Source organism: Anas platyrhynchos, chromosome 1 (genome assembly GCF_047663525.1).
Source record: "Anas platyrhynchos isolate ZD024472 breed Pekin duck chromosome 1, IASCAAS_PekinDuck_T2T, whole genome shotgun sequence".
Taxonomy (NCBI): Eukaryota; Metazoa; Chordata; class Aves; order Anseriformes; family Anatidae; genus Anas; species Anas platyrhynchos.
Genome location: NC_092587.1, coordinates 46,994,853 through 47,045,922, shown reverse-complemented (window position 1 = coordinate 47,045,922; position 51,070 = coordinate 46,994,853). Strand labels below are relative to the sequence as shown.

The following is a 51,070-nucleotide window of genomic DNA, read 5'->3' as shown; positions in this document are numbered from 1 at the left end:
CACCTCCAAAATCACAGAATCACAGAATTTCTAGGTTGGAAGAGACCTCAAGATCATCAAGTCCAACCTCTGACCTAATGCTAACAGTCCCCACTAAATGTTCAGGAGTAAACTCCTGTCAGCTTCCTTAAAAGGTTTAACAGAGGTAAATTTCCAGGAGTGGGTTAGGGATAACATGGGGCTGGAAAACAGGGTCCAGATTTCTACGAGCTGAACTGAAGAATGATGTATGTCCCATTTGCACCTTGGTCCTACAGGTGGCAAGATGAGCCCGTTACCACTGGGACGAGAACAAGCACAGCACATTGGCAGCAATTGTTCACATAGACAGTGAGGCAGGTTTCCTGGGATACAGAAAAGATGTCTTCCTTCTTCATGAACTCCAGGGAACACGAATGAAGAGCCTAATCCTGCGCCTGTGAAGGGTGAAACGTGGGAAGGGTGAGGCACCACGGCCAGCTCCAGCACTGAAGGCTGTCCCCCAGGAAGTCATTACGTGCCAAGTTAGAGCAGGGGAGATGGTTCTACCACATCAGGGGTCCTCAGCACCAAGCGTTAGGGTCTGTGGTACTGTATCTGGATGATCCTGTAGAACAGCCTCTGGTTATAGAGCTTGGGCAGAGGACGAGCCAAACAAACTGGTCAGTGGAATTAAAAAGACCACAATAATTCAGTGTCAGTGACTGCTCTCTGATGCTTTTTGGATGGTTGAGATCCTCAGGTGCTGAGAAAAAACACGGAACTCACCCAAGCCTCATCTAGTAGTCCTTCAATGGAGTGGCCTTGGAGCGGCTGGTACAGACTGGGCAAAGGCCTCCCTTTAAGGGGATCTTTTGGCTAAGCAACTGGGTGAGGCTCTCCTTCACCCAGTGCTGCCAGAGAAAGAAAAGTTCTGGGTAAAGAGAACTGGGCCTTGATCCAAGATTTAGATAATCCCAAGTGTCAGCAGTAGACCATCACTTTCACTAGGATCCTTCTCTAATTTTAAGCAACGGCTACTAAATGTGCTAGGGATGTACAGCTTCCTGCAGCCAAAGGAAGCAAGGGGCAACCATACGTTAGAGCATTACGTGGCAATGAGGCACATGCCTCGAGAGAGAAAAGCATTTGAATCCACCCTTAGATGGAGCCAGATTCACTCAACATACATGTTTATAAAGCATCTAGACCCATTTCTACCAAGGAAAGGAAAAGCAGCAGAGGCCAGGCTCCTACGAGGAGGGAGCCTGTTATATTTGAATTTGTCTAATTCAAATTTAAAAAATAATCATATGAGACTGGTTGGAAAAAGATAGCTAGACAGCTAAAGGCTAACAACAAAAAATAATTTCCAAATCCTATGCAAGAATAATGACATGAACACGTGCACAGAACTCTAAACACAATTCGTTTCTTAGAGTGATGGCTGAAATAAAGTTAAGAGGCATCTTGAATGCCTCCATCCTCGTGTGCTGAGTATGAAAGGGGGTGGGCTAGTGTGAAAAAGCTTCAACTTGTGAGACCAGTAAAAGCAGGAGGCTACTTTTTGAATACCTGCAGTAAACACTTCATAGTTTTTCATACTATAAAACAACTGATATCTACCAATGCATAATACTACAGCACAGTATTCCTCGCATCTACACAGCAGTCAGTACTGACCCTTTGCAGCTTCACTTTCAATTAACTGCATCAAAATGTCAGCAGAATATTTTTAAAATGTGAAATTCCTCTACCTTCCCTTCACTTGTAATGATATACACTGTTTCATTCAACAAGAAATTGATTTTTCTTCAAAACAACAGCAAAACCCTACGTTTGGTTATAAGGGTCTCATTTCCATGGAGATACTGGCCTTTTCGAGATGTTTGATCACGTATTTTCCATTTATTCAGTGAGAAAGAACTAGCAGCAAAACACTGAAAACACAGCTCAGAGAGGAAAGTTAATTTATTTGTCTAAAACATCAAACTAAGTTGAGATACCTTAGTTCAGTCAAAGCTTCTTCAATTTCTTCACAAGCCTGGACTTCATAAACAAATATTCCAAGTTCATCTATCTACAAAAATAGGAGGGACAATTCTTGACTTTCTTCAGATATCAAGTTAATTTACAAGTCCTTGAAGATCGGATGAAAAATAGGAAGCGATCCTATATTCCTTAAGACACTCCACCACATTTCCCAAGTGTACTGGAAAGGAGGAATATTCGCCTTCTTTGGATAGGTGCATGTGAAGGCTTATTGCCATCTCTTGGAGACAGGGTATGCATTTACATCACCATGACTGCCATGGTGCAGAATCCTTGACTGTTACTTTTATACGGCGTGACCAATTATTTGAGAGTTATAGTCCGCTGTCTCCATGCGCAGGATATATGGGATGATGCTATCAATCTGAACGTTTCCGATTAGTCCTGCAAAGAACAGCTCCTCGGTGATGGCAGCACTCATCAGCCTAAGAGCAGGCAATCGGAGAAGGAGTCTAGACAGTCTGGAAAGTAAGTTTAGTAAAAAGTGTTACTTGGTCACACAGTTCAGTGTTGTTCAAGTATCAGTAACAGAAAAAAATAACAAGGAACAATACTGGTCAAAATTTGCTATATCTAGTTCATGAAAGGCTTAGATATCTAAGTCAGTGGAGTATATAGTTAGTCATGCCTTCAGTAGTACAAAAAATGCAAATATGTAAGTCTATGTGCATGGACTCTACAATGTTTGGACTTAGACTAAATGAGGAAATACTCTACATAGGTGCAATTCAAAATGAAAAAAAAAAAACTTCATTAATTTTATTTCCAATATTTCATTTTGGAAATTAATAATGATTAAGTAGATAAATTATATTCATAATATGCATGAATATATACATAGTATTTTAAGTGTATTTTAAGAAAGTAAGAATAAAATGCACATATTTGTTACAAGAAATACTGTACGTATCAGTATCCTTGGTGCTCTGAAAAGAAATCAAGTAAGCATGTAAGTTTACACACCTGTACGTATCATCTGGATATGCTTTTGTTACATAGTCTTGGAACTCCATGTAAGCCTTTTCTTGAAATTTCTCAATCTGTACCACATTTTCTAGACCTGGATGATCTGAAAGACACCCTATATTGTTATATCTGTTCTATATAAGGTGCATTAAAATCCCCACAGATTATCTACTTGTAAGCATGCTGAAATGATTATTTGATAGCTGTAGCAACTTCAAGCTTTCCAACAGTTTTAATGAAGGATGCTGCTTTACCTCTTTTTTTTTCCTCTACATTGGTGTTTTCCCTCATTGTTTATAATACAACCAGACATTCCAAAGAGTTCAAATAAATGCAGTACTTTACATCATTCCCGATGATATACGTCTGTTCTCTGTGTTGCATGGAACAGTATTGTTCCAATACACTGATATTTATTGGAATATTGTATGCATAAATAGCATTTGTGGAAAAAGAAAACAATAGCATCAGTCAAAAAAGCAAAGAAAAAACTATGAACTATTTGTTTCCTAAACCTGTAGAATCATAGAATGGCCTGGGTTGGAAGGGACCTCAAAGATCATCTAGTTCCAACCTCCCCTGACACAGCTTACCTAAAATATACCCTTGCGGAAAACACAGAAAATTCTTTTAAAGGTTGAATCAGATGATCTTAGGGGTCTTTTCCAACTGAAATGATTCTATGAATTTTTAAACTAACTTTTAACACCTTAAGTCTCTATAGTTGTAGAAAAAGAATAAATGTTTACATGAAGAATAATTACATACCAGGACTGAAGAGTACGATTGCTTTCAAATATGCATATTCATATCCATCCAGGCAAAGCTTAACCATGCTGTTACAGAACTCTTGCAATTTGAAGATATGCTCCATTACTAGTTTTCCTCTGTCTGTTGGCAGCTTATCTGAGTTGACACATACATAAAATATAAAAACCCTAATGTCAACACACGTGCAAAAATGTAGTCGCACTGGATTTTTAAAAACATTAATCATTTGTATTAGATCAAACAGTGGGGAATCTATGCCATCTATAAACTCATGTACTAGATCTGAATAATCTTTACACCAACAGTTCCTGTCACTAAAGTTTCCAATAATCAGAGCTGGACTCAAGGTTGGAATATTCAAGGAAAGACTATTTATAACTAAAGACAACATTGCTATTGCAGATCTACACTGTATATCTAAGAGTCAGGTGCAGTATTTATATTTACTGATGGGTTACTTTAGTCAGTCAAAGACTGTGCCACTGCATCTAGGGGAATGTGGTTGGTGCAGAGCTATTCCCCTTTGGTTACTGGAAGACATTGGATATAAATTTCTGATCTGTACACTCAAACTGAATTCCCAAATTAATAAGAATATACATTTGTAGTAATGATAAAACCATCATTAATTATTAAAGTTTTTGGTGAACACGCTTATAAATTATGTAGATTGATGTAAGTCCCCAGTCCGTTTCCCTCCTAAAGATATTCACAATTTGTTCATATTTATCTGATCCGTTATGTTTAGTGGTTTAATCAATTTATTTTTATTACAAACTATTGTTTATTTAAATCAGGATCTCGCGGATATTTTTTTAAACCTGAAAACCCCTAAGAATGAACTCTTTAATCTCTTCCTCATAAAAGGAGAAGACAAATTTATAATTTAGAGAGCTATTTTTCTATGGTTTACCAATCTCTTTTTGCATCGCATTAAAGAGAGTAACAGCAAATAATCCTAACTCTAGTTAAACCTGAAAATGCTAACATTTTTGTATGTACATCTAACTTAAAAAATGTGGTAGACTATGAACATATAAAGATTTTTTATTTTTATTTTAACTGAAAGACTCCCTTACTTCAGTTTGAGTATCACTCAGAAGAACATTTCCTTCATTGTAGAGTAAATGAAAGAGAAGGCCAACTTCATTTAATGTAAAACATGCAAAAGATGCAGGACGTAGAATAAAAAGGAAGGAAGCATACTTATTGCAAATCTGCTTGGAAGACTTGTATGGAGTCTAAAACTAATATACAAGCCAAGTTATGTACAGGAAGTACATCACGAAGGTGGCATTCGGCTACTTTGTTTCACAGCTATGAACAGCAAGACCAGTTGGGTTCTTCTTTACACCCTTGATAGAGAGGAATCATATTCACAGTATACTTGTGTTCTTAAACTTGAGGCTGCCTGAAATATTCCTATTTTGAGCTGAGGTACACCAACAGAACAGCAGAACACTATTAGAGTTCACACAGATATCAAACACGATTTAAAAACAAAACAAACAGTAAAAGCAAACCTGCATCAGAAAGATGGGCAAATTTATATATTTATTTATTTATTTATTTTTCTTTCTTTCTTTCTTTTCATTTTGGGGAAAGGAAGCATTAGCATAGCTGACAGCTGACTTCAGAAAAATTGCCCTAAATTTCCATCCTGTTAACTGTATTTTCTCGTATTATTTTGTGTCAATACCAATTGTTAAATTCTATGAACAGGAATTTTTCATTAACAATTGTCAAAACTTTAAAACCATTATGTAATTCCCCAAGTCTGCAAACGTGCACAATATTCACCTTACCTTGCTGTAAACTGCTGTGAAGATGATTAACGAACGCAGTTAACATAGTCGCCACATTCATAACTTGTGAACACTGTGCAAGACCAAGCGTAAAAAGTTCGTTCCAGCAGGCTTTTACTAATGATATGCTGTTATCCTGTCTATTAAAGAAAAAAAAAAAAAAAAACAACAAAAAACCACATTGATTTCACTCAATAAAACCAGCCACTTGGCTTTACAGTTTTTTAATTTGAAGAACACTTCATAAAACATCCATCTAACTCAATCACTGCAGCCAGTACCAGAATAAATTATAACACTAAATTAATTAAAACGCTAGGATTAAAACACATTTTAAAGTGACATTTGTGAAGAAATCATTTTTGATTTATTGATCAAAAACGCAACAGATCTCTAACAGAAAAACAAGCTGAAGTTACAGTAAATGACAACTGTCTAGGTATATTCTATCATTTCCATCATGCTAGTTTTCCTAGGATTCACACTCATTTTTAGGTAAGATTTATATGCATGGGCAAAATCAAAGTTTGCATTGTTGCTGTGTTCTGGTTGTAGAATAGACTCAAAAGTCTTTTTTTTTTTAATTTATTTTTTATTTCTATTTTTAACTTGAAATCTGACAGCTTGGTGCAATTTCTAAGTTAAAAGTACATATGAAATGGAACATGTGAGACCAAGTTCCTGAGCTTCCTGACTTACATTTTTTGTATCCTTTTCATGTTTGGAATTGAGTTTAAAATACAGACTTCAAAGTATAAACAGAAGTCACGAGGATTTGTTTGTTGTAAGAATTAGTCCTCATATTAAGTTTCATTTTTAGCCATTTTAATATATTTTTTAATGCTGAAGCTTAAAATTAGGCCTATTAATACTCAGCCCTTCCATATTAGTAACCTAACTTTTAGCGATGCCAAGCATCTCTAGCTTGTAGAACTCAACAGGAGCTCAGTACCTTATAAAAAGGAGATCCTACCACTGAGGAGTCAAATTCAGGTACCAGTTTTAGCCAGTAAATATAAATAATGGAAAGTTAAAAGAACCACATGACCACATGAAAGTTAACCGTAGGATTTTCAAAGAAAACCATATTAAAGCTAATCCATTACTTTACGGATGATCAAACTTATACCAGAATTAGCTGATCACACTTAAGTAGCCTCAAAAAACTAAGTGGCTGTAACCAGCCTGATTAGCATTTCAGTAGGAATCCTTGTGCACGAAAATGTACTAAGCAACATCTTGATATCACTATCTAAATTAGTATGTCTGAGCCAACTACCTTGCCGAGACTAAGGAGAACAGTGCTTGGGGAGGAAACCACTTGGATACAATTATTTTACAAAACAATTAGCGCTTTGCTTTGGCTCATCAACTCCTCTCAACTGCTAACACCATGAATTTCTCTTTATTTTAAAATTGAAATATGAGTCACCCTTCTAAAAGTTAAAATTATACAGCACATAATGTTCTCAACTTTAGAAAGCTTCATTAATATATCAAATAAGCCCGTGATCTTGACTGGGACTGCAAATGTTAGCACAGGTGAGTATTAACAACTTTCAGAAAGCCTACTACTGCATTTTCTTACTCGAACTGACAAATACATCGGGAAGTAACATATTTCCAAAATAAATGCAGATTTTCTATACACGTCTTGTTAAATCTTTTTAGATAGGCAGGTCTTTTGTAGATTTTATTTTAAGACAACAATTCCCATTTGTTGTTATAACACTACTTTGCATTGTCTCTCTGTTGCAAAAACTTTTTAAATGTACAATGACACAGTTCACTATGTTAATTCGCTAAGTATTTTGAAATCCTGCAGGACAACAATTTCTACTAAAATATCACATTTACCCACTTTCCCCTCCTTGCTATTTAACAGTGTTTATTCACAACATGAGCAAAGAAGAGTAATTGAACACTTACCCTAAAGCTTGGAAACACGGAATGGAACGCGCCCAGTGCATGGACAAGAACAGCAGCCTGGAGGCAGACTCGCAGATATAGTGAACGTTAAGATACTCAGGCATAGGAGAAGGCATGGTGAGCTACCAGAAAATAAAATAAATAACTAAATAAATAAATAAATAAATAAATAAGTGCAAGTCAATTATTTTTTTTCCATATAAAACATAATATGAAAAATAACTTTCAAGGCTTAAGAGAAGCAAGTAACATTATTTTTAAACTAAACTTGAGATAAGCCTGAAATAAAATTGAATGACTGTTTTTTGGCTTACTAGCCACACTGTGTATATCCCACAGTGACTACAAAGCAACAAAAATAATAATCATTTTGAATCTTAGTTTAGATAAAGATTTACGTCTGGGAACCCTAGGGATTAAAAGTCACAAATCAATCTCATCTTTGGAGGCATTATGTAAAGAATAGAAGTTTTGGAAGAACCACTGTAATTAGAATGATGTTGCTTGTGCTGACATACAGATAAATATGTAACTTTTCACCCATGTATGAAAAGAAATTGGGAACTGACCTGAAATTCCTAATTACAGCATATTAGTTTTATCCTCAGAAATCAATATTTTGTAATAAAATGGTTTGGCTAAGATAATTTAAAACAAAACTGACATTTACATTAGAGATATGTTTATTTTAGTAACCAAACTGTGCCGTTGCGAGTGGCAACATTTAATGAAAACTAAAAGATGAGCAAGACTTTTGATTTGTCCATGAATAACACTATGACGAAGAAAAAAAAAAAAAGAAAGAAAAAAAAGGTAATTTTTACATGCTCATAAAAGGAGAAATGAAGTCAGAAAATATTTGCCTCTCTAAAAAAGCAACTGTATTTTCCCTTAGCTTTTAAAGTTTTCCATGTAAATCCCTTTGCTCTGATTACCTACCACTTTTAAGGTAAAAAACAGTACAATAAACAGTGTAAATAAACAACTGAGAGCAGTTAATTTTCCCAAGCAAACAGCTACCAGTGGACAAAAGCAGTGCATTCATCAGAAATGAATGCTGATACCTGAATAATTACTCTTCAAAGAGATTCAAAAGAAAGTATAATCAGATCATTAATTGTACCACCAAATAAAAAAATTAAAATGTTTATAAACAGCCAACAATAAAAGAGTATTAAGTACCCTGAATGCTACATGGGCATCACTGAGCAGTGGCCCCTCTATTTCAACGAGATTCATGCTTGTTTCTCCCCCGATCAGCTGGACGCTGCCTTCAACACTGTCAGAGTTCTGGCACGCTGCGCTCTCTCCTGGGTTTAATGCTTTTGCAAGGGTATCAAAGGCCCTGTGTGATCAAGAAAAAATAATAAAAAAAATCATCTTAAGAGACTATTTCATTTTAGGAGGAATCTGCACATGTCTGAAACCTGTATTCTGATGTCTGTTTCAAATAACAAAAGAAAGAAAAAAAACACACACAAAAAAAAAAACAAAAACAAAAAACAAAGACTTGAAAAATAAAAGTCATTAACATGCTTTTTCTGCCACTCTACAAAATAAAATCCCTGACAACTGAAACTTAGTGTCTCTGAAGCAAAAAATTAGCAGCAGATCCTGTTCGCACTAGTTGCCAACAGATTCACAGTTTTGACATACTGATTGTGCTGCTGAATCACAGTTTGCCTTTCAAGATCTCTTTAGTGATGTTTACTGAGAGTGCTGGCATAAGCATTTTGAGCACATGATAATCAGGCTGCTGTTAAAACAACTTACTGCACGTGTAAATTTTACAGATTTTTGCTGCTAAAAAGCACAAACAGAAGGAATAAGCTTCTGTAAGCTATGAATTGTGGTTAGTTTATTCAACTTAATTTGAGAAGAGAGCTTCTAAATATGTAAGAGAAAGCACTCACATGCTTTCAATACCATCCTTAGAATCCCTTGAGGTGGGGCAGCGACTCCTGTGAAGACCAAGGCATGCGCACTAACATTACTGGGGAGATGCCAGGAGGAGCACAGATGTATTACTCTTTATTTTCCTGCTTGATAACACATCCATTGTGTGCACGAACACACCTGAGAACCAAAACTGATACATCTACAGTCACAAATATACAGACTCGATTACTGCCTACAGACAGATGACATATCCTGAGAGCAGTATCATTTGTACAGTCACATGAAAAACTCACGCAGAGATCTGAAAATTTTACAGAAGCTGATTACGTGGACATGATTCTCTATTTGTTCAGATGTTTACTGCCATGATATCTAAAATTACTGATTTAATATCCAAGTCTGAAGTAGAACTCTACCTACCTTTTTTTCCATACTCCTTTGCTACCTACATATATTAATATATTTAAAAAAAACACTACCCTAAGTGCATACGGTGTACAACATAACCATTTAGAACCAAAAGAAACAACACAATAAACTAGCTGCTTACACTGCCTTAGGCTTCAGATGGTGAATTAGCTAGAACAGTTTTTGATCCTAGCCTAGGATCTAGCCTGCACACCTTTTTGTGTACACAGGAGGGTGACTGGGGAGTGCACAAGTGGACTACACAGATGTACCTGGCAAGTTTTCTGTCTCGCATGTATGGAAAGTGAGCAGAAACACAGTGCACTCATGGGCAAGTTCTGAAGTTATCTTATCCTTCTCCAGCTAGGAAATCTGAGTTTCAGGCCCTATGTGGCTTCCTCTTAGTCATTTTAGGTATAATAAGGCAAAATCGGTAGCTCAATAGCAGCTGCTTAGGAAAATAGGATCTTTTCAGAGCTCTTGCATGTAGCAGGGACAGAAATGTAAGCCAGGAACAAGATCTCTCCTTTCTCCAGCAGGTAAGGCTATATGCCTCTGCTATAACTCTGTTTTTATTCTAGCTTAGGTTGCAGCGTCCTTTTCACATAATGTTGGGCAGGTACCCTGCTAACCATGTCTGCCCATGGTACTTTGTTTCCAACTTACTCTTGGATGTCTGCTTTCAAATAAATCTTCTGCCTCCTATATTATAAATTTGCAGAAGAAAGCTTGCAAAAGTAAGCAGAAGGTTTGCTTTTTAATGGCTCTACACTGTAGGTCCTTTTCATGTATTGTGTCTCAACATGAGCAATGGTTGCAAGTTAAAACACTAAGGAAAAGAGAATCCAGACCAGAGCTTGCCTTGAAGTTACAAAAACCAGCTCACAAAGTAAGAAAAAATGTATTATCAACATTAAATACATCGTATTGATACCCTTTGTTAGAAACAACTTTGGTTCTCTTTTCGTCGAGCTCAGCCACTAACAGATATATAACAGGACTCCTGATTAGCTGTAAAATATGAACATAGATAATGAAGCCATTAGAGGACAAAGCATGTAACATTACAATATAAAAGCAGCGGAATACTAGCAACAAAGTTATACGTTAAGCCTGTGTCAGCAAAATTGAAAGCTTAACTACTGTAGCTGCAAGCAATGGAATATAACAAAATGCATGATAACCCCTGATAGACAAAACCTGCTCCTTGACACCTCTTAAGATCATTTTCTTCAGTGAACAACTGTGTCCATACGATCAAGCTGGCACAAGGTTTGGCATGGAAATCAAAGATTTCAACAGAACTGTTAGTTTTCTGTTCGAGTAACAACTTCCCTTTCACAGGACTATTTTCTGTGAAACTCCTTATTGGGGATCTGTTAGGTGACCTAATAGACATGGGTACACGTTAACCTGAGCCAGAGCTCTTTCAAGCTCACTGGCTGAGAACTTGATGGATTTCTGTAGACAGATTTTAAAACTGAGCAGAAGCACTGAAGTTGGCAAAAGCAAGCATTTGAAAGTGCCAGGAAATAAACAAACAGCTAATCATGCAACCTTATTACTGCATCTTACTGAACAGCCGTATTACTGACTGATGTTTATCTGCACATACAACAACACTCCTTACACTTCGTGTTCTTTACCTAGGAGAACACAGCAGAGGTCCAAATCAGCACCTATATTAAAGGTCACACTGACTTTCTAAGTAGCACATATGAAGAAATGCAGAACAAATGCATTCTGCTTGCAATTATACTGAGTAGTAGAGTGGAGTATTGGGGAAATCATGTATTTGAGTCAGTACAAACTACTTTACTATATACCAATCTTTTTTTCTTGATCAATTTACTCTACGTATGTATTTTCAAAACAGCGTGTATAATATAGATGGAGTGTAAAGAAATATTGTTGGGACAATTGTCAGAAGCCTGCATGGAATGGCAATCAAGGAAGAACGTGATTCTGATTGAAGGAGTAACTAAGTACTACAGAGAATACCTCACACGTATGCTCACCAAAATGGCCCAGTTAAAACCAGTGCAGGACACAAGTTCGTAAGATATGTAACGAATGCATTTGTACTGACAGTGAGCATTCTTTGAGTTCTCCCATCTGGAAAGAAAATGCTTTTCAAGCTTTTAAGGCAATCAGCAGCTATGGGCATTGAACTACTTACACAGATGAAATCTTTAAGAAACAGTTTTCCAGGATGATACAAAGTACTATGAATATAGTAGAAGATCTAACACACATTGTTAAGGACAAACAAAAAGTATGAAAATCAGCTGATTTACACTGAAATTAATTCCAAGAACAAACAACTGTGAATATTTATTTCTCAAACCAAACTTATGATTTAATTTGGAATAATCTTACAAGATTGCTCTTCAACATGAACTCATGCTCTTACTACTATTATTTTAGATGCAGATAAATTACTTACATTGTGATGACTTAATTAATGCTCTGAATGAACAGAGACATTCTTGAGAAGTACAATATTTTCAAGCATAATGTGCCTTACCTTGTAACATCACTACTAGCTTGTTCTTCTTGCTGGAGTTCAGATAATGACGCATCTCCATTACTTAAACTCTCAATCATAGATAGCTCTGTACTGCTTTGTGACATGTCTTTGGATTTACCGAGGTTTGCTAATGATGTCACCACGTTTGCCAGTGTACTTAAATCTCCCTGACAGGCTTCAACCTAAGGGAAAATTATAGCTTTTAATTCTTTCATATTGGCAGCAGATAACTTGTAATATAAGAATCTAACTTCTACAGTAATGAACTGAGCTTGTGAATAGACCTGTAAGAAAATTATTGTATTCATTAAATGCATAATCATAATGTAGTAATTAGACCCTGCACTGCTTCTAAAATATGAAATATTTGGACACTTACTTTTACAAGTAATAGCTATCTATTTCTTTCAGAAGGAATGCTACAGATGGCAAGCAAGCGCAGACAGAAGTTTCAGCATATCCACTCACTAGTCACTAACTGGGACTGTAAAACTAAACTAGATTGCATTTTTATCATCTTCCTTCCTTCCTTCCTTCCTTCCTTCCTTCCTTCCTTCCTTCCTTCCTTCCTTCCTTCCTTCCTTCCTCATGTAAATGATAGCATAGCAATAGGAGAAAGTTTGAAGGGGAGGAACATACAAAAAGTCACCTTTAAGCAAGCAAGAAAATAACTCTGCTGCAGCCTTTTTGTTAGAACTTTATTTAATTGCAGGGGAACAAGCTGTTTCAGTAGTTACCAGTACTTCAAGCAGGCAGTTAAGCCATATTTCCTACCCTACTCCACAATAAATAAATAAATAAAAAGGAAAACGCACGTTCACAGGCAAGTAAGCTGCTACTAAAACCAACATGCTACATGTCACTTAACTCAGTTATACAAGTAGTGTCAGGAAAATGAAATGGAAGAAACATTTGATGAGGCCTTTTGCAGACAGAGTGAGGAAAAATGCACATAAACAGTGTGAGGTAATTTAATATCAGCTAGAAAAATACAGAAGCTTCCCACTGTGCATGTGTAGGGACATTATCACATCAATTTAGTGGATTAGTATGCGTAACAAAATGGAAACAAATGAAAACCAGCTCATAAACATATCAGAAACAAAAACTGTTTCTCAGCGCTTATTAGATTTGAAAAAATATTAGCAATAAAGGGAAAAAAAAAAACAACTAAGTGTTTTTGAAATGAACTGTGATAACACCATAGCCATATAAAGTTTTACAAACACCTCACTGTACTGGAACAAAAGCAATCTCTAAGTGTCAGGATTACCACAGACAAAGTAAAATAAGGTGGCCTTCAAGGCTCTCCAAGAATGGGGGAGGAAGGCATTTACTTTGCAGTTTTTAGCATTTTTACTATGCAGGGCTAAAAGAATTCTCCTGAAGAGAAGGCATCTACAACACCGGGCAATATTGTAAATGAATGTTTTAAACATGAATTTATTAAAACAAAGGTACAACAAAACAGAACAACCTTCCATCCCTACATACACCATTATAGTAAACAAAAAGTATATGAATCAGCACTTTATATAGCAGTCATATCATCATATACCTTATCTGGAGTCATCAACACAGTAGGCTCACTTTTTATCCCAGACTGATGAATGTTAACAAACATTCCTGATTCCAGCAGACCTGTCGACCTGACACAAAACAGCACACATTTTAGTTTTGGGGTGATTTCCTGAAACAGAGACAGCTGCTTTTGGAGTAGAATATACGTACCTTGCTGTTTCATTGTCTGTTACAAAAGTTGGAGTTGCAGCTAATGGACTGCGAAGATCTTTCCGAATGTAGATCTTTTCAGTAGAAGCTGCACAGTTTGAAGACTTTTCTCTTGACACTTCAATAGGTTTCCTCTCACACTGCACAGCTAATAAAACAGTATGAAACTATTATGTCACATCACAAATCACAGTCTAAGAAACAATCCTTTTTTTCTTGACTTACTCTTCAATTTTAATAATGATTCTGAGTATGTACAGAGATTGTAACTTAGAATATATATATAACCAGTAAACTAATATCTTGAGTAAAAAACAACAAACACACTTGTTTTGTTCTTAATGAAATGATGTAGTAGTCGAAGTCTGAGATCAAATGTACACAATCTGAATAATTTTTCAAGTTACAGTTAAGACAGAAATCCCCTTATACCTTGTTTAGTTTGGGTCTTTAAGGGGAGGCTTACTGCTTCTCTCTCAATTTCACTAGCCACACTCTCAGTTCATTTTTAAAGGACAGCAGGTCATCGAACCACATGACTTCATACACCTAAGGAAGCTTCCCAAGTTAGGAGCTTAGAAAATAGAGAGGGAAAGGGACATTTGCCAAGCTCAGTTCAGACCATTCAAGATCTGGGTGAGATCTTTACCCAAAATCAATTATGTAATAAAACAAGCAGATTTTTAATTTGAATAGCTCAGTGAAATTAGGTGTAATGAATCTGTGTTTTATCCCATAGAAACATCACCTTGTCTTGGATGAATTAGAGAATATTAAAGTGAAACTTAAAGTATAATACCCCATGGTGATTTATCCAGCTCTCAGGAATAAAGCCAAACTTGTAAAATCAAACTGTAAACTCAATAAAAGGAAAACCAATTTTCTGGAAAAATAACAAACAGTAATGCAATGTTGTTAGTGTAAAATTTAATTAATAAAAGGTATTTCCAAAGTAACTATTTAAAAAAAAAAAAAAAAAGGATTTTTTCTTCTACAATTATAAAATTGTACAAGTCATTTTATAGAATGGATTATGATCCCGGAACAGTTATAAACCCAATCTGCACATAATTTAAAATGTGCATCAATTCACCAACTTCATAAGCACTGGCTACTGGCTAGCAGAGCCTCTTTAACATTGTATTGCACACAGAAACAGTTTAAGCCTATGGAGAGAACCCTGAACGTTGATTATTTTTTAAAACAAAGTAAAAACAAAACAAAACAAAACAAAAAAACTTTATTCTGTTATGCTGTTAATGGAAAATGTATAATGAAGAAAAAAAAACCTTTGAAGTTAGTAGTAGACTATGATACTATTTCAATTTTTGTAGTGATAATTATTACAAAAACAACGATCACAGTATCATCAAGTATTGAAGTATTGTCAATGCCATTAAACCTACCCTGTAATACACGAATGGTGCTTTGAAAGGGTGGGCAAAAATCTTGCTCTTCCTTTGCTACCCCTGTACTCCCTACCTGGATCCAAGTTTGCTGAAAAGGGGCCAAGACTTCTTCAAGGGACAAATAACCACTCTGAGGAAGCTCCAGCTCCAGACAGTACAGTTTTCTTTCCTAGAGTTTTCTTTCCTCTCCCTATTCCACTGAAAAACGAAACTTCTTGTCCCAGAACAATCCTTTCCTCCACGCAGTCTTCCCCCAGGACCCAGAGTTCCCTTTTGTGCCTTCTGACCCCTAGCCCCAGCTATTTTGTGCTGTGGAGGGACAAAGTCCTGCCAGCTGAACTCGAGTGTAACGGGAAGATCCACTTCATGCCCTCAGCTTTTCCTCTCTTTCTGAATTCAATTCCCCTGTGCTGGAAAAACATTACTGGCTTCTGCTGGCAGATGGGGGGCTGGAAGGACAACGTCCACAGAGGTTCAGAAGGGTCAGCAAAATACAGCCAGATAGCACAGAACAAAGGACAGCACTAATACCATGAGTACAGCAGCAGTGTGGCAGTATTTGCACTGAAGTATTCTTGTATTGCTTCACTTCTGCTGTTTTTAGTATTCTGATATGACAGTGGTGTTAAGGTATCACTATGTCCAGCGTAAGGAAACCTAAAAAGTAACTTGAAATCTGTAGGAATTGGTAAGAACTGCACTCTAGATCACTATGGATCTCTGTCTTGTGAGTAAGGGTCTCTGCAGAGCTTTGCCAGTAACCTAAGTTGTGGCAAAAGAGACGAGAAGGTAGAGGGATTTAAGAAGTTCAGTAGCTTAAAATACACATAGAAAAGTTGAATTGCATGTGCAAAAAAAAGGTGGAGACATGCTTGACATTTGCAGCCTAGGAGCAATGAGTCATTCTCTTTTACCACATGCAACGGGTTTAAGTTTGTCAAGCAATAGATGTGCTTGAAGCATTTCAGACTTCTGATCACACCAAACTTGCATTAATTCTTTGAAGGAAAAATATATGATATAAAAATATAAAATTAAGATAACAATCTGTTGTAATATTATAAAGTATATATTTTGTAGCACAAACTTTAACACAGCTGCCAGCTAAAATGATTTAGACTTATTCAGACTTACAATCTTGTTTCATTCCAAACGCTATGCATCTCTGCAGCCTACAGTACTGACATCGATTCCGGTGGTGTTTGTTGATAACACAGTCTTTTGTTCCTCGGCATGAATAAACCAAATTCTTGCGTATACTCCTTTTAAAAAATCCTTTGCACCCCTCACAAGTTACTGCTCCGTAGTGACGCCCTATTTACAAAACAACAGGAATCATGACATTAGTTTTACATTGTAATACCTCTTCTTTACAGTTTTTCTTTACTCTTATTTTTCCCCGTAGGTTACAGATCTTAAAATACAACTTGTGGCTATAGAACAACACAAAAATGTAAGTGAAACACATTTCTGGTTTAGAGCACTTCAACAGGATACATTTTTCAAACAGGCAAATAACCAAGAGCTTATTAATTTCTTGCTGAATCTGTTGACGGCAGTTGGCACTCCACTTCTTGCCACACGGGAGGCTCCCCAGCACCTACAGCTGCACAGGGAAATATGGCACTGTCCCCACATTCACTACCAGGGCTCAGTGTCCATGGGAAGGCCAGGATGAGCAGCACCTGGGATCAGCAGCCTCTCAAGGTATGCTCCAGTCCTCCACTGGGGACCCAGAGCTGTCCTCCCAGGTGGAGCAGGCCAACCAGATCACCTTACGTTTGTTTGGCATAAATTTCCTTTGATGTGGGTGAAATCTGACATACATTTAGAGTTCTAGGAACTATAATTCTTATGCTAAATTTGGCTGCAGTAGAAATGTTAGGCGATTTCATTTTCTAGGCAGTTTGCTCTACATCCTACTACCTTTCATGATGAAATCCTACTGTTAACTACTTCCCTCCTCTGCCCTGCATTTTCATACACTCTATTTCTGTCACTTTCAAAAAGGAGTATTTAATTGCAGTTCCCATATGTTGATGTTATTGGAGGTCCATTACACAGATTTCAATCAGACAAACCACAAGAATCTTCTGAAGGAGCCATTATTTCCCTACTTAGTCTAATTTTACCTAACTAACTACACTCTTCTTAAGTTGATTTTTAACTGGAACTATAAACCTGGAACCACATAAACCTAAGGTCAGCAGCTGTTTTTTTTTTTCCAGATACCTACAGTGTCTTCCTTGCCTACTGGTTTCATATTTTAAATAACAAATGGTTTCCTCATCTATTTTAAGAAAATCTGACAACAATAACAGTCAGTTCACTGCATGACCTTCTTTTAAGAAAAAAAAATCTTACAAGCAAGTCACTTAAGTTATTCTGTCAGTCAATTTTTATAATCCAAATTAAAATGCATTAGCCTAAGAAAGAACGGCAAAAATTATCTAGTAGGAAACATATTTAATTTTTGATGTAAAACAGCAATAAACAAGTCCCGCCCACAGACCCTAGAGTAAAATTTAGTGTAACTATCTGCTACAAAAAAAAGAGTGTATCTTTCCTGATTGTGTATAATATATGCAAAGCATTACGTAGCTTAAGAAGAATTTTAAACTACTTTTATAAAATTGTACTACCTTGAAAAAAGTTAAATACCTGATGCCTTGTCTCCACATACAACACACAGATCAAACACTTTATTTAGGGCCTGTTCATTGGGAGAGTTGTCTGTTAAAATCTGGAAGAAAATAGGAAAGAATTTCATTTTTCTTTTTCTTACCATCAAGAAAGATTAAAATAAATCTCATGCTTGTGGATTTCTTCTAAGATAAGGGACTAAATCTACAAATTATGAACTTTTCTTGAGTACGTTTTACAGTCCTCATAGACAAAAAGGAACTGAGCTACCTGCCATGTCACTGAGCTCCTAATCAGGACACAATGAAGTATTACTTGTAATACTTTCAGTAAGATTTCAAGATTTTGTTTTATCTAAGTATTACCTCTGCAGAATAGACTGATGTTTTGAAAAACATTTATCATCTGTATACTCATTTTGTTGAACACATACCTTTTGTTGAATTTTGGATTTACAGTGTAATGACTTGATCATAGTACAAAAGAGGCAAAAGCATTAAACAGAAAAAAAAGCCTTGAAAGGGCTGTTATTTCTACATTCGTAATTGTTGATTCATTTTTACAATACACATTTTTAACAATAAATTGGTGAACCAATAGAAAACATATTCTGACCAGTATCATTAATTATCAAGTGGATAGTTTAGCTTTCAGTAACAGTTTGACATTATTTCTGCATTTGTGTCTTGTCTTATTAATTTATTTCTGGAACCTGTAAAGTTTCGTTAAGCACATGTTAGAACCACAGCACTACAGTGCAGGCACTACAGCCTTCTATTTGATCTTTAAGAACTGTAACCCACTGAAATAAATAACATACATTAAAATAAATAAAGAAAGAAATAATCCAAACGATCATGTAAGTGACAACCAAACACCATTTTGACAATAATGTAAAGAAGAAAAGAGAAAATTATTCTTTCCACTAAAAAGTGATATAATTTAGAAGTTTTACAAGTTTCTGACTTCCGCAGTGTCTTAATAGGAATTCAGACACTCTCATTCTTGCTTTGCATATTCAAAAAAGGACCTCTGATAAGATGAAAGATTACTTAGTGAAAGAAGAAAGTACCCTGTCTTCTACAGAGAAAATTAAAAATCACATTTTTCAAAGTTTGGAAACTAGTAGACTTACATATGGGAATGTTTAAGAAGTCTATTTCTTTCTAGTCAGTCTCTGTTAACAGCACTGTCTCAGAGACTTGCCTATTAAGTTTTCTTTTAATATAGCATCTTTTTAAGAAAAATAGTTATGATAGGTTAAAAGAATGTTAACTTTTCGTTCCTTCCTGATTTCCATCATCACCATTATGCATATTCATGACATGATATAAAATATATACAAACAAATTTTAAGTCCTTCCATAGATGAAACCTTCACTGAAACTGGAAGTTCCAGATCAGGAAGGACGACAGAATTTGGCCCAGGAGGAGAATAAAATCCCAGACTCAGAGAACTCATCAACTGACCTTGAATATGTAGAATAAAAATCGATTATTAGAACAAAGAAGAGCCACTGAAGGTGAAGCACATGATGGGAGAAAGGATTTCACAAAATGTGTCAATGTAAAAATGAGATGTAATAAAGGAGAGATTTTCTGTGTAGCAAATGAACAGGCATTTCAAGTGAAGGCTACAGAAAAACGACAAAAAAGACAAAACTGGAGATGAAAGATCATTTAGGAGAGAAAACATGCAAGGGGCCAAAGAATATGAAGTCAAACAACAAATGAATGGTACTCTATATTTCACTGTCTCTCAGTGGAGAACAAAAACAATCTCTGCCACTACATACTAGCTGACAACAGAACAGCCTAACTCAACTAAAAAAATATTTTGTTGCCTCTCAAACTCAGCTACATTGCCAAAATTGCCTAAGCACAACTAGAGCTTTTAATTTTCTGTCCACACTTCCCCTACACCCGAATCTTGTTCTTTAAACCAGTGTGGCACTCTTCTTACCTTTTAAACTTTCTTCTGAAAAAATCTTTCTATTAGGACTACTTCAAATCATATCCCACTGCTTTATATGTCTGTTGAGGACTACCTAAAATAGGAAATGTATGATACCACCACACATGCTGGAATTCCTCTCAGTTGGATTGACTTTTGATACTGCTTGCACATGTGGGTAGTGAATCGGAGCAGTGGCCTGACTCCTAGAAAAGCAGAAACTAAAAAGATCAGGAGTCTTCACTTGGGAAAACAGATTACTTGAAGAAGGATATGATAGTGATTTGTTAAAAAAAAAAAAAAAAATCCATTGTTACTATTTTTACTATGGTTTTTACTGCCATAGGATATTATACTGACCAGAACATAAATGGTCTATCATAAATAACAAGAAAGGTTATTAACTTTAGTGGTAGCTATCAAGTAAGGTCTCACTGCATTCTCCACATCAGGAGGTCCCTCTAAATCATGAAGTAATGGAAATGAAAGGGTACACTCAGAAGAATCAATATTTATGTGTTCAGTTTTTAATACATTTACTCAAGCACCTGTTTCTGGCCATTTTTTAGGTGTAAGATACTGGACTAAATGGACTGTAGCTCTCCTAATGTTGCCTGGCCTGCCACACTGGTGTAATTTAATGGCAGAATAAATGTACATGGGTAAATCAACACTTGATAACTGTGCTTTAGCTGAAGTGCAGTAATCTTCTACTTCATGTAGAAGATCTTGTATCTCCCAGGTCTTCTGGGCATACTCTTCTCCCTCTTGGAATCAGTGCTATCACATGCTCGTCTGTTGAGGATATGGGGCAGAAGGCTTGGAAGTTGGAGCATAAGGACTATGGAAGCAGCACATACAATGTATGGTGGAGTAAAGAGCACTGGGGACCAGTTTAGGGAGTTACAACCCTGACTAGTAACAATCTCACATCATTTTGGGTTTTGTAAATGCAGAATCTGTAGTGCTACTTTCCCACTGTCACTCCCTACTAATAGTCTCCCTGAGAAATTGCCTTGGAGTACAATTCACACAGCAGTGAACAGTAGTTACGACAGTGTATGAAAAGGAAAACAAGGAGAAGGAAATGTTAAGTGATGAGGATGAGAGAAAAGATGATTTTTTCAACAATATATGAAAACGGAGAATCAATGAAGTAGCAATAAAGAAGGACTGTTGGTACATCTAGAAATGACAAAAAAGTAACACTTCTTTCTAATCTCATGAGCCAGGATATAAATGGATATAAATTTTGAAAGCAGTAAGTTCACAAAAAAAATGTGTTCATAATTTCTAAGTATCCACAATGCGTCCTAATGCAAGAAAAAGTATAGCATTAAAAAAAAAAAATTGAAAAAGGAGAACCCAGACAGACATACTTGGAAATAAAAACATCTCTTCTTATCCCATTTGAATCAAAAGTATGAAATAAAGTGGATTATCTACCTGGATGTGTTGTGCAGATATATCAGGGGATGCAAAAAACAGTTGGTTGACACCTGCAGCATCTGGAGTTGCTAGGATTACTTTTCCTGGAGTGGAATCTTGTCTGGCAAGGATCACCTTGCTTGGGGTAGAGCCATCATGATTTGTTAAGATGAACTGCTTGCCTGCTGAGCTCTGATCAAGTGCTGTAACAATCTGAATCTTCTGGCCCGTCTGCTGATCTGTGACAATCTAATAATACATTTATCTCAAATTGTTATGGTAATGTAATCACCCTTGGGGCCCATCTGGGCTCTCGAAGAAAACGGGAATTTTGCCTTTGACAACTGTGAAGTAGGATTGTCCTCCCCTCTGTCACACAAGAGTTAAGTAAACTCAGGCAAAACTTTGGATTTTCACTTTCTTTTAAATGCACTTGAGTCACCTTTGTGTTTGAAGTCAAAACATGAATTCTTTCTTTTTTTTTTTTTTTTTTTACAAAGGGCCCATGCTTTTACAAAACTACCAAAAATCCCTGACAATTCTAGCATCCAGAATTTGAGGTGTCTGTAACTCAGCCCTAGGGCCCATAAGCTTCTGTTAAATCTTTAACCTTTGAATTAGCTGCACACCATGCAAAGTGCTTAGCACCTCCTGTATTTGTATGCTTAAAAAGAAACATCCTAAAACAACAACCATAGACTTCAAAGTGAAAAAAGAAAGCATCAAACAGCAAGAAAAGCAATAATATTTTCACACCACTGTACAAACATTTTATGCTTCATTTTTTTGGGGTCTGTTTTTTACATGTATGTTCCTAAATAAAGTAAGTTAAAATTCTGTTTTCTCTGCCTCTGCCATTTTTTCTTTTTTTTTTTTTTTAAGGAAAAAAAATGATTTTCATGATTCATTACTTACTCAAAATGAGACCTACAGGTTGTTTTTTCCATTTTTTTTCCTATTTTCAAGCACAAACACAGCAGACTTTTATTAAAAAGCTCTCCAGCAAACTCATTTTTTGCCAACTTTGTTAAGAAGATTATAATTCTCTGAGAAAATAATCAAGATTCCATCTATCTTCCACTATAACACTTTTAGTCACTTCTTGCCTTTCTTTCCAAAAGCTTATACCAAGAACTGCCTGGTTTATTCTAGAGATTAAGGAGCACCATTATACAATGACTATTTCCTGCAAACTATTTTTGAATTACAGATCAATCAAATTTGCTGTTAACATTTCAGGCATCTAACTTTTTTTTTCCTTTTTTTTTTTTTCCCTCTGCAAAGCACAATTAAGACCTATTCAGGCTAGAAGACCAGGTAATTATAGAATATCAGAGGCTAAAAATACAAAGCAAACATCAACTACCTTGAGATCTGGGGGGCAGGATAGGAAGATAGGACAAAAACCCCGCAGAAGTTACCAAGATGATAAACACAGTGTTTTCCATTCAATTTTCTAAGATATACACATACCCAGGACCACAAATGACTACAGCAGTCCTTTATTTCTTCTTTCAATTCCTTTATGATTCCTTAAAAGGCAAAACTTCCTTGCCATTTTACATCCCTTCTTCCCTCAACCTTCTCCTTAGATTCCATTTGTCTTCATTTTACAATCTTTATTTTTCTTGTGTCCTTTCTGGCTATTTCCAAAGTAGCTGATGTTCCCTTCCCCTCTCCAAGCACCTCTACTTCACTGGGATTAGAAGAAATCCAATGCATGTGATCCTCAACTGCATGCATAAAGACACAAAAGCCAAACACAGAGTATCGTGCTGTTTCTTGAATACCCAGATGTATTCTTTAAAAGATATGCATCTAAAATCTGTGTCATTATCAAAACCTAAAAGTGCAACTGTATACATCAAAAGAAGGCATATACTTTATCTAGTTGGGTTTATATGAAGTGTAATATAAAGCTAGCTCAAAACCTGAGATTTTCTAGACAGTGAAGATACAAATTTGAGCTAAGGCTGAAATTATTTTTTTGGATATGTATGCTAAACTATCTACTTAGTATTATAGTCCAGACCCTTATGTTTAAAAGGTAGGTATTTTCACTGCGTGATATAGTGCGTACAGTGTAATGTTAATGTCCATACAAAGCTATTCAATTTGCGCAAATGTTCTCTGCAGCTCTCAGGCGTTTGACAATACACAGGCTAACAGAAAGCAGTTCAAACAATTAAGAGCAGTCTGTCTGCAATAAATCCTTATGGGCAGATAGCTGTAAAAACTCCACCTAAATCTCAAAGGGACTTTGGAAGTGGAGCGTTCCACACAAGTATAACAACTTTATAACAACTTCCAGTACCAAAATATTGAGATAAGAGAAAATAATCAGAGGGAAAGAGAAAACTACTTATCTTCTCAAGAAAATACATCAGGGCTCAAAGACAACAAATTATGTTTCTCAATAATCTGAAATTCAGTGTTGCCAAAGAGATCATGCCATAAAGCAGGAATATATTACTTCAGGATTGTCTGCCTAAAAATATATTTCTCCCATGTACTTAAGTGTCCTGACGATAACAGAGGATAGTATTTTCTTTCATTTTGTTTATTGACTAGTCTGTTAACAAGTTTTAACAAGTTTTGAGTTTAATTTCAATATCATTTCAATAAATATCTCAATAATTCTCGCTTCCTCTTTTAGGAAAAAAAGGCATGTTTAAACATAAAAGGATGTGTCTACCTGCTGGTTTTGAACAGAAATGTCATTTAACAATGTGGCATTCAACTTTTATTCTATAGAAACTGTACTGGCTTTAGGTGGCAGGGTTTTGGTAGCATGGAGGGTTTTGGAGGTGTGGGGCTGCAGGGGTGGCCTCTGTGAGCAGAGCCCAGCAGCTGCCCCATGTCACATAAGAGCCAGCTCCAGATGGCTCCAAAAGGGAACCACCAATGGCCAAAGCTGAGCCAGTGAGCCATGCTGGTTGCATCTCTGACAGCAGATTTAAGAAAAGGGAAAAATTGCTGCACTACAGCAGTGGGGACAGAGAGGAGTGAGAAGCAGCCCTACAGACACCAAGGTGAGTGCAGCAGGAGGGCAGGAGGTGCTCCAGGCAGGCAGCAGCAGTTCCCCTGCAGCCTGTGGAGAGGCCCCTGGTGGAGCAGGCTGTCCCCCTGCAGCCCATGGGTCCCACATGGAGCAGATCTCCACGCTGCAGGCCCCCCATGGGTGGAGGAGCCCCCAGTGGAGCAGGTGGATGCGGCCTGGAGGAGGCTGCGGCCCATGGAGCAGGCCCCGGGCTGGAGCTGCAGCCCATGGAGAGGAGCCCACGCAGGAGCAAGAGGTCTGGGGGGAGCTGCCACCCATGGGGGACCCGTGCTGGAGCAGTTTGCTCCTGGGGGATGGACCCTGTGGTACGGAGCCATATTGAAGGATCCATATTGTCTTTGGGCAGCACCTGCAGGATCAGTTTGTGAAGGACGGCATCCCATGGGAGGGCTCCCATGTGGAGCAGGGCAGAGAGTGACTGTGAAGGAGCGGCAGAGATGAAGTGTTAGGGACTGACCACAGCCCCTGCTCCCCTGTGCTGTTTGGGCAGAGGAGGCAGAAGATGGTGGATGGGTAGGAAGGTGTTTTTAGGTTGCTTTTAGTTTCCTTCTGCTCTAGTCTGCTCATGATAGGCAATAAATTACATTAAACTCCCTTATGTTGAGTCTGTTTTACCTGTGATGATAAGTGCGGAGAGATCTCCCAGTCCTTATCACAACCCGTGAGCTTTTTTTCATCTTATTTTCTCCCCCTGTCCTTTTGAGGATAGGGGAGTGAAAGCACAGTGTGGTAGTGCTGAGCTGCCTACCAGCATGAAACCACCACTGAGACAAAATGTTAAATTTCCCTAAAATGGGTGACTAGTGAAATATGTTTTAAAGAACAGTTTAAATTTAACATTTACAATTTTTAATGAGGATTTTGTATTTCAAGATTTCAGATAATTTTCTATGTGAAAAAAAAGCAAAAAATATTAACTGAAATGATAAGCTCAAAATGAACCAATCTACTATATTTTTTGAACATTTGACTGAAATGTATTTGTTCATACAACCTATTTTATTTTTCCACCAAAATTCTTCTTTGTGGAAAGTTTTAATTACTAATTTCTATCCCATACCTAATTTCTTACTATTATTTACACTGCTGCCATGTTTGTAGATGCCTGTTGCAGGAAGGATGCTGTTCTACTGAGTGCTGTCTCAAACAAGAGACAACCAATATCTCAAAGCACTCACCATCCATTTTGAAGCAAGAATCAATGAGTGTGGTGACAAAAGACACGGGACAAAGTACCTGGGACAGAAACAAGTGGTACCCCAGCTACCCAAGATGATGAAAAACTATATAAAGGACATTGGAACAAAACTATCCCTAGAAATACAGTTCTTCTATGTTCTTCAGATTTTCAGTAGCTACAGTCCTTATCTGAAAGTAGTTCTCTCTTCCCCCCTATACCCTCTCCAAAAGGGTTTAGACGTCTGCCACTGGCTCTGAATCAACACAACTGTCTTGCCTTTCAAAGGGTCGTGGTTTTATATGTTGTCCTACATGCAGACCCTGATACTGAAATTACATTAAATGTCTTCCCACTACAGCATACAGATACTGATGAAGAAAACAGGATAAAGAGACATGAGTTAACTGAAAGAGACATGAGTTAACTGGTTAATACAAATTAATTAAAGTTACAGCTGTACACAAAGCATAGAAAAGGAGTGGAGGTAGCTGAAAGAATAAAAATCTACTGGATAGATAAGGCTGACACCAGGACTAGAATACAGGCTGTGGTAAAACAAAACAAAAGATCATGTATGGGGGCACTACTGAAGAATCTTGGAAGGTAGGACAAAGCTTGAATGCAATACACTGAAATGGGGAAAAAAAAAAAAACAGGGAAGAATACTGAAGACTGAAGCAGCAAAAGAAAAAGCAACCAAGATTATACTAACAGTTGGCTCACAAACTGGAGTGTTTTTGTGTGCAACAACATGTGTCTGAGAATATTTGTTAAATTTCTGCTGTGGTTAGTATTTTTCTCCAAGAGGAAATTTTAAAATAGAGCATTCGCATGAGTTGGAGATTATTACCTCGCTAGGCTATAAATTAGCTTACTGAGATGTATAACACTGGTTGAAATGGCCCAAACCAGCATCCCTTAACACATTTCTCAGACTTGTATCAACAATATAATGCAGTTATTTCCCCTCATCCCCGCTCCAAATTGTCTCCAACAACTTAGTTGAATTAATGAATCTCAAAAGTTTAAATCTAGAAGTTTTCAAAGAGCAGTATCACTACAGTGTTAGGGGAAAATCTTTATTCTATTCAGCACTTATAATTTTTGTACATCTTAATTTTTTTTAGAGTAAAAAGGAAGAAAGAAAGCATTGGAATAATGTTTTATTTCTATTTATATAAAAACAACCCCTGGCACCCAGGACTGAATATTTACATTCTAGCAAATAACATGAGGCAAATGAAAAAGAACAATACATGAAAATTGGTGGAAATAAATAGCTCATCATTACTTCTAAAATATATTGGATGAAGCATACCTGTATACGTTGTGGTAAAGAGAGGCCTGAATCTGAAGGTACGATCTGTATTCGTTGTGCTGTCCCATCCATTAGTGTTTGTGTAACAGCTCCTTGGGAATGGGTAATCTAGAAAGAACAGACAAATGTAATGGATTGACGATGGATATATTACCTTAAGGACTGATATACTAACTCAGTGGATGAACTACTGTAAAGTTTTACCAACTTCTGACTTCCCTGCACAAGGCTATGGAAAGTCTGACACACTTCCTATATAAGGAATTCAAATGCTTGCAATCTAATTTAATTGCTTAATTTTGCTAGTTAGAAAATTCTGCTCATGACGAGCGTTTTAAAGCTATTTTAAAATACCTTCACTTAGAAATTTAGAAACACTAAGTGAAACAATCAACTGTTGGCAAATCCACTTCAGTCAATTAGACTATTTTCCAAATTATTACTGCTGATGTTCATGTTCTAAACTAAACACAATAGCTTTCATTATAGTTGTGTTACACATAAACTAACATTATTTTTACCTTAATGGCTTACATAAAGTGACTAAAGAAATTTTGGTGTGGAAACACAGCAATTGGCCTTTTTTGTTCTCCTGACCAAAACCAAAGAACTCTACTGGGGAACTACTAAGAATCTTAGAGCAGATCAATGAAATGGACAAATTCAGCAAGCACTGTATCTGAAAACAAATTTAAGCCTCTGCTCTCAGATAGTTTGTGGAAGTACTTTAATAATTATCACTATTTTTAAAAAATGTCACATAATGTCGCCAAACGTATATAGGTATTATTCGTTAGATTATTTGTTCACAGAAAATGAGAAGTACAGCTGCTGTGTACAGAGGCTTGGTTCAAAATGCAGGACTTTTTGTAGTACAAAGGACATTTGTCTTCACAGTGTTTAGATACCTTCAGACTAAATTTTTTGGCTTACATTCCCCGGGAACTTCCCAAATGTTTTGCAGCATAACTATTTATACAGATCAAAAAATGTTTCATCCTGCAATTCCTGTACTACTAATAATTCATAGCCTCTACACCGTTTAAAAATGCTCCTATTCAACTGTGTCTTTTTCCCAATAATTAATAATTTAAGTAATATGTACTTCTATGTGCCATAATGTTTCATGACTGGTTGAGAGCTTTTTTCTTCCTCCTGACTTTGCAACCACACTACCATGTAAGTGGTAATGCCAGCACAAGAAAGGCAAGAAGACACAGCTGGAGGTGAGCAAGAGAAGGAGGAAGGAGTGCTAGGGAAGACTTTCCCTTACAGCAGAAATACAAATTCCAGTCAACCTAACCTGCTTTTGCAACTTCACCCCAAACTGCATTACTTTTGGCACCAGCCTCAGCTCTTACAACCTACTTGATTCTGTCCCTTCAGCTTGGTAGGTAAACCTGGTTGTTTAGTCATCCAGTGATCTGGAATAGGATATTGATGCAGGTCAAAACATAGTCCAGCAAAAGAGAAACATAGGCTGTTATTAGCATAGGTCAAGCCTTCAGTCCAGATTACCACAATGCTCAGAAGCAAATGCATCAGAATAAATGAGACAGCGGGATTAAGCCACTGGAGGGAGGGGGTGCTACTAAAGCTGCCTGCACCATCAAAAGAAATGGTTGTCAAACGAAGACATTTGGAACACTGCTTTCTAAAAATACTGGATTTTTCAAGAATGTGAACAGTTTTAGTAGTTAAACAATTCATTCACTTTGCTTAAGTAAAGGAGAAAGAAGAGTTAATTGTACATCAAGATTAAAAGTTTGAAGGAGGTACTTTCAAGCACAGAAATTCTGCATTACTCTTTCAAATGACATGCACGATGGGTGACTTACAGGCAATCAGATTTTTATGTGAACTTGTATTAACTGCACAAAATAAGCTATGTGTTCCAGGACTGCTTTACACTTACACAGTGTTGCAATCTACATGTGATATAAAGTAAAACTGCTCATCATCCCCACAAAATATTGTCAGCTTGACAGTTTTGCTTCTATATAGAATAAAGGTTTTTATTGCAGTTTTGTTTAAAATTTGTTTAAAAATATATTTTGTTTGCATATGATAGATTCTGTTTAGAAAAATGTGTAACTTTCCTCTGTTGCTGGTACTTGGCAGATTTGTGGAAAGAAACTGCCACATATCTAGTGTACGGAACCACAGATAAAAGAAAGAAGATTGTTGTGGGTTCTTGACAAATTCCCTACGTGAATTAAGTAATATGACTCTCATGTAGAAATATGAATTATCTCACACTTAGCAAAATCTGATGAGAAGCATGAAAAGATAAACATTGCACAATGCTCCACTTAGGCAAGGCTATACATTCTTTTTTTAATGTTTTGGTTTTATGCCAAAAAAAAAGAAAGTCCCAAATTGGCAAAAACACATTTTTGTGAAAACAATCATAAAATCATTTGTGATAATTTTGTATTTTGAAATGTTCCATATCAAGGATTAACATTACAAAGAAATCAGAACACTCCATTAGAACTCTCCTGACTATTATATTGCAATAAAACATAGGAGCACTTTACATTTTCTTCAGAATGGGCACACCTGTTGTTTTTCTTTTCATGCTCTACTCATATAAATTTTTCTTGTAAATTCAATTTAAACTATTCATTCATTTCAGAGAATTACAAATGCTAGCTAAAAGACTGAAGTTCCATAGAGCTTGCCATATGGTTTTCAAAGCTCATATCCAGCATGCACATCACCAAGCTGATTACAGCTTGTAGATCAATAGTGAGAAGGGATGTGAAATACTACATGAAGGCCCCTGTAAGACTGACTTTCCTTGCTGACCCCACCTTTCAGGCAGTGTGCTTCTTTGACAGTAATTTTCACTTATGCAATCCCACCTTGCGCAGCTCTAGGTTATTCTTTTTAGTTCTTTTAACCACATCTGCTTTGTGCCAGACTGGGCTGCACCTTGTACCAGATAAGCAGACTGACCACAGCCCAGAGGAAAAAGAGTCCTCCACTATGCCATATATATTTTTTTTTTTTCCAGTTTTGTCTACCACACAATGACAAAGAGAACTCACGTGAACAAGACTATCATAGCACGAGACTAAGTGGCTAAGTGAGGACTGGGGAATGCTTAAGCCACACCATTGCCAAATAAGAAATGACAATCGCAGGCACAGTAAAACACTAAAACCACTAAAGGACAAATCCTAACCTACATGTTGACAGAAGGATCTCTATGAAAACTGCAAGGCTGCAGTTTCATAAAGAAAGAAACAAGCCAACAGCTCCATGCATACAGATGCAGCAGTATCCCACTTCCTCAGCTTCTTCCTCTGCCTCTCTTCTTCTGGCTACCAGTCATCTCCTTTAGGCTTCAAGCTTCTCTGATCCTACTCAGCTCATTAACTCAGCAGAAAAACTTCCATTTGTATTGGCTGGTGAAGAAACTGACTTATCTGATTACAAAGAAACAGAAAAATGACCTTCCCTTTCCCATTGCAGTGAGACACCAGATAAGCTCACTGTCTCATGGAAATCACATTATGAAATTGAGAACAACTCTCACAGAGGCTAACACTGTCATTTGAACTCATCATCCTCTTTTCCAAGTGGCACACGCATCATCTAGCTTTGACTAATGCACAGTTTCCAAACAAAGAAACAGGAAACACAGCCCTACTTAGGCCTTTTTATTATATTAACAAAATGAAACTATGCTAGATACACCATTCCCACCTGTGAACGCAGAGAGAAAGAAAAACTGATACACCACATACACCACTCATAGCCTTGGAGATAGCCTTAGCAATTCTCAGATGCTACAATAACAAAACCCACAAGAATTTATACAGGATAGATTAACCATCCTGCCCCCCAGCCTTTCTACTTCAATTCATGATGGAGAGGAACAAAAACTACTTGAAAAGTCATTCTATATTGACAAAATATAATGACAAAAAAAGATATTGACAAAAGTAATTCGATATTGACAAGAAACTGAGTGTGAATATTTCAAGCTAAAAATATAATTGTTCTGCTCCTATCTTATTAGAGAAGTGCTACTGATGGAAATTCTAGATAAGCATGTATGTATACAGTTAGCCACACTTGCAAACTATCTGTGCATCTCTGGAAGCTGTCTAGCTGCAGCACACAGATTCTGTACAGTGGTGTACAAAAAAAAAAAACAAGAAAAACAAAGTCTGCAGAAACAAGAATTCGATCTTCCCCCTGACATACACAAAACACCAACAAATATTTTATAGTGATGAGCATGACAAACCTTTACTTAAAAAAACAAATGACAAGTGAAGCAATTGCTTAGTTGGAAAGTAGAAGCTATGCAATGACAACTCCCTTGACTGTACGTGTTGTAAGTGAAAAGTGAGCAAAGCAATTTGCTCAACCAGACAGCTCTCTGCAGACCCCTATAGGCCCAAAAGGCACAGCTGAACAGCTAGTTACTTACTGGAAACACTGCTAGATTTTCTTTAGCTTCATTTCTTTGGGGTAAACTTTGGCCAAGAAAGATTTTGCTGTATAACTTTAAGATGGACACAGTAAGATCTTCTAGCCTTCCATGGGAGGGTTTCCTGAAGCTTTGGGTATACTAAAACTTATTTTCTCTTGTAACTTTGGTTTTTACTTATTAGTCTGTACATTTTAATATTCAAAGTTTCTTAAATATTTCTCAAAATGTATGTACCTCTCCCATTTGCTGCTCAATAATTTGATGGGCCAGTTCCTCTATGGTTGCCATGATCTTTAATCACCAGAATTTCCTGTCAAAAAAAAAAAAGAAATAAGATGCTTAACATCTCTAATAGTAAAAGTATCTTGGGGAAAATATATTCCAGGTAAGTGAAGCACATTCCTAATTGTCTGAAGGTGACATCCCTGCAGAATTTAAAGCTCAATTATACTATACAATTAGTAATTTATTTTCTATTTGCAAACTTCTTTATCTTTATACTCAACTCACAGAGATGTGTTTTTCTCCTGCTGCTTTCACAAAGAGCAACAAAATAATAAACTCCCTGTGAGAATAAAAGTGTCTAATTGGCCCTGCCATCAGCAGGGACATAATTAACATCTTAAAAACTGGAATTTTGTTGATGCAAAGCAAGGGCAAAACCCATAACTTCTTCTGAATGCATACTAATCCTTTAGTATAACAGGAGCACTTGAAGGTCAATTTTGTAATTAGTATGAGGCCCTACTTGGGAGGCAAAAAATATTTATTCCTAAAAACAGATGTTGGTTAGCCATCAATACTGTAGTAAGAAATCCAAATCCTCATGAGAAGAATTCTGTATGATTTTACAGACACTGCCTTAAAGCAGGATTAAATATTCAGATGTATGCCTTGTTTGTTTGTTTGGGTATCTAGACAGAAATACTTGCCAGGCAGTCTGTAAAGGAACAGAAACAAATTATGAAGCACTATACTTACTTTTCTGAAAAAAAGCTGTAATAAAAACACTATCTTATACAAATCTGTATACAAGTACTCTTAAAGGATTTCTCTACGTACACAATTTACTGTGCTTCAAATATGCAATATGCTTGGGTTATACAGTAGACAGAAGGATGAAGATGTTTAATACCAACATATATACTGCTGTATGAACATATTAATAAATGGTGCCAGTATAAAGGAATTTTTTACACAACACAGATTTATTTATTTTATGTGCAGGAATAGTGTTGTTTAACCATATGAAAAGTGTTGATGAAAGCGGTTATATATGTAGAAAAACTGTATATATAGTAAATAAAATCAACTGATTTTCACTTTTACCCTCCTAGAACTTCTGGGAACTGTCTCCTACCCCAGTGATCTCTAACCTTTCTCAATCAATTTTACAAATAAAAATGTAAATCATTTTGGAGTCACAGAATCACAGAATTTTAGGGGTTGGAAGGGACCTTGAAAGATCATCGGGTCCAACCCCCTGCCAAAGCAGGTTCCTTAGAGCAGGCTGCCCAGGTAGGCATCCAGACAGGCCTTCCATTCTGCTCTTCTAATTGGAAAGAGAGGTATCTTTTGATTAAGGTAAGAACTGTAGTACTTGGAAGTATATGATGTGGATGGGAAGAGTACAGAAACATTTGGTCCCTGTAGGCAATTCTTATTCTCCTGCTAGCATTGTTAGTTAAATTAAAGCAAAAGATGACAGACGTACACAAAAAACATGAGAATGATGCTTATATTGAAAAGCTTTATCTCCTCAGAAGATCTAATACCTAGCAACACCTTTGCAGTAGTACTCTGTTAACCTACTTCTACATACTGTGAGCTGCAGCACAATCACTATTTAAAGATTTTCAAGTCAGCTAACACTATCAGATGTTTTCTTCCTTTACATAAAATACTAGCAACAAAATATTGCACTGCTTATGCACACTGCACCAGAAATTAGTACAATTTAATTAAAAAAAAAAAGTCTTAAAAGCAAATTAGAGAACCAATTAGTAATAAAGACACACTTTTGGGTAGGACAGATGGACCGTTTGCAGAATTATTTCAGATGAAGAATGTACTGTTTTGTGACAATTTGACATACCAGAACTGTTACACATATAACAATATTTTACCAAAAATTCAGAGTAGAAAATTAAGAGCAAATAAAAATCTGAAATTCTGATTTCATAGCTGACCCTGGTTTGAGTGGGGGTTTGGAATAGACACCTCCTGAGGCCTGTTCCTACCTGGAATATTCTACAATTCAAAAATGTACTAATTTCTTAGTTATGGGAACAATAAGAGTTGATTGCAATTAGGAAAAAAAAATCAAAATATTTTGAAAGCAGTTTGGTTTGAATATTAATTTTTCCCTCTTAACTAAGCGAAGAATCTTTTGACTACCTCGGTGGAGGTCCACTGTGCAGGTGTTTTCAAGGACACAATTCAAGATTACCTTCTTTTAAAGTTCTATTTCACCGAGTGTCTAGTTTAAATAGCTATGCACAAGAAAGCTTATCTTGAACAGTTTAAATGAATTTTATCCACCAATAGCAATTACAAAGGTTAAGTACAAGTGGAAAATACATTTGCTCCTATGTTAGCCTTTTGAGATTGCAGTAAGATTTTCCATTCTACAGTCATTGTCTATAGCATTCTCTGCATTGTTTTCCTGAAGGAAATTCGATTACATCAATATCATTTTCCCATCAGAAAAGCTAGGTCTATAATCCTTCCCGTAACAAAGCATGATTTATGACACTCTCAATTTTTGTCATATCTACCAACAGAGCCTACGGTTACTTTAAGTTTTCTTAATGCTTTTCTGTAGCTCTTCATGTTCTGGCCTGCAGGATTTGCATGTTCCAACAAGAATACTGAATACTAATTACTGCTACAGCTGGTGCACCAGATCAGCAGCACATGGAAATCAACTACACTGCAGAGTGAAAGCTTAATTTATTGTTTGTAAAAAAAATTGTAGTCATAATGAACCTGCACAGAAAGCAATATCTGGAAAAATAAATTTTACAGAAATTGACTAAGTAAGAAAAAAATCCTACCTATTGTATCTGTGGCACTTCAAAATTATAATTAAAGATTCTCCTTAATGTTCTCTGTCATACAATTACTTTAAGTTAACTTAGCAACACATTAATATTTTTCTCACTAACTCAGTAAATATAAAACAGAGAGATCTGTTATCTCCAAACCTCTGTGATTACTTTGTCCACTGTCTTGACAAGGTGGCAAGGTCTTTTCTTTTTAATGTCACAGACTCATTACTGGCCTCTGCAAATCCTTTCTGTCACCAAAAGGGCTAGCCCTAACTACCTCTTGGCCTGAGCTTCCTGCCTCCCCCTGCTGCCAGCACTGGTGCATCTGTGACTTTACAGCCAGCAACAAAGTTTTATTTTATTCTGTGTTAGTTTGCAGCCTGATGAATGACTTGACTTGTTACATTACCATACAAATGCTACTCCAGCATCAGTGGTGGAGTGAAATTGGAGGGTCACCGTTTTCCACAGCAAGAGAATTTACATCCACTTAAGCCATCCGAAGTCTCCCATATCTTCCCGCAGCTCTATGAATTGTGAGATGTGCCTTGGAGTTTTTTATTTTTCGATCCTATGGATGAGCCTGGTGAAGAAACAAGAAACAGAGGATGAAAAGAAGCAACATACATCCCCAAGGACAAAAAAGGCAACACTTAGGATGGTGAAGTGGTCTAGCAGAGACTCCTAGTGCTCAAGTTACATAAAGTACTGTAGGATCAGGAGACTGACAGAGATCTATCTTCTTGCCCTACTCCTTTTATTCTAGCAAGGATAATGCTTCACAATCATGAGAACTGTAATAGTCAAAGGTATTTTTAAAAACAAGGCAAGGAAAGCACTGCATTTATAAAGTTTCAGATGTGAGTATATTTACAGCTAACCCTCCTATTGAAATACTCTTCTGCACTGACTTTTTTAGGTGTCATTCTTCCATTTAATAGATAATGACTTTTTCAAGTCCCAACATAGAACTAAACAGTAGCTCATCTTTGCTCAGAACCTAAGTTTTGTTCCACAGTTTTGCAGCTTCAGTATTACTTCTTAATACAAACATTTGCTGGGTTTACTTTACAGTGTTACAGAGGTACCTGCCCTGGAGCTTGTATATGCAGAAAAGTTCTATTTTATGAAATCTGAAATTAACAGATTAACAAATAATGAAGAACTCTAATCATTCTCTGTGTTGCAAACTTCAGTTGACCATGCTCACTACCTTCATATGCATAGAAGAAATACTCTTAAGATTCTGGGAACCTGAATCAAGCATGATACAACACTGCTGAAAGTGGTGAGAAGTCTGTCATCTTGGTTCAAAGGAGAACGTAACTATGAAAGCACTGTAATATCTTTATCAAACGATCACCAATTATTCAATGTTGCAGGAGCTATTTTTCACTCTATACAATGCAAAGAGAACAAATTTTTATTCTCTTCAGTCACTAATATCCTTAAAATCAACTTTAATGTTGGACTTTACAGTTCAGCTGAATACAGACCAGAACCATAAGCTTATCCCTCGTGTGTCAGGACCATGACTGCCTCAAGCTCTGCAATCTGCTCCCCTCACCTGAGGGGTCTGGCTGCCAGTGCCCACGGCCAGCCCTACGATGGAGCCCCCCAAGGAGCCCCAGACCAGCTGCTGGAAACTGCTCTGGCATGAGCCATACTGCTGAGCTTACCTCAGCTGAGCAGAGCCCAGCAGCTGCCCCATGTCACATAACAGCCAGCTCCAGACGGCTCCAAAGCTGAGCCAGTGAGCCATGCTGGATGCACCTCTGACAGCAGATTTAAGAAAAGGAAAAAATTGCTGTGCTACAGCAGTGGGGACAGAGAGGAATGAGAAGCAGTCCTGCAGCCCCCAAGGCCAGTGCAGAAGGAGGGCAGGAAGTGCTCTAGGCCTCAGAGCTTAAGTTCTGCTGCAGTCTGTGGAGAGGCCCCTGGTGGAGCAGGCTGTCCCCCTGCAGCCCATGGGTCCCACATGGAGCAGATCTCCACGCTGCAGCCCCCCCAGGGGTGGAGGAGCCCCCAGTGGAGCAAGTGGATGTGGCCTGGAGGAGGCTGCGGCCCATGGAGAGCCCCCACAGGAGCAGGGGTTGGGGAGGAAGGTGTTTTCAGTTTGCTTTAGTTCTCAGTGCTCCAGTACGTTTTGCTTGTGACAATAACCAGTGAGCGATCTCCCTGTCCTTATCTTCACCCATGAGCTTTCTTCATATTTTCTTCCCGTGTGTTTTTGAGGAGGGGGAGCTACAGAGTGGTGCTGTGGTCTTAGCTACCTACTGGTGTTAAACCACCACTGCTGCAGGCTCTGAACAAGCAGCTTAATTACTGAGCTATGTATATGCAAAATGCTATGTACTTGTGAGGAGGAGAACTCCCACTAGCGTTAGAGGCTGTATTTAACATAAGAGGTGTTGACTGGATCCTGAAAAAGACACGTCTTCGGGGTAGCAAACTCTTTGGGAGGGTGGCAGGAGTTCCTATCAATTTCTCTTTGTTGACTGAGTTCCAAGAAGAGAGCATTTGAAATACTTGATAAGCAAAGGTGATGATTTGGTGTGGATGTCTCTATTTAAATGTATGTCACCTCAGATAATGTGAAGCGTGGACTTTATGTTTTTGGCCATACTGTCAAATACCAAGAGCATGGCGAGAGTTTGCATAAGTTACAACACAATTCTGTACAGGTGCTAACACCTGTCTGTAACAGGATCCCTCTCTTGTGAGGAGGATGAAAGGCTGTAAGAGAGAGGTATTTTTACATTATTAATTCAGTGTTGTCAAACAGAGCTAATAAAATATTGAAAATACTCAGCTCCCTCAAATCCATAATTAGCCATAGGCTTCCTTTATTCCTGGCACTATAAGCAACAGAAGTATACATGTACTCTGTTTTAAGAGCAGGAGAAGAGGTTCTCTAAAAGAGATTCTGTCTTGATGGGTTATTTTGGCAGGAATTCTAATTTGCAGATGATAAAAAAGTAGGAAGTAATTTGGAATAGAATCGTGTGTTATGCAATCACAACCACCACGATGCACTCAACTGTAGCAGTACAGTCTAAACGCCCTAACAATGAGCAAAATTGAAGAAAAGCCAAGGGACAGTGGTAAGAAAATCCTTTGACAAATTGTTTAAAAACCAAACTGCTTTAAAGGTGATGGTTTTTAAACATAAAACTAATGAAATTACAATAGACATTAAGAGCCTGACTATGTTACTGTTCCTTACACAACTGATGCTGCTATCTTTTCCCACTCAGAAGAATTTTAATGGTCCAAAAGATTTTATTTGTGATGTGATTCTTCAGAACGAAGAAAGAGAAATCTGTGCTTACAAGAGTTTTCAAACCCAGCTTTTTCTAGACTTCAGGAATGTCATGTGTCCATTCAAAACTTTGAAGAAGGTTTTTCTCAACAACTATAATCTTTAGAGAATGACTTGCAAACAGTACAGCTCTCAGAAAAAAATAAGTAAATAAATAAAGCCTAACAAACTCTTAAGTGTCCATAATTAAGGGTCTCAACCACCACACAAGGACAGCTTTTAAGAATGCTGGTTTTAACATTAATGCTTCCTCGTACATCTTATAGTACATCTAAAAAAAAACACCACATCCATATATTCTTTTACCAACAAGTGATTTTATAAATATTGCAAAAATAAGGAGGAAACTTTTCTTGAAACTACATAAATTCTTGATCATACTCACAAATTCACCAGCTATGAGCTTGAAGTATAAATCCTACATGCACCTGTCACTGTTTCGGCTAGGATAGAGTTATTTTTCTTCATAGAGGCTCACACAGTGCTGTGTTTGGGATTTTTGATGAGAATAGTGGTGATAACACAGGGATGGTTTCAGTCGTTGCAGAGCAGTGCTCGCACAAAGCCAAGGCTGTTCCTGCTCCTCGCGCTGCCCTGCCAGTGAGGGGCTGGGAGGGGACACAGCCAGGACAGCTGGCCCAGGCTGACCAGAGGGGTGTCCCACACTGTGTGGCATCATGCTCAGCAATAGAGCTGGGGTAGAGAAGGAGGAAGGGGGGATGCTGGCAGTGATGGTGTTTGTCTTCCCAAGGAACCGCTCTGCGTGACGAGCCCTGCTTGCCTGGAAGTGGCTGAGCACCTGCCGGCCGATGGGAAGCAGCGAATGGGTTCCTTGGTTTGCTTTGCTTGTGCACGGCTTCTGCTTTACCCACTGAACTGTCCTGATCTCAACCCATGAGTTCTCGCACTTTTACCGTCCCGATTCTCTCCCCCATCCCACCAAGGGACAGTGAGCGAGCAGCTGTGTGGGGCTGAGCTGCCTGCTGGGGCTAAACCACAACACAACAGTCCTTTTTGGCACCCAATGTGGGGCCCAAAGGGTTTGAGATGATTGACAGATATGATTTCAGTGTGGAGTGTGCTAGATCAAATTTATACATGTTACAGCTGTTAGGCTGCTAATTGGCAGACTCCTGTGCTTGCTATGGGGCCTGCTTGCCTTCCTGTATGCCAGAATCCAGTGCTTATTAGTGTCCGCTTTTCCTTCTGCCATTTGCTCTGCTCCTTATCATTTTGGTTTGCTGCTGCAGTGGACAGGCTGGAACTCTGAACTGAAGGCAAGTCAGAGGGGCTGTGACCTGTGAATGAATCCACATGGAGTACATACACCCTGAGGCATCTGTGGCCACAGCTAAGTCCACTCCAGAGCAAAGTACACCTTGAGGAATCTGTGGCCATGGAGGAGTCCGTGCTGCAGCAGGCACACCTTGTAGTCTCCATGTCCGCGAACAAGGCCATGCCACAATACCTCGAAGCGGCTGTGGCCGTGAATAAGAGCACAACACAGCAGGTGTCTGACGGGGCTGTGGGCAATGGAAAAGGCTGCACCAGGGCAGGTACACCTGGAGGTGATTGTGGCTGTGGATAAATCTATACAGCAGCAGACACACCTCTGAAGAGGCTGTGGCCTGCTAATAAGTCCACAGCAGAACAGACAGACCTCAAAGAATCTGTGGCCATGGGTAAGTCCACAAAACAGTAGCTAAACCTCAAAGGTTTATAGCAGGAACCCCTTGCTGCTAGCCAAGCCAGGAGAAAGAGAAGGACTTCACTGCAACTATTCTGGCCTGCAGGAATGAGGGGTGGCTCTTGACAACTTAGAGCAGATAACAGCCCTGAAATGTACATAGGTAATCAGTAAAAACATCAAGTAAACCACCTTTGACACATAGTGGTTATAATCCATACACAGGGAGCAGCTGCCTAGAAAATGTTACATGAAAATATGACAGCTACAATTGCAACAGCAGGAGGTGCGTGCATACATGTGCATGTATTTTTTTTTATATTCTTGGCATATCTTCACAATTATAAAAAATCCTCAACACACTAAGAGGGTTCATTTCTAGATACATTTCAAATTAGTACCAAGTGATAACTTACATCATGAAAGAGCTATGAAATAGTTTTTTTTAAATTAGTATTTACAACTATAATTTATGCATTGGTAGAGTATACTTTTTCTGCATTTTCATGCACTTGTAAGAACTCAACAATTTGAAGCCTCTTTTGATGCAACAATCATCCTCTTGAACTTGTTCTTTTAGAAAACCTGTCACTTGAGCAAGAAGAATGGTTTATTAGCTGATAACATTTTTATGTTGACATTTTGTCATTCAAAGCCATTGCTAAATACGAAAAAAAAATACATAAATGAGTTTTCCAGCATGAAGCACCATCCTACTGGTAAAGCCACTTATTACACTTATTTCATCGCAAATTCAGTCTCTGAAAGTATTGAGCTTGTGATCGTGTGTTTCTGAGGGTATACTGCAGAATTGTCAAGTGCTTGATTTATAAATGCTACATCAGTTATGGAAAAGCTGTTAAACTAATTGCTGTGAGTTGCAAATTATACAGTTCCAAAGCTCAAAGTTAAAGACAGTCCTATTACAGGAGTAAATGTACTGGTGCATTTATGTTGTTGTAACACTGTATTTTTAAACTTCTGTGCTAGAAACAAGCCTGTAAACAATCGAGGACTGCCTAAAATGGATGAATTCCGTAGCGAATTAATCCTCCATCTCACCTCCTCACTTCAAGTGTACACGTGGATGAGCTGCTTCTGAATTCACTGAATGACCGAAGAGTAATGCATTTTCCTGAAGTTTGTGTTAAAACACCATGCAGCAGACAGCAATGCTCAGCAACTGTTCAGCTGTACTTTGTCCATCTGTGTATTACAGGTGGGATGAGAGCTACAGTACTTTGTCAGGAGTTGCACTGATGTCCTTGATTATGTATCACAGCTCTTCAGAACAGACTCTTAATTTTGGCCAGAGGAGCTGGACTTTAAGAAAAAAGCATGATTGCCAAGTGTCACCCTCAACTACGTGCTACAACATAAGCTAATGAAAATCAGGTTCCTCCCTCACTTACCTGATGTGACGTAAGTCAAGCTATGGCTCACACTGGTGTACAAACTCCTGCACTGCAAACACCCTGTATAATCGATGCATCTTTAATTACATACAATGAAAAAGTGATACATTTTCCAGAATTATTCCTTTTTTTAAAATGTGAAATTAAGGAGTATTTTTGAGAACTGACAGAATAATCTATGCTTGTATTTTGATACTCACCATTTTAAGCTGCAGAATTATTTAGCAATGGGTGCTTTGGGGTTGGTTTCTGTTTTGTCTTGTCAGCCCTCCTCCCGCCCAGCTTAGTGATCCTAACCACAAGGGACCTAACTGACCCATCCAGTACTTCTAACAATTGTTTTCTGTGCCGAAACATCTTAAATCACCTCCAATGAACTACATGACTTTATTCTGAAGAGCATCTACACTAGCGAAAAGTCCACAAGCTTCAGTGCTTAAATTATGAGCTGTCAGGCCCCATTTGATGTCACAGCACGACTGGGAAAATTGCTAGCTGAAACCCATTCCTATCCCCTTGCCCCATTTTTGCTTTATTTAATCTCTTGCTTGTGCTTACAGACAGGTATACACCTAATGCTCTGAGCAGTCCATTTAAAGAACTGGACTGGCAGAAGCCTCTTTATTTGTGGAGTCCAGGTATAGTTTCAAAGGCAGTTTGAACAGAATTTCAGCTCTCCCAAGGGAAAGGTCCTGACCAAGGTCTGGCATTGCTGACTGTGGTAAGGCAATTCAACTCATTAAAAAGACAGAAAAACAGCAGAAAAGCACCGAACATCTGTTATGCAAGCACACTGAACTAATTTAGTTTGCATTCAGATTCGTCCCACAGCAGGCAAGAGAACACGTGGTTAGTAGTCAGGAGAGGGAGAAAAAGGGAAGATGAGGAAGGAGGAAGAACTCCCTTCCCACTTTCCGTGGCAGAGAGCTGTTAATTCAGTTCATCTGCACTGTGAAACCGTACCCTTTGCCTCTGGCCTGCTCAGCTGCCCCATGCAGCTCAGTGTGGAGTCAGACACACTCCATTCCCAGCGCTGCAGAGCTGCAAGACTACCTCTTTGATCAGTAACCACCTGGTAGGCTGTGCCTCCTGACACTCGAGACAGGGGAGTCGGGACAGGTCACGGAGAATCAGCTACCAACAAGTCCTAAACTGAAGTTGGGTCAGATGTAAAGTGCTTTGTACTTCATCTTCCGCTTACCTAAGGTACCTATGGTATACTTCACATCAGGTGTGCACAGTCACTCTTTAGAGATCCCTGCAAGCAACTGAACAGAAAAAACACTTTAGCTGTTTTTCCTTTTATTATATGAACTTACAAGATTAGGACAGTTTTCATCCTTTTAAAAGCTTTTCTGGAATTGCTCCAGCCAACAATGCAGGCTGAACTGATTCATGTAAAATAACAAATATTCTAAACTCAGAGCTATCCAAAACTGGGGCATGTTCTTTAAGGACTTAAGGACTTAATACAAAATTTTAATTTTCCAGTACAGAAGATTCAAAAGACATCTCTCAGTCTGAGATTCGATCTTCAGTAACTGGAAATAAAATCCAAGGTATTTTCATCTAATATAAATCCTCCTGATTTCAAAGATACTTTCTTCCATTCTTGTCCAAGTTATGCCACACACTTTCAAAGCACACATCAGGCAGCACATGAGAAATGTTTTTTATTATTCATATAGAAAAGTAAATTGATTCAAGTAATTGATGGGTTCTTGACTGAGTGTGTTTTGCAAAGGGAACAAGACAGATCAAGATAAACCAAACTTTATCCAGACACCAGTTAAAGCCAGCTTTAGGAAGGAAATATAAATGTGATGAGCAACCTAACTAGGAAAGGTGAGATCTAGAATTCTAAGAGATTAGAGAACTCAACAAAAAGAGCTGCAAATACTTCTTGAATCCTCTTTAAAATGTCCCTTAATTAAATATAACCAAAAGTGAACTGCAAACTAATAGCATTACTCGAAGAGGCGGAAGGAGTAGAGCCAAGACTCCTGCCAATACATCAAACACTAAAGCTGCTTGCAAGCAGCGACCAATTACTTTTTACCTCATTGATATCTCCTTCTGAACATCCTTGCAAAAAATTATTTTCTTTACTCACTGATTCAACTAGTGAGTCAACAGCTGAATATTGCAGTTACTGCCTCAATGCTCTACTGCTTTCCCTTTTTCACATCAGACTTGGGATTCTTGCCTTCATTTTTCAATTTATACCTTCAAGGTATAAAGAGAAATGGTAGGAAATGCTTTGCCCCACGACCATTTATTTAAACAATAACTTCTCCACTGAAGCTCCCAAATGACCTCTTGTAACTTCTTACAGATCTAGCATTAGGATTGGAAACAGTTTAAAACTCAATGAAACAAATACATAACCTTCCTTCAGTTTTCCTTAAAGGAGATGTGTTGCTTAAGGAAAACTGACATTTGGACTGTCAACATGACTAGATCACTGCCTCTCTTCAATGCCCTCTTCTTTCTTTCTTTTTGTACCCTCAGCCTATGATGATCTGTTTGCACATTTGGCATTAGTGGTAAATTTCTGAGGCCAGAGACAAATCATTTGCTTAAGGGTAGATACCCAACACAGGAAGGCTCTTCTCTTCACCTAGGTACAGAGTAACACGGGTATTAGCAGCTGTACTTTATAATGATGAAATCTACCTTACAAGTAAAACCCTTGTATTTGTTTTTGAAATTATTTTTCTAGTGCTTGTATTTTCCATATAATTAAAACCAAAGAGGGAAGCACTTCCAAAAATGTAGGAAAGTAACCCAGAGAGAGATAATATAGCCAACTATTTACTTTTAAAAATCTCAGTCCACCAGCCCCATTTATTAACGCCTCTAAAAGCAGGCGTTTTGACAGAAGACAGGCATCAGACCACTTTTCTATTAGTTACATGGCATTTATTGCATCTCTCTAATCTTCAGACTCACAAATGAAATGCAACTTTAATCTCTTTCTGTGTATAAATCCTACAGAAATATTATTAGTTTACGCCCTAGTAAATAATCTGGCAAGCCTTCCTGGCAGGAAGAATCAAAATTATTTTTGAACACATCACTGTCTTCAGTGTTAGCCCAAACTTGTCAGCACTGAAGCTGGCATCACAACCCATGCTTTTCCATCGTGACTTTAGGTAAGCACTCCATGAGCCATGGCACCAGTGGAAGATTTTCATTATCTTGCACTAAAACTCAACAACTCTCCTCCATTTTCTCAGCTCGTATGTGCCGTAGTTTTCTCGATTATCTAGTCAAAATAACTCAGGAAAGAATCATTTAAACTGCTTGCTTTTGGCTTACTCCTACAAAAATGGGTAGGAAACACTCCCATGAGAACAGGCAGTAGCTCTGACAGCCTCTAATCCCTCTGCTGGTACAGCTACACCCAGAAGACATCAAAGGGTAACTCTTATCCTTCTCCTGGGACAGAAGTTACATGACCTTAATTATCTTAGCAGGAAGTTTCTGACTAATAGCATGCCAAAATATTATACCAGGGCAGATTAAGGACTTCAAAAGCAACTGCAGTAAGATTATTTTTTGATGTTTGGACTCTCCAGTTAATACAAATGCTAACATCTCTTGTTCAGTTACATTACATTTTATTATTGGTATAGTTGCCCCACTATAAATTATCTCGATTCTGCTTTAACACCCTTCAGCTGAACGAGAACAGACCGCATCCAGTATGAAGGTACAGCACGTGAAAAATGCTTTCAGGCCAGAGATCTCCAGATTACTTCCCAAAAAAGGTCAGAAGCCTGACCCAGAGTTGTTTTAATGCTGCAAACACGATGCTCATAAAATATGAGCAGTTTAACTGATTTTCCTGGCACTGTCAAACCAGTTTGACTCCATATATTAAAAATATATATTGAATGCATAATGATAGCAGTAATGACTCCAGAGAGTCATTATGCACAGAGTCATTACCTCTCCATAGAGAAGGTGTTAAGACAGGGGTCTTTTCTGGATCAAATGCACCTGAGAAAGATACACCTGTAAAAGATAAGATGTGTGTTTGAACTAATAGTTACAGGAGAGCTTTGCAGATGCTTTAGAGGTACAGGCATGCTAACTAGCTATGACTGCAGAAGGTACTGTGAAATTTACTTCCTTAAAAAGAATTGTAGGAAGATCAATGTGATTTTTTAGAAAAGCTCAAAATGTTAATAGAATGGAAAGCTAGTTAATAATTAATAATTCCCTCTTAGAAGAAACTGACTTAATCTCTTTCTGTAGTCATACTGCTTCAGTATGAAATGATTTCAACAAACCTCAGAAAACAAACTAAGGATATACTGGTCTAGCCCAGGTCATCACATGGGGGCTCACAGCTGCGCTGTACCTCAAAATGGAAACTAGGCCTCACTTCCCTTCCCATCGCATGCTAATTAAGAATTCAGCACAACCGATGCCAAACTTGTTTAATAAATACCTGCACATAAAACGGAAAGCACTTAATCCCTCTGTGATTAAATGTGGCAGAGCCAGGAGGTTTGTTACTTGTTTTAACAAGAGTTCGTGGAACTCTGGAGCAGTATCCTGCAATGCTCTGTGGATCATCAGCTATGCCAAGGAATGCAAACACGTTTGTAAGACACAAGACACTACTCTGCTCGATGCTTCATACGTGAAAAAGCTCAATGAACACACAAACCTAAATGATCTGTTCTTGGATTATCACTCTGTAAGCCATATTGCTCAAGATGGTACAACAGTTGGCAGGCTCAAAGGAGTAATATTCTCTTCATCGATGAGCCTAGGAATATTTATGTGGCTCTTGACACCCAGTCAGATAGCGTTTATTGAATTTGCGAGACACCAAGTCTTAGTGAGCACATATGTAAGAGACGGAACCACAGGAACTGCAGCAGCCAAACCTGCAGGCAAGGGAAGATGAGGTGCTTGTACACGCCCAAGGGAATAATTAGAAGGCATACAGCAATAGAGAAAAAGATGCACTGGCAGCCATGCCTGTGCAATTCATTTAGAATTATTGCTCTTGCAGCTTTAAAATTGCTATGTTTAATTTTTCATGTAAGCAAGAGTTAGAGCAGAAGGGGGGGAGGAAAGAGCATTGCTAGGCTGAATTTTAAGGAGATTGCAGAGTCTCTCCTCCAGATTAGGCCACCCAAAGGGGACAGCCTCACTTGCAGGCCTGTGCAGCACCTCCAGAAGCAGCCCAAGCACCCAAGAGCTCAGGCAGCTCATGGGACAGAGAAAGGGAGGCGAGGGGCTGTCTGCAAGCAGCAGAGCTAGGTGTAGGAAAGCCATCTCAGCAGGCCAAGCTGCCCGGCACACCTCCCACCACAGACTGCACCTCCCTGAGGCCGGCAAAACACAGTGCTGTCACAGGAAGAAAAACAAGCGCGCTGGCTCCACGGCTGGAGCCGCACAAGAAACCCCATCAGGCAGTGCATCTGGCTGAGTGCTTCCCCCTTTCACCAGGCTAGTTTCGGCCCGGTCACTTCTCCTACCTGGCACACAGGGACTGCACCAACACCACACAGCAAGCACAAGTCCTTTTAAAACATGGCCATCACTGTGCGACGGCAGCATGTCATGAAACGTGATGTGACATGCCTGCTCGGAGCACACACACAACTGCAGACGGGTAGCTGAGAAATGAAGGCACGCTGCAGAACGGACTCGCAAACCTATTCAGCAGTACTACCACTTACTGCCCCCCTCACAACTCACACACGTTCCTGTCTGCAGAAGTTTCCTTCGGGAAAAAAAAATACTGAATTTATCTTTCCAGTAAATCAGTGTTAACAGCCTCAGAAAAAAAACAAAAACAACCCTTTATAAATATCGTAAATATCATAAATATCATCACTTTCTTCCTGTGCTGTTTCTTTATCAACTCTACAGAATCACAGGATTAAATTTTGTTAATTTTTTTTTGTTTTTAATTCCTATGAACACGTATGTCAAGCGCCCTGGGAAATACATTCAGACTAAGTAGTGAGGAGTGAAAGCATTAGTCACGCTGACACTTACACGGTCCTACTCATACTCCAGAATAATCATTACCAAAATAAATGGGACAGTTTTCACACCACAAATTTACTCCCAAGCTATGATTAGCAACCTCAACTTATTCGGAATGAAATAACTGCTAATTATAGCTAATATGACAAAACAAGATGGTTTGGCTTTAGCTTTTGGTGCTTTGCATTTTTCAAGTTACTGGTTTAACTTCCTACAACGGCAGTCAAATACTTAATTTGGCCCAGCCTGTCTTGATGTCAAGCTGAAGAAATTTATTTCAAGCTGAAGAAATTTATTTCAAGTTAAAATCTGAACAGCCTTCCACAGAAGGCCCTGACAAACCAAGAAAATTAATTTAAGTATTGATACAGAAAGGCAATTTTTAGACCACAATTTTCAGAAAGGCTCATCCTTCCTTACAAAGTCTGCAGTACTTTATCACAAGATACATGGGACTCGTTCAAGTCCTTCTAATCTCCAAGAATTGAAAATGAAGAGTAATTCTTCAGAAGATAAATCCTTTGTTGCTTTGAGACTGTGGTTGGTAGAATTTAAAGCAGCATCTCTGGAATACAAGGCTGATGACTGAAAGGTATGAATACAGACAGCACAAGAATTTGATTAACTGCGCCTCTGCAATTTTATCCTTCATTTTTCATGCTTATAAAGCTCTCTTTTGTGGCAGCTTACCTTACACCAATAATGAATTGGCACAAGTTTAAAATGCTGAAAGCAGATTTAAACAGCACTGAAGAAAACAGATAGTTCATTTAACTATTTAAAAAAAAAAAAAAAAAAACAACTTTAATGTGGATGTTTTGTATCACCAGAACATCCACATACCATTAGGTATCATTCAGCTTTCCCCATGGTCATTGGCGAGCTGCATGCTACGGCCTGTGTGTGCACCAAAAAAGCTGTGCCCATCACAGATGGCCACCCCCACACGCATGCCCTGCTGCTCACCACTTTCTCGTGGTGGCTGTTAACCTTCCCTCTGCTCTGTGAAAGCAGATACTCACATGAGAGCTCCCCTACCCGTCTGAACCAAAGTAACTGCAGTTGACAAAGCTTACTACAAGGATTGCTTAAGCCAGGATAGCTGCTGAAGGAGGAACGGATGCATGCCCTCTGCAGCTGTAGTGCTGACAGAGGAAACCTATTACTTCTGCCAGCAGAACAAATGCATACAAGCTAACAACCTGACCCTGCTCTATCCCTGTATACATAGCTGAGCTCCCCATTCCTGGGCTACATCAGGAGATGTTGGTTGTGCTCCTTACATTGCCAGACACGCAGTTGACCACCACCACGTGAAAACATCTGGTCCTGTGACAAAAGAGGACCTGCAATGTTTCTGGAGGAAGAATCACAGACAGAAGCAGGCAAGCATTTCAGATTTTAAGACTTCCCTCAACCAAGCATCCTCAAGGATAGCTGCACAGCAAGGAGCAAGCTGCAGGCTAACTGCTCTGCAGGAGCAGGACATCTCATGGTGTAAGTGGCCACCATGGACTAACAGGCAAAAAAATTATATATGTTTATAGTTATTTTCATGCAGAAAATGCTGTTATAGAAAAAAAATAATCTGAAGTTATAGATAAGCGAGAGCCTGCAGGTGCACACTGCCTCCCCAGCACAGCACACGCGAAGCCCCCGCTCCTCTTCCCAAGCGCCGTGCCGGTGACCCCGCTAACAAACCCTCCCCTGCAGGGCCGCAGCGCTCGCCCCCTGCCCCCTCCCCAGCCCCACCCCGAGGCCCCGGGCTGCGCCTCAGGGCCCCGCCGGGCCCGCAGCGAGGTCGCGGGGCACGGAGCAGCGCCGGGGGCCGCCCCTCCAGGCCAGGCCAGGCCAGGCCCGGGCGCGCACAAGATGGCTGCGCGGGGCCGCGGGGGGCAGCGCCCAGCGCCCGGCACCCGCCGCCCGGGGCCGCCTCTCCCCGCCGCGGGGCCGCGCTGCCCGGATGCGGGCGGCACAAGCGGTTCCTGTAGGTGAAAGGTCGGGGGGCGCGGGACGGGACGGGAGCGGCAGCACCGCGCCGTGCGGAAGGAGGGCGGCGGCCGTTAATGGCCGTTAACGGCCGTTACCGCGCGGCCGGGGGAGGCGCCTCACCTGCAGGCCCGGCGGCGCTCCGGCGGCTTTATTTGGCGGCGGCGGCTGCCGAGCCGGGGGTCAGAGTTCGCGGCCCCGCCCCCGCCCCGCCGCGGCTGCGCACGGAGGGAGCCCCCCGGCAGGGGGAGGGCCTCGCCCCGCCCCCCGCGGCCGTTAACGGCGCCTCAGGGCGGCGGGCGACCGTTGGAGCGAGGCTATGCTGCGGGCGGGAGCGCCCCGCGGCTTCCACAGCAGCCCTCGGCTCCTCTGCCGCTGTCTGCGTTTTTTCCCCCGTCCTTTTCCACCTGTTCAGTGAAGGTTGTAACGCTGTGCTGACAGACCGGCAGGAACCTGAGGGTCGCAGAGGCTGTACTCACGGCTTCAATGTCGGAAACCCGTTTATACGTTCAAACCGTTTGACACAATTTGTACTGAATCAGATGGTACAAGCATCAACCAAAGCAGATATATGATCAGACACCATATAACTTTACATTTAATAGAGTCATAGACTCATAAAGTTTGGAAAAGACCTCCAAGACCATCTGGTCCAACCATCCCCCTATCACCAATATCACCCACTAAACCATGTCCCCAAGCACCACGTCCAACCTTTCCTTGAACACCCCCAGGGACGGTGACTCCACCACCTCCCTGGGCAACCCGTCCCAGTGCCTGACTGCTTTCTGAGCAGAAATGTCTCCTCATTTCCAACCTGAACCTCCCCTGGCGCAACTTGAGGCCATTCCCTCTAGTCCTATCGCTAGTTACCTGTGAGGAGAGGCCGACCCCCAGCTCCCCACACCTTCCTTTCAAGTACTTGCAGAGGGCAATAAGGTCATCATTCACGCTCTTATCTTGCCAGTTCCTTCGCTGCTTTTCCTTCCAACATCCCACAGCTATAGTTGCATCAAGCACTCCAGTTCAAGATCACTAGTTCAGTATTTGCAAGCATCATATTTTGCTTTTTGATCAAACACATCAAAAAAGCCATTTTTTTATGGAAAAATGTTAAATCGGAGTAATTAATTTGCTAAACATTTCCTGCAAGCGTAGAATAATATTACACCACTCTCTATTTATGGTACCAGTCAATTCCCATGCTAGCCTGACTCGCACGTCCACCTTCTAAATGAAGCTTATGGCAGTTTAATTTAATGCCAAGGAGCTTGCACTAAAGCTCATTTCATACAGACATTTTAATACCCGCAACAGAGCAGAAATGTCACTAACCAGTGAAAAATGTTTTGATTTTTTTTTTAGCAAGTGACCCAATTCGTACTTGGTCTGTATTAGAAAGGCATGCCCATGCAGCTGCGTCAGCCAGGATTACGAGTCATCTCTGTCAAAAATATATAGAAACAAAATCCTTTATGCTGTTACTGCAAGTTACTAAAAGAACTGCTTTCAAACATCCGTCAGAGATGTACAAGTAGGCAGCATAACTAACCTGACAGAAAAATCTCTCCCTTACAGGCCCTGCTGAAATCCTTGTGCCAACAGAAACAGAAACTGCGTGATTCAGGCATACTTTAATAGATACAGCAGAATTGGATTTTGTGAAAGGATTTATTAATGCAACACCCTTCATCTATAGATGCAAATCTAGTTCTTTAGGATGCTTGTTTCTTAGGATCCTTTCTTTGCCAGCAGTATGTCTATTCTTAACGATGTGCTGAAGAATTAATTTCAACAAATTCAAAACAAAGCTTGAGCATCAGATGCAGTAACCACTAAAAGCAGGATGATGGGATTACTTTCTTTTGCAAAAAATAAACATGACCACAGCACCAGGAAAAATTCACATAGTTGTGACTATAGAGGGGGAGACAAGTAAAAATCCTGTGTCCTCACAAAAGTAAGAGACAACATGATTTCTGAGCAATTTTCAATGTAAGACAGAATAGCCCTCGTATTCAGCATCTTGTGGTCCAGAACCAACTTAGCTCCACCAATAAACATTCAAGACAATTGCATTAATGAAGTACTTTCTCT

The 51,070-nt window shown here is 38.8% G+C and overlaps 1 protein-coding gene across 12 annotated transcripts; it reads right to left on the bottom strand.

Annotated features, from left to right (window-relative positions):
* Nucleotides 1-1,911: 1,911 nt before the first annotated feature.
* On the bottom strand, nucleotides 1,912-49,250 carry NR2C1 (nuclear receptor subfamily 2 group C member 1). Of its 12 annotated transcripts, none has more exons than XM_038181449.2 (17): nucleotides 49,097-49,250; nucleotides 34,952-35,125; nucleotides 31,727-31,802; nucleotides 27,043-27,150; nucleotides 21,502-21,732; nucleotides 18,120-18,201; nucleotides 16,593-16,772; nucleotides 14,050-14,197; nucleotides 13,877-13,967; nucleotides 12,316-12,500; nucleotides 9,395-9,442; nucleotides 8,664-8,826; nucleotides 7,482-7,603; nucleotides 5,553-5,692; nucleotides 3,745-3,882; nucleotides 2,974-3,079; nucleotides 1,912-2,471 (listed from the first exon to the last, which is right to left on the bottom strand). In XM_038181449.2, exons 3-17 carry the CDS (start codon nucleotides 31,778-31,780, stop codon nucleotides 2,297-2,299), a joined length of 1,971 nt encoding a protein of 656 aa, XP_038037377.1. In that variant the 5' UTR covers nucleotides 31,781-31,802; nucleotides 34,952-35,125; nucleotides 49,097-49,250; the 3' UTR covers nucleotides 1,912-2,296. The 12 variants fall into 12 exon arrangements, with proteins under 12 accessions (XP_038037377.1, XP_071892544.1, XP_038037384.1 ...); XM_072036443.1 differs by lacking the exon at nucleotides 49,097-49,250 and adding an exon at nucleotides 48,268-48,698; XM_038181456.2 differs by lacking the exon at nucleotides 49,097-49,250 and adding an exon at nucleotides 42,168-42,234.
* Nucleotides 49,251-51,070: the final 1,820 nt, after the last annotated feature.

Coding starts and splice junctions, on each gene's coding strand:
- NR2C1 (XM_038181449.2), bottom strand. CDS start 31,780: ATGGCAACCATAGAGGAACTGGCCCATCAAATTATTGAGCAGCAAATG. Junction 14,198..16,592: donor GTTTGGAATGAAACAAGATT/GTAAGTCTGAAT, acceptor CTGTTTTATTAG/CTGTGCAGTGTGAGAGGAAA. Junction 3,883..5,552: donor TCACAGCAGTTTACAGCAAG/GTAAGGTGAATA, acceptor GTGTCAACTCAG/ATAAGCTGCCAACAGACAGA.